This window comes from Vicia villosa, linkage group LG1 (assembly GCF_029867415.1).
Source record: "Vicia villosa cultivar HV-30 ecotype Madison, WI linkage group LG1, Vvil1.0, whole genome shotgun sequence".
In the NCBI taxonomy this organism is placed as follows: Eukaryota; Viridiplantae; Streptophyta; class Magnoliopsida; order Fabales; family Fabaceae; genus Vicia; species Vicia villosa.
Genome location: NC_081180.1, coordinates 234937298 through 235009386, shown reverse-complemented (window position 1 = coordinate 235009386; position 72089 = coordinate 234937298). Strand labels below are relative to the sequence as shown.

The window sequence follows — 72089 nt, the reverse complement described above, 5'->3', positions numbered from 1 at the left end:
ATCAGCATCGCAGAATCCTACTAAGTTGTATTCTTTAGATTTTCTGTAAACTAAACCAACATTAGTAGTACCTTTCAGATACCTTAGAATCCTCTTAACAGCAGTTAAATGAGATTCTCTAGGATCTGATTGGAATCTAGCACACAAACAAACACTGAACAGAATGTCAGGTCTAGAAGCAGTCAGATATAGAAGAGATCCAATCATACCTCTGTATAGCTTCTGATCTACCTTCTTACTTACCTCATCCTTACCTAGAATGCATGTTGGATGCATAGGAGTTTTGGCTTCTTTGCAGTCCAGAAGATTAAACTTCTTCAGAAGTTCCTTCACATACTTGGTTTGGTGAACATACGTTCCTTCTGATGTTTGATTTATTTGTATTCCAAGGAAATACTTGAGTTCTCCCATCATGCTCATTTCAAACTCAGCCTGCATAGACTTAGCAAACTCCTTTCCAAGTGTAGCATTAGATGTTCCAAAAATAATATCATCTACATATATTTGACAAATTAAAATATCCTTTTCAAAGGTTTTACAAAAGAGAGTAGTGTCCACTTTTCCTCTAGTGAAACCATTATCTAGAAGGAAAGAACTTAAGCGTTCATACCAAGCTCTGGGAGCCTGTTTCAATCCATACAATGATTTCTTAAGTTTAAAAACATGATTAGGAGACATAGAGTCTTCAAAACCAGGAGGTTGATGGACATAAACTTCTTCATCTATATAACCATTTAAGAAGGCACTCTTAACATCCATCTGATAGAGAGTGATGTTATGTTGAGTGGCAAAAGAAATTAATAGACGAATAGACTCTAACCTGGCCACTGGTGCAAAGGTTTCTGTGTAGTCAATCCCTTCTTGCTGACTATAACCCTGAGCCACCAGTCTGGCTTTGTTCCTTACCACTTCGCCTTTCTCACTGAGCTTGTTTCTGAAGACCCATTTTGTACCAATTATATTGAATCCATCTGGTCTAGGAACAAGATCCCAAACATCATTCCTTGTGAACTGATTTAGTTCTTCTTGCATAGCAATTATCCAGTCTGGATCTTCTAGAGCATGATCAACAGAAGTTGGCTCGATCAAAGATACAAGACCTAATTGACAGTCTGCATTGTTCCTAAGGAATGCTCTTGTTCTGATTGGATCATCCTTCTTTCCAAGAATGACATCTTCTGAATGACCAGAGATGAGTCTGGATGATCTTCTGACAGATGGTTCTTCAGAAATACTTAGATCCTCCAAAGAAGCTGATACTTGATCTTCAGATTCTTTGCTTCTGAGAAGCTCTGCTTCTGATGCGTTGCTTCTTGGCTCAACAACTTCTGATATGTCAATATCACAACCTGCAAAATTATCAACTTGCTTTGGTTTTTCAGAACCAAGCTTATCATCAAACCTGATATTGATTGATTCTTCCACAACCAATGTTTCAGTATTGTATACTCTGTAGCCTTTTGAGCGTTCAGAATATCCAAGAAGGAAACACTTTTGAGCTTTGGAATCAAACTTACCAAGATGATCTTTAGTGTTCAGAATAAAGCATACACATCCAAAAGGATGGAAATATGAAATGTTAGGCTTTCTATTCTTCCACAATTCATAGGGAGTCTTATTAAGAATAGGTCTGATAGAGATTCTATTCTGAATATAACATGCAGTGTTTATTGCTTCTGCCCAGAAATGCTTAGCCATATTGGTTTCATTGATCATGGTTCTGGCCATTTCTTGAAGAGTCCTATTCTTTCGTTCTACAACCCCATTTTGCTGTGGAGTTCTAGGACAAGAGAAATCATGGGCAATACCATTTTCTTTGAAGAATTCTTCAAAGGATCTGTTCTCAAATTCACCACCATGATCACTTCTGACCTTTATGATTTTACACTCTTTTTCAGATTGAATCTGAATGCAGAATTCAAAGAACACTGAATGAGTCTCATCCTTGTGTTTCAAGAATTTTACCCATGTCCAGCGGCTATAATCATCTACGATGACTAATCCATATTTCTTTCCTCTGACAGATGCTGTTTTGACTGGGCCAAACAGATCAATGTGCAAGAGTTCTAATGGCCTTGAGGTAGAAACAACATTCTTAGACTTGAATGCAGGTTTGGAGAACTTGCCCTTCTGACATGCTTCACAAAGAGCATCTGATTGGAATTTCAGATTAAGGAGTCCTCTGACGAGATTCAGTTTGTTAATCTGAGAGATCTTTCTCAAACTAGCATGACCTAATCTTCTGTGCCAGACCCACTGCTCTTCAGAAACAGACATAAGACAAGTCACTTTCTGACTCATAAGATCTTGCAGATCTGTCTTATAAATGTTGTTCTTCCTCTTGCCTGTAAATAGGATTGAGCCATCCTTCTGATTTACAGCCTTGCAAGACTTTTGATCAAAGATTATATCATAACCATTGTCACTTAATTGACTGATAGATAAGAGGTTATGAGTTAATCCTTCTACAAGAAGTACATTAGAAATGGAAGGAGAGTTACCAGACTTTATAGTTCCAGAGCCAATTATCTTGCCCTTCTGATCTCCTCCGAACTTGACTTCTCCTCCAGACTTAAGTACCAGGTCTTGGAACATAGACCTTCTTCCTGTCATGTGTCGCGAGCATCCAGAGTCCAGGTACCATGACATGTTGTGCTTTGTCCTTCTTGCAGCCAAGGATATCTGCAATAGGAATAATCTTATCCTTAGGTACCCACATCTTTTTGGGTCCTTTCTTGTTAGATTTTCTCAAGTTCTGATTGAACTTGGGTTTAACATTGTAAGCAATAGGAGGAACAGCATGATAATTCTTAATGTGAGTTTCATGATATTTCCTAGGTTGTGTCACATGCTTCTTAGTGTGTGTTATGTGAAAACTTTGTGCATGTGAGGTGTGCCTAATATCATGAGAGTGGCCATACTTGAACTGATCATACAATGGCTTGTATGTAATTTTCATTTCATCAACAGGTTCAAGTTTGTATGGAGTTTCACCCTCATAACCAATGCCAACTCTTTTGTTTCCAGACACAGCATATATCATAGAAGCTAGCTGACTTCTGCCAATACTTCTAGATAAGAACTTCCTGAAACTTAAATCATATTCTTTCAGAATATGGTTTAGACTGGGAGTGGATTTTTCTGAATCAGAAGGAGATCCAACATTATTGGATAATTTTAAAAGTTTTTCTTTTAATTCAGAATTCTCCAGCTCAAGCTTCTTTGTTTCAAATTCAAATTGCTTTTTCAGCTTTTTGTATTTGAGACTGATCTGAGACTTGAGTTCCAGAAGTTCAGTTAGACCGGAAACTAACTCATCTCTAGTAAGTTCAGAAAATACCTCTTCAGAATCTGATTCTGATGTAGATTCTGATCCGTCATCTTCTGTCGCCATCAGCGCACAGTTGGCCTGCTCATCTTCTGAATCATCTTCTGACTCATCCCAGGTTGCCATAAGACCTTTCTTCTTATGAAACTTTTTCTTGGGACTTTCCTTTTGAAGATTTGGACATTCATTCTTGTAGTGTCCAGGCTCATTGCATTCATAGCACATGACCTTCTTCTTGTCAAATCTTCTTTCATCAGAAGATTCTCCACGTTCAAATTTCCTTGAACTTCTGAAGCCTCTGAACTTCCTTTGCTTGGTCTTCCAGAGTTGATTTAGCCTTCTGGAAATCATGGACAGTTCATCTTCTTCTTCAGATTCTGATTCTTCAGGATCTTCTTCTCTGGCCTGAAAAGCGTTAGTGCATTTCTTGATATTTGATTTTAATACAATAGACTTACCTTTCTTTTGAGGCTCATTTGCGTCCAGCTCAATCTCATGGCTTCTCAAGGCACTGATAAGCTCTTCCAGAGAAACTTCATTCAGATTCTTTGCAATCTTGAATGCAGTCACCATAGGACCCCATCTTCTGGGTAAGCTTCTGATGATCTTCTTCACATGATCAGCCTTGGTGTATCCTTTGTCAAGAACTCTCAATCCAGCAGTAAGAGTTTGAAATCTCGAAAACATCTTTTCAATGTCTTCATCATCCTCCATCTTGAAGGCTTCATACTTCTGGATTAAGGCAAGAGCTTTTGTCTCCTTGACTTGAGCATTTCCTTCATGAGTCATTTTCAAGGACTCATATATGTCATAGGCCGTTTCCCTGTTAGATATCTTCTCATACTCAGCATGAGAGATAGCATTCAGCAAAACAGTTCTACATTTATGATGATTCCTGAAAAGCTTCTTTTGATCATCATTCATTTCTTGCCTTGACAACTTTACGCCTCTGGCATTTACAGGATGTTTGTAACCATCCATCAGAAGATCCCATAGATCACCATCTAGACCCAGAAAGTAACTTTCCAGTTTATCTTTCCAGTATTCAAAGTTTTCACCATCAAATACCGGCGGTCTAGTATAACCATTGTTACCGTTGTATTGCTCAGCAGAGCCAGATGTAGATGCAGGTGTAGGTATAGTCCTTTCACTTTCATCAACCATCTTTTAGATGAAGCGTTTTTCTCTTCCTGAATCTTTTCTAAACACGGTTAAGTGCTTGCACCTTAGAACCGGCGCTCTGATGCCAATTGAAGGATAGAAAAACACTTAGAAAGGGGGGGATTGAATAAGTGTGACTTAAAATCTTGAGCGATAAAAATAAAATGCACAATTATTTTTATCCTGGTTCGCTGTTAACGAAGCTACTCCAGTCCACCCCCGCAGAGATGATTTACCTCAACTGAGGATTTAATCCACTAATCGCACGGATTACAATGGTTTTCCACTTAGCCGCAACTAAGTCTTCCAGAGTCTTCTGATCACAACCTGATCACTCCAGGAACAACTGCTTAGTTCACTCCTAAGACTTTTCTAGAGTCTACTGATCAACACGATCACTCTAGGCTTAGTTCACTCCTAAGACTTTCTGCTCAGCCAACTGCCAAGACTTCCTGCTCAGCCAACTGCCAAGACTTCCTGCTCAGCCAACTGCCAAGACTTCCTAGAGTATACTGATCAACTGATCACTCTAGTTCCTTACAACTTAATGTAATATATTCAAGAGTTTACAAATGCTTCTTAAAAGCGATAATCACAACTGTGATATTTCTCTTACAATTTAAGCTTAATCTCACTAAGATATTACAACAGCAATGTAGTGAGCTTTGATGAAGATGAAGATTCTGAGTTTAGAGTTGAACAGCGTTTCAGCAAGTTAATTTGAATTGTCTTTGTTCAGGATCGTTAACCTTGCTTCTCATCAGAACTTCATATTTATAGGCGTTGAGAAGATGACCGTTGAATGCATTTAATGCTTTGCGTGTTCCGTACAGCTTTGCATTTAATGTTATACGCTTTTGTCAACTACCTCGAGCCTTGTTCACGCTGTGTCTACTGACGTAGCCTTTAGTAGCTTTAACGTTCCTTTTGTCAGTCAGCGTAGTCTGCCACGTGTACTTCCTTCTGATCTGATGTTTGTGAATACGACGTTTGAATATCATCAGAGTCAAACAGCTTGGTGCACAGCATCTTCTGATCTTCTGACCTTGAAGTGCTTCTGAGCGTGATACCATCTTCTGATCTTCAGTGCTTCTGATCTCATGTTCTTCTGATGCTTCCATAGACCCATGTTCTGATTCTGCTTCGACCATCTTCTGATGTCTTGCCAGACCATGTTCTGATGTTGCATGCTGAACCATTTGAGACACAACTTCTGAGCGCTGAATTATGCGTACTCTTTATATATTTCCTGAAAGGGAAATTGCATTGGATTAGAGTACCATATTATCTTAAGCAAAATTCATATTATTGTTATCATCAAAACTAAGATAATTGATAAGAACAAATCTTGTTCTAACAGAAAAGCCCAGTTGCATGGACCTCTGTTTGTACTTCTAGGTGCAATGGGGGTTTAAATATCATTAATCTTGCTGTTTGGAATTATGTTACCATATTAAAATGTCTCTAGAACATTGTTTGCAAGGCTGATAATCTGTAGGTATTGTGGGTTCACACCTATTATATGAAAGGCATCCATGTATTGGAGGTTTCGATTAAGAACTCTTGTACTTGGATTCTTCAGGCTATTATGAAACAGAGGGAGAATTTAGCATTAATTCAGAGTCTCTGGGCTAGTATGTTGGATAAGAAACAGTTTATTATGCAGAAGGTTTATAATACTTTGGTGGCAGGATTACCAAAAGTTCCCTGGAGCAGTTTGATGTATCAAAATCCTGCAAGACCTCGTGCCTTAGTCATATGCTGGCTGTTGTGTCATGGGCGTCTTCCAACAAAGGACAGGCTTTGCAGGTTTGGCTTGATTCAAGATTCAATGTGTAACTTGTGTGTTCAAGAACCTGAGACACTGCATCATATCTTCTTTCATTGCAAGACCACTCGATAGATTTGGTGCCACATTCTGAGATGGGCTGAGATCAATCATGTTCCTCAAGGTTGGGAGTTTGAAAAGAATTGGATTATTGATAATACGAAGAAGAAGGGTTGGAAGGCTAGAATGCTGAAACTTGTGTTAACTGAGGCGGTTTACGGCATCTGGCAACTTCGTAATGCCACCATTTTTGATACTCATGATAGATTTAATACTATTAATAAGATAATTGATAGTATTATATACAGGGGTTGGAAAGACAATCATCTTAGAAAGTACATTGCTAGACTTATGGTTTAGCTCTTTAGTCTAGATTTGTCTTGTTTGGTTTAGCTGGACCTTTTGAGTGTCGCTTGTATTACCTGTTTTTGAATTAATAAAATTCCTTTTAATTCAAAAAGAAAGAGTGTAAAATCAAGATTTCTAAGCATCTTTCTTCATTCTTCTTGAGTTTGATGCCACTAAATCTTAGTTTGTTGTTTGTTGTTGAAGCTTCCATGGCTATGGAGAGCTAAGTTTCATCTCGTGTAAATATTAGAGGTAGTTAGTTTTTAAATATGTATTTTCTTTGATCTTTTATGTATGAACTTGGTTAATGATTAATATATGGTGAATATCTTGTTATTTATGTTTCATTTGTTATTTTGGATCACTATTGAGAGATATGTTTCAAAGCTAGACCTAAAAGATATTCATCTATCAATAAACAAACTCTAGAGATAGATTTGTGAGTTGATAATCACTTGTATCAAGCTTTTAAGATTATCACGTTGATTGTCGGCATGAGAGATCATCTGACAGTTAATATGATAATAATCACGATATTGCTTTAGAGATAAACGGTATCGAGAGGATACATGGTTGTATTAATCATTAATAGGTTCATATATATGATCATTAGAGTACATATGAAGCAAACTAACGAACACTGATCTTGACACAGTTTTCCCAAATCGTTTTCAAACTTTATTTTATTGTCTTTACTTACTTTTCATGCTATTTACATTTTATGTCACCAAACTTCTACCCAAACTTAACTCAAAATACACTAAGTTGTAGAACGGCGGTAATATCGCATCAATTCTTGAGGAGACGATAAAAGAAATACTTATCCTATGCTTTCTAACAGTTCTTCAAAAATCAATTTTTTACGGTGTTCATCAATAATTATATATTAATTCATTTAACTAACTATGTTTTTGTTTTACATCAAAAACAAATTAATACAAAAAGGATTTGGAATATATTTCATCTAACATTTTATCTTCTCCGACAGTGATGACGATGAATCGAATTCAAAATTTGTTATATATATTTACAGAAATATTATGTGTAAATAGTGTAATATTATTATTAAACAATTAATTTATAAATATTATGTAATTTGTAACGAATTTAAAAAATATATCAATCTTACTCCTCTGTGTTATTGATAAATCGATAGTATAATGCACTAGTTTTGAAAATATTAAAAGTGTAGAAACCAGTGTTTGAACCCTTGTAGATACAAAAAATTCTTAGCAGTGACGTGAGAATTTGCTACAATTTTCTTTGGTGTACAATATTTTTTAGTTAGATTAAATGTGTCTTGCAACTTTATTTTTTTATATGAAACTTTATATTTAAATCGGAGTACTCAAACCCAAATATAAAAACAATACAAAGATATCGACCCTATTTATTCTAAAGAATATTTAGACCACTCATAAAAATTACAATGAAGATTCTTTGCTCCTATTTGAATCCACCACCGTAAAAACATCTTGATTTTAAAAACTATTTCTTCCACATTCCCTACTTCATTATTAAAAATAATGTCATTCCAAATTGTCCACATGCACCAGGTTACTGTTAGTATAGATCTAACACTAGTAAATATGTGGGTACCTTTAAGAATTTGGGAAAAAATGGACAGCCTGCATACTGACCTCAACCCTACACACCTAACTAGAAATTTATGTTATTATTAGGATTCGACATAAAATACAAAATATATTTTCAAAAATAAAAATCTTCAAAATTCAATTTATAGATTATGGCATGTTTATTTTAACATTACAAAAATACATTTTCTCTTTTTATTTTTAGAAGTAATTTTTATATATTTTTTTAAATTATTAAATTTTTTAAAAAAATATTTCATTTTTATAAATTTAAAGACTAATTTTGATATCTTATAGTATAAATGTATATTATTGAAGATTAAAATATAGTTAAAATTATACTTTTTAAAAAAAATATTTTTAAAATAATTTTTATGAAAAACTATTAAATTTTTTTTTAAAATTAAGAAATTTTTTAAATTTATTATTAAAAAAACTTCAATAAAAATAATAAAATATTTAAAATAACTATTCAAATCAAATCAAATTTTTATTTGAAGTATTTACTAAGAATATCAGCGTGCATATTAGCTAGAGTGGATTTTGAGAATTCCACCAATTTTCATATGTATTTAAGGTAATTTTTCTATAAAAATATTTAAAAGAAATTACTATTGATAAGTTCATGACTTACTTTCATGTTGAATATTGAGGGTCAATGCTGAAAGAATACGACATATAACAAATTTTCTAAAAACTTGACTTAGTTTGTTTCCTTAATATGAACAGCCAACATGAAATGTGTGCGCACAATTGTGTAGCACATGTTCATTTCTTAATAGTCCAAAATATATAGCTGACACTTACATCAGACAATTTGGTGATACCTGAAACGTAGGCCCCAAAATTACCAAACTTCGAATACATGGTTAGTGTTATTTGAATAATAATGATGATGTCTTTCTATTTGGTGATACCATCTTCCAAATCAAGTATGTTTGTCTTATATATTTTTATATAATATCTACAAAAATAATGGTTTGAAGTATAAAGGGTAATCAATAGCTTATTAACCTCAATTCAACACACATACCAATATGAAAATACTAGACCAGAAATCCAATATTGCAATAAACCAAAGTCAATAATTTTCTTGTGCGGTATATGGAAAAAAAAATAGAGAAGATAAATAGAGAAGATAATAGACTAATGCTCGTTAAGACTCTTGTAAAAAAATGGTAGTTATCGACAAATGTTTTTTTGGAGTGGTGACCGATGATGGGTGATGGTAGTTAGAGTGGTAGTCAATGGAGATTATTTGTGGTAGTCATAATGAAGGTTTACAGTAATCAATGTTGTGGTTAGAGTGGTAGTCAATGGTGGTATTGTCAATAGGAATTAGTTTACTTATAGATTAAGTGTTTGTTCCTAAAATAAGGGAAACAAATATTGATTTGTTCTCATTAAATGTAATTAATTGTGTAATTACTTGTATAACCTTGTAACCTCTATATATACAAGAAAGAATAATGAGAAAGGCACAAAGCCAATAATTCTTGACATGGTATCAGTAGGTTTCATTCAAACCTGTGAGTTTTAGGTTAATCTTGGCTTTATTAAACGACACCCCACTGGGTCGCTCTTGAAATCATCTCGGCGGTAATCTCTTCAAGGCTTGCGATTGTAATATCGGGTGCTTACAATCATTTCTCGGATTCGTTCTTGTCGTGCTTACAAGTTGCAATTCCGTTGCTCCTCGTTTGCACATCGTGTTCACTTTGGCCGTATTCTCGTCTCGGTGTCGGCAACAAATTTTATTTGGCTTGGTCGTGTTTTCATCAGTGTCAGCAAGGGTTTTGAAATTGGCAAAGAAAGGAGAAGAAACAGTGTCGGCACGGGTTTGGAAATTGGTTACGAAGAAAAGAAAACAAACAGCCTAATTTCCAATCAATTTGGCAACGTAGCTACTGTTGATGGCTTGAAAAAAAAATAGTCATTACGTGAACCAACCTGCACGTTCCACTTTGTTTAAAGTCCTATTTCCACTTTGTTTCAAGTCCTTTCATATCCTTTTTTATGAGTAATATTACTTCTATGGCTTCAGAAAAAGAAAGAGATAATTTTTGTGTTCGGTTTACCGGCAAAAATTATCCAACTTGGGAATTTCAATTCAGAATGTATGTTAAAGGGAAGGGATTATGGAATCACTTGGACGATATCTCTATGGCACCGTTAGAAACAACCGATTTAGATGCATGGGAAACGAAAGATGCTCAAATTATCACTTGGATTCTTAGTACTATTGATCCTACGATGATTAATAATTTGCGATCTTTTTCTACTGCTCAGGAAATGTGGAACTATTTAAAGCGTATTTACAATCAGGACAATGCAGCCAAACGTTTTCAGTTGGAGCTAGAGATAGCCAATTATAAACAAGGTAATTTGTCAGTTCAAGAATACTATTCTGGTTTTTTGAATTTGTGGACAGAACACTCTGCGATTATACATGTTGATGTTCCCAAGAGTTCTCTTGCGGATGTCCAGGAGGTCTACAATACTAGTAGGCGAGATCAATTTCTTATGAAACTTCGTCCAAAATTTTAAGTTGTCAGAGGTGCTTTGCTCAATAGGAATCCTGTTCCTTCCTTGGATACTTGTGTTGGTGAACTCCTTAGGGAGGAACAACGTCTCCTTACTCAAGACACCATGTCTCATGATGCTGTCACATCTGAGCTTGTGACGGTTGCATATGCTTCCCAGAGTAGAGGAAAAGGTCGCGATATGCGACAAGTCCAATGCTTTTCTTGCAAACAATTTGGACATTTGGCTCGCAACTGCAGTAAGAAGTTTTGCAACTATTGCAAACAACAGGGTCATATCATCTCTGACTGTCCCACACGTCCTCCCCGACGAGTACAACGTCCCGCTCAAGCATTCCATGCCACTACCAACTCTACAGACGGTCCTCTCAATACTGGTGCCTCTACTGGTGGTGTTCCACAACCTGAAATGATTCAACAAATGGTACTTTCTGCTCTTTCAGCCTTGGGAATTCAGGGTAAGTCTTCTAATGCTTCTCAACCATGGTTTCTTGATTCTGGTGCATCCAATCACATGACAGGTTATTCTGAATACTTGCAAAATTTACATTCCTATGATGGTAATTAGCAAATTTAAATTGCTGATGGTAATAAACTCTCTATCACTGATGCTGGTGACATAAACTCTAACTTTCGTGACGTGCTTGTATCACCTGGACTTCTAATAATACCCTGCTTCTATTTCATGTTCTGTTTGCAAATTGGCTAAAAGTAAAACACTTCCTTTTCCGTTAGGTACTCATCGTGCTACTACTTGTTTTGAGATGATTCATAGTGATGTGTGGGGAATGTCTCCTGCAGCATCTCATGCTCACTATAAATATTTTGTCACATTTATTGATGATTACAGCCGCTTTACTTGGATATACTTTCTTAGATCTAAGTCTGAAGTGTTTTCTATGTTTCATAAGTTTTTGACATATGTTGAAAATCAATTTCAAGCAAGTGTTAAAAATTTTCGCTCTGACTCGGGAGCTGAGTATATGTCTCATGAATTTCAGGAATACCTTCAACAAAAAGGGATATTGTCTCAACGGTCTTGTCCCAATACGCCTCAACAAAACGGGATGGCAGAGCGAAAGAATCGTCATTTGCTTGATGTAACACGCACCTTACTTCTTCAAGCTTCTGTGCCATCCCGATTTTGGGTAGAGGCTCTTTCCACAGCCGTATTCTTGATCAATCATCTTCCTTCTACGGTTACTGATTTTGATTCTCCTTTTTTCCGCCTTTTTAAAATTCAGCCTAATTATAATGATTTACATACTTTTGGGTGTGTTTGTTTTGTCCACTTACCTCCATTTGAAAGGCATAAGCTTGGACCGCAGTCTGTTCAATGTGCATTTATGGGGTATAGTCATTCTCATAAGGGATTTGTGTGTTATGATGTCACTAACCATCGTTTTCGCATTTCTAGGAATGTGACATTTTTTGATAATCAGTTTATGTGTCCATGTGTTTCTCCTGCCATTCATGATATTGTTACTCTTCCTAAGTTTTCTATTATGCCTCAATCTATTGAACGTTATAAACCAGGTCATGTATATGTCAGAAAACACAAACAACAGGTTCCCACACCCCTTCCTGACGCTGAACCGCCACCTGATCCTGTGCCGGTTGAACCACGGCGTTCTGGTCGAATATCTCGTGCACCAGATAGATATTCACCAGACAGGTATGATTCCTCACATACTTCTTTGACTGCCACACTCTCTAGCATATCTTTTCCTACTTGTTACTCACAGGCTGTTAAAGATGTGCGATGGATAAAAGCAATGAATGAAGAGCTTCAAGCTCTTCAAGAGAATTTCACATGGGATATTGTCTCTTGTCCTTCAGATGTCAAACCTATAGGTTGCAAATGGGTGTATTCCGTGAAATTGAATTCTGATGGGTCCCTCAACCGTTACAAGGCTCGTTTGGTTGCTTTGGGAAACAAGCAGGAATATGGAATTGATTATGATGAGACATTTGCACCGGTTGCCAAAATGACAACTGTCCGCACGATAATCTCTATAGCAGCTTCTAATGGGTGGTCTCTTCATCAAATGGATGTGAAGAATGCTTTTCTTCATGGTGACCTGACAGAAGATATTTATATGACTCCACCTCAAGGCTTATTCTCTTCATCTAAAGGCGTGTGCAAGCTCAAACGCTCTTCATATGGTTTAAAACAGGCACCTAGAGCGTGGTATGAGAAATTTCGCTCCACTCTACTTGGCTTCTCCTTTACTCAGAGTCAGTATGATTCCTCTTTATTTATTCATAGTACATCTGCGGGTATTGTTCTGCTTCTCTTATATGTTGATGATATGGTTATTACTGGTTGACGCACGCTCGCGAAAAATGAACAGAGTCGCCACCAATATATTTATCCCATAAGGGAAAGGAATATCAGAAAACCTAACAAAGGAAAGAACAGGGTCTTGCGACCAGAGAATCAAGGTACGGGAGTCGGTTACGCGAGGGGAAGGTATTAGCACCCCTCGCGCCCATCGTACTCGATGGTATCCACCTATGTTTGTTTCTATCTAAAGGGTGTGTATCTATGTCTATGTCTAAATGCGAAATGAATGCAAAATGTAGGGAAAATAAATAATTGTACTCGCACGGGCCCTACCCCGCTGCCTACGTATCCTTTTCAGGAATCAGAGTTACCGTAGCTCGGCTCACGATTTTCTGTTTGTTTTTGTGTTTTTTATTTGGGCGGAGTCAACGTTCGCGCTTTTGCATAAGGGATCGACCTAGGATGCGTACAAGCGGAAATGACATTGCCCTTAGGTGCCAACGAGGCAAAAGAAAAAGAAATGATTGGTTTGTGTCTTTTAGGGTAGATGAGTGGTGAACAGTTCCCAATACCGGGCCACTCACCACTTTCTCTACTTTGCTTTAATCTGAACCATTGTTAGATGTTTTAAGTGTTTTTGGTTGGTGTTTTTTAAGGGGAATTAATCTGCGATTCAAATCACATAAAATGTATAATGATCGAGAAGCAGATTAGGGAATGAATCCCACTCACTTCCATCCCATTATATAATGTTTGAGAAACAGATTAGGGAATGGATCCCACTCATTCCTCTCCCATTAATTAATGTTTGAGAAACAGATTAGGGAATGAATCTCACTCATTTCTCTCCCATTAGGTAGTGACCGAGAAACAGATTAGGGAATAAATCCCACTCGTTTCTATGCCACTAAGTGATTGAGAAACAGATTAGGGAATGAATCCCACTCATTTCTCTATCACTTTCTCAATGTGATTCGTATCTTCCTTTTATTAAGGGTTTTAAAAGTTGGAAAGAAAAAAGAATGCGATGGGGAACTAATCCTAAATTCTAATCTAAGTTGTCTAATTCCTATTTATGTACAAAAGGGATCTAAAATCTAAAGTTAACATGGGATAGATTCTAAAAGAAGCATACAAGTGGTATTAACAACATAGGCCAAAAATATGGCCAAAAGCTAAGCAACAAAGTCACACAACAATTATACAAAACGAACATGGAAATAGTACAAAACATAAAGAAAATGGTTCAAGTATTAGTACAAGAATTAAACTAAAAAATACTACTATTTTTATGAGTTTTTTATGAAGGAAATTAAATGTCAAAATTAACCTAAAAAATTTCTACCATTTGTTAAAGGTTTCATTGATTTTAGAACCTAAAAAAAATGGGAAGACTATGTGAAAAAGAACTTAAATCTAATGTGAATTGGCTTGAGTCAGGGGGTGTGAATGGAAATTAGGTGTATGCTCAGTAGTTCGTTTAGAGCCCAGGAGATTGAGGCCCAGGGTGGCATTTTGTTGATCCAGATTTTATATCATTTCCTAATTAATCATCATGTTAATCCTATTTTATTTATGATTCAGATTAAGCTCTCAATTAGTCCTAATTAACAGTATTTACTCAAACTAATAACACAGTTAACGCAAAACAGAATCAAAAGGGGATTAGGGTTCGTACACTTGTGGCTATTGGACTTTTGAACGCACAACCTCTCTTCCTCTCGTTCACGGCCGAAACGGCGCCGGAGATACTCTCCCTCTCCGATTCGATCAAATCACCGCCGCGAGCCAAAACGGGACACCGATCCCTCTCATCTCACACCTCGCTTCGATTCTTACTCTCAGTTTCTATTATCGTTGTTTACGTTTCATCACTGAGGCGATGATGATCAAGAAAAACTAATGACGAGGATTTGAAGGCGTTGTATGATTTGTTGTTGTTGTGGCGGTGGTGCTTTGATGCGAAGATGACGGTTAAACGAAGTTGCAGATAGTTGATGATTGAAGATGATGAACGTGATGATTGTTCTGTGATGTGAAGATTCGTGATGGTGAGGATTGAAGCGAAGAGTGATACGAAAAAGATGCCGCTCTTCTCGACTCTTCACGTGGATGAAGATTGTTTATGATGCAGAAACGAAGTTGTACGCGGAGATTGCTGAAGAAGAGGTCGATTGAAGGCCAGATGAACCGTTACTTTCGTTTTTCTCTCCTCTGTTTTGCAGATTGGTGAATCGATTTTGGTGTAGAGGTTATCTTCCGATTCTGTTACAACTTTCTTTCTCCGATTCTGTTATCGCTTCTTTTCTTTTCCATTCATGTTCTGAGAATTTGTGGTGCTGGATTAAAGGCGGTTTGAAGGAGTTGTGAAGAAATGCGTGTGGGAAGAGAAGAGGTAAAGATGGTGAATGTGAAGGTTGAAAGATGGTGAAGAAAGATGATGGTGGTTGGGAAGAAATTGTGGAGCATGATGTGGGTTGAAGTATGAAGGTGGAGGAAAATGGCGTGTGTGAAGAATGATGGAGAAAGTGGTGGCGAGTGGGAAGTGAAGTGATTGAAAAAAACTGAAGCACTGCAGAAGACGATGGTTATATAGAGGTGAGTCCCCTGATTTTTTGTTACACTCTGTTTTTGATTCAGTTGCCACTCTGCTTCTTCTCTTTTCTGTTATAATCTGTTAGTGATGGTTAGTTGGAACTGTTATGAGATCTTTGAAAGTTAGTTACAGGTGGTTATGATTCTGTTAGGTTGTTAGAGTTGGTAGTTCATGATTGAAAGTTAGTTATAGGAATTGGTTAGAAGTTTCAGGGAGTTTGTTAGGATTGTTCTGTTTTTGCTATGAAACTGTTGGGGTTAGTTGAAGGGCTGACTGATTTTCTTTTGTAGGAGTTGAACAGGTTTGGTTAATTGGAAATTAAATTCAGCTTGCTGCAGCAGCAGAATTTGTTTGGACCTTTCTCGAACCGGGTCTGATGGCAGGGATCTATGGGCTTGATGCAGGACTGTCATTAGGATTTCATGATGGTAATTTAATTTGTAATATGGCTGAATGTGTATTTGTTTTGTGATTTTTGTTTTGGTTTAATGAGTGCAAGGCTGAACCGTGGTTTTTTTTGTATTGCACACTGCAAGAGGTTGGATGTGATCGGTGGGACAAAACGAGCTGAATGACGTATTGCCGATACAACAAGGGCAGCTTCTGTGGAACACAGCTTGGATATTCGCGTGTGAATTGGCGGCAAGGCTTTGTTATCTGAGATGTGTTGATTGCTGTATGTATCTTTTGAGTCTGAACTGAATCGACTTGTTGCAGGTTCTAACTTTTCGTCTTGTTAAAGGTTCTCTTTTAAAATGCTAAATGAACTGTGAAATGTTTGTCTTGAACTCTGTCTGGCAGACATTGCAGCTGCAGCGTTAAACAAGGCACAATGCTCGATCGGAAGCTGACCAGTGTTATTAGTTTTCATCTTCTTGACTCTCATGTCGTCTAAAGCATTTCCACGAAGGGGAGGCTTAAGAATGTCCCTATTTCTTTTTGTTGCATTAGAAGTTACCCAGTTATGGAATAGAGAACATTGTCATTAACAACTTGAGTTTCAGCCCCATATTTCTGCTGCTGAGCAGGTTTTATTCTGGAGGTTTCTTTGTAGTGAATGTATATATGTATGAGAGCAATACTTGGACATGGATATATTTTGGATCATGACTTGTAATTGAATAATTGTTTTTTTTTGTTGAAATTTCGTAATGAATACTCCTTGAAATTGTAATAAAATTTGGATTTCTCCTTTTCTTGCAAATGGTGGTGAAGTGATATAGCATTGGTGCTTGATTTGAATTTGAATGGTGACTTTCTCTTTTTTCAAATAATGAGCACTTGTATTTTCCCTCTAATTTTTTTCTTGGATTTGACCCTTGGAAATGTAATGTGACCTTTGAATAATGAAATGTTGACTTTTCTTGTGTATTCCTTGCGGTTTCTTTTCCCATCTTGTATTACTAAGTTGTACAACATCAGTGGAATGAAATCTCAAGGTAGTTCGATATGGTTTATGGTTAAAAGTCAACCTTCCACGGTTGTCTTTGACCAAAAGTCAAAGACTTAGTCATTGACTTTCAAACTTGGAAAAAAGCCCAATATAAACTCCAAATGGACAAATCCACTCTTTTGATGAAGTTTCAAGCAAATAACTTGTACCTCGAGTAACCGGATGAACCAAGTCTCAAATTGGTGAATAAATCAGATGAACCCTTAATGATCAAAGATCCTTGATCCCATGCCAATTTATTGATTAATGATACATGATGAGTTAGATGACCTAATGGAGGGTATGTACATGAATGCAAAGCCTAAGCCAGTTAGAAATAAAGGGGTAGGACAAATTTGGGGTATGACAGCTGCCCCTATTTAATCGTCTTAAACTTGAAGGTGAGATTGGCGTTGGCCTTTCGAAGATTCAAGGTAGAAGATGATTAAATATCAAAGTACCAGAAATTTGTCCTAGAGAGAAGATGGTGTAAGTGTTATCTTTATTTTTCATTTTTGTATCTGCTGGGGAAAGAGAAGTTGTTTTGTTTTTCTAGTGGAAAAGTTTATGGTGAGTAATTGGACGAATGGAGATAGCTTGTAACATAGCAGTGGTGCCAATACAAGGTTCTCAAAGGGAATGATTGTTGTATGAAACTATGATTGGAAAGATAAGATCTCGCGCGACCTATGACTCAACATCGGGAGAAGATCTCGTACGATCTTCAGGACTGGAAGGAAAAAAAATCTCGTGCGACCTATGACTCAACATCGACTCGACAACAGGAGAGGATCCCGTACGATCTATGACTCGACGTTGGGGTGAGAATAACGAACTCACGACTCACAAGAACTGAAGAAGGATAAACATCAACACTGAGGTTGGAAGACATCAACGCTGAGGTTGGAGCATATCAACACTGAGGTTGGGGATTGGGAATTGGTTTGATAGACACCAACGCTGAGGTTGGAGGATGTCAACACTGAGGTTGGAGAAGGAAAGGATTAACATCAACACTGAGGCTGGGAAAGGAAAGGCACCGACACTGAGATCGGGGAGGAGAGGCATCGACACTGAGGTCGGGGAAGAAAAGGATTAACGTCGACACTGAGGTTATAAAGAGAAACGACAAACATCAACACTGAAGTTGGAAGACATCAACACTGAGGTTGGGATGACAATTGGCATCGACACAGAGGTCGGTGAAGGAATGATAGGCATCAACACTGAGGTTGGACAAGAAAAGGATAGACATCAACACTGAGGCTGGAAAAGAAAGGTATCGACACTGAGGTCAAGGGAAGAAAGAATTAATATCAACACTGAGGTTGGGGATTGGGAATTAGTTTTGAAATGGTTTGCCAGGACGGAAGGCCAAGGATACACAACACGGGGGTTGGATCTAAAAGTTTTCCCATACGAGGGAAGAGATCACGGAGACTAGTGATGACTAGACTCGATCAAAAGACATCGGTAAACATTGGAGATTCACGGAGATGCTGGTGCTGGCGGAGCATAAGAATTACATTAATCCCTCAGGCCAAAGGCGGGGTGTAACTCTTCAAGAGCGGCAATCGTTCGAATTGCCACACACCAAGTATGGTTATTCAAATGATTGAAAAATGAGATGGGTTGAATGCCCACCCTCATTCACACTCTAATCTTCACGCAACACACGGGAAATAACCTCGGAGACAACGATTCCGACGAAGAAAGACATTGTATCCGATCCACATTGGGGAGAGAACATGAGACTTCTTTTGGGGATTGAGGATACCAGGTATTGGCACCATGGTTTGAGGAGATTTGTGATGTAGTAGCAGATATCAATCGGAGTTTGTAAGGATAACATTTTCTGTGGGGATGTATCATCGTCTTGATTGAGTGCTGATTTGTATTATCTGGCTTATGCTTTGTATGCATGTTTGAATTTTTCTATGGCGTAATGATCCGCTTTGACGGATATGCTACGCTTTTGAGGATGCAATGTTATATGCAATGGAAACTATATGTAGAGTGCCAAATAAAGGCGTTAGCATGATTATTGGGGTCCGTTGCTTGTGGTCTTGAGCTATCAATATGAATCGGTATTGGAAACTCTACAGTACCAAAGATTATTGGCAACCGCATTGAGGATTGGAATGTGGATTTGTTGGGGAGGAAGTGACTTCATTTGACTTTCCGTACACCTTGAACTGCTTGGGGATGGTGGGTTTGAGGAGATTCCCTCGATTCACCATGTTGGGGATGAGAGATTCAGATAAGGAGACCAGGTTGGGAGAGTGGAACAACTTCCATGAGAAATAAACTCATGTGTTTGAGGAGAGACCAAAGTTCCAGGAGAAATAAACTTCTATGATTGGGGAGAGACAATAAAGCTCAGAAGATTGTGCCCTAAGCTTCATGAACTACGAGGGAATTTGCCCCAAGGGATCTTTGGAGAGATTTGTCGAATCTCGACGTAACTTCCCCAGATTGGTTGAACTCGAGAGAGATTCCTCGACTTGATTGCCCCAGATTGACCAACGGTGAATGGATGCGTCAGTTGACAGAGTCTTCACAAAACTTGCCCCTCGGAGTGATCAGCCTTTTGAAGTGAATGGCCCATGGAATCGATCAACTTTTTCTGCAGTTATTCATTGTTTGATCTTCCTTGATGTCAAATCTTTATTCACAAGTAAAAGATGATTGTTTTGAAGATGACAATCCTAATGCAATGCTTATGCTAGCTTCGAGATCAAAGTTATTAAAACAAAGTTGTGACATTCAATGTTTGAATTATTTGTCATATCGATATCAACATAAATGGTAAGCAAACATCTAGGAGTCAGTTTTACACAACTTGGTGTGGTGTGCTTTCGAAATAAACCCAGCTTCAATTAGGTCTTTCAAGGGTTGTAACGTGGCCTGGTTCACGGTTTTAGAAAGAAAGGATTTAAGGCTCAAAGTCTAACCTAACCCACCCATTCTTCGTGATGTTCTCCAGTCCTAAGTTCAACTTAACCTGATACGAGCGTTCATCCTTCAAAAAGAGTTTGAAATGATTGAGGGATTAATGGAGTCTTCTTGGACATGGCAGTCACGTTACCTTTCGATTTGGTGTCTGATCACACGACTTTGTTCTTTTAATCCTTGTTTTTTGCTTTTGCTTTTCTTTTTGTTTCCCTAACTTTTGCCTGGACAAATTCTTTTGAATTTTATTTTGGAGTCCAGCGGGATGCCCTAATTTTTGCCTAAGTCACTTGTTTTCAAGTTGTTGACTTAGCGGGCTTTCTTTCTTCCTTTTTTTAATTTTTTTTTTTGAACGAGTCGTGTGATCCTGAATCTTTGATTTGCGGGAGGTGATTGTGACTGCCTCATTCTTTGGTTGATGAGGGGTTACCATTGTGGCATTGACTTTCCTCAACCTTTTGAAAGATAACCATTGTTGTATCCTTGGACGGACACTCCTGATGAATTTTGATTGCTCGATCAGGATAATTGAACGCTACCCTACCCCTGGGTTAAATGTGAGGTTTTTTTTTTGTATAAAAAAGAAACTCCTACTTCATGGCTCAAAGGGGTTAACGAGGGTTGCACTCCCTTATATCTCCAGTGTTTGGGGATTTGAAACAATGCATGTACATCCTCAGCGGGGTTTTATTCAAAAGCACACAATTAGAGATTTTGCGTTTTTATTTATTTTTCCATCATTCTCCTTTTGATGTTTTTTGCTTAATTAAGAGTTTGATATCGATAGACAGAAATATATGAGTGAACACGAATGGATTGATTTGAAACTAGCATATGCAGTGCATTTTTTATTATGGTTAAAAACAAACAAGTTTTACATGGAAGAAACAATTAACAAAACAAGGAAAATTACAAATGAAAATGCAGAAATGAATTGATGATTGCCATAGTTGAGGAGGCTTGACTCCGTCTGGACTTGTTGATCTTGAATACTTTTTGCAGCTCCTTACAAACACTTCAGATTACTTCAAAAGAAAACTCCGACGAAGTCACCCAAGAGTTGTAAACTTTTGCCTTACTTTAGGGATTCGAGCAATGCGAGTGATGCAATGCTCAAGATAAGAGTATGTCTTGCTTATCCCTCGTGCGGGAGCCCCAAGCATAGATGTCGGAGAAGTATTCACCATCAAACATGGAGGAACCTTGTATGGCCATCAAACTGAGGAGACTTATTCATGACGAAGAAGACCCAATACACGAATCTTAACCAACTGAAATTCCAACAAACAGGGAAGCAAATGGGCACAAGGCAATAGAATCACATCAATTTGTTTCTCATATTCTTTTTGTCTCTGTTAACAAGCGAAGGCCATTGAGAAGGAAATTCTGAGAAAATGTAACTGAGATATGAAGCAGAACTTTGAGAATGAGAAGCATTGTGTAGAACACTTTTGATTACCCTATGGAAAGAGATTCCGACGAAGTCATCCAGGAATTTGTAATGCTTTTAGGGATTCGAGCAATGCGAATGATGCAATGCTCAAGATAAGAGTATGTCTTGCTTATCCCTCGATCGGGAGCCCCATGAACCCTTCAATTTATGTGAAGACCATTTGGAGTGAATGATATTGCTTTGGAGTCAATGAGATCTTGGACTTTACGTTTCAAAATATTACAATCCTCAGTTGAATGTCCGGATGCCCCAGAATGGTACTCACACTTTGCATTTAAGTCATATCCTTAAGGAATCGGTGTTGGAGGGGGCTTAGCCTCCCTTAGTTGGACCAAGGAATCATTGAGTAAATGAGAGAGCAGTTGACTGTAGGTCATAGGAATCGGGTCAATCTTTCTTGGTGGTCTTCTCGGCCTTCGTGGACCCTGTTGTTGGTAATTTTGGTGATAGTTAAGAACATGAACCTGAGGATAAGCAGGGAGTTCCTCTTCTCCATTCGCTGAAATTGCATTTGTTTCACTTTTCTCTTCTTCAGTGAATTCGGAAACAATAGCAATGTCTTGGATTTTACCCATCCTTAAGGCGTTTTCAATTCGTTCTCCTACGACAACCAAACTTGAGAATTCGGAGGAAGCACACCCAATCATCATGTTCAGATAAGGATCTTTCAGAGTATTCATGAACATGTCTACAAGCTCTCGTTCCAAGAGTGGAGGTTGGACTCTGGAAGCTAATTCTCTCCACCTTTGTGCATACTCTTTGAAAGACTCATTAACTTTCTGAGTTAAACTTTGGAATTGTAGTCTAGTAGGAGCCATATCGCTGTTGTACTTGTAATGCTTGAGAAAAGCCTCTGCTAATTCATCCCATGTGCGGACATGGGTTCGTTCAAGTCGTGTATACCACTCAAGGGATGTCCCACTTAGGCTATCCTGAAAGAAGTGCATGAGAAGCTTATCATTTTCTGCATATGGTGCCATCTTGTTGCAAAATGCCTTGATGTGACTCATCGGACAAGTGGTACCCTTGTATTTCTCAAAACTGGGGACTTTGAACTTAGCGGGAATCTTGATATCGGGCACTAGGCACAAATCAATAGCATTTAAATCGGAGGAGCTTCGACCCTCTAAAGCATTCAACCTTTCTTCTAGGAGATGGAATTTTCTCTCATTTTCCTCGATCGGGAACTTGAAAGCTTCAAGTTCAGAATCGTTCTCATGACGTGAATCCTCCTTGTTATGAATTTCCACAGGCACAGGTTTTGACCCCCCATTAGCAACAGTGGTCGGAGTACCATTAGCCAACTTAGCAACACTTTGTCTGAGCTCTTCTTGTCCCTGAATAACAACATGGAGAGTCTCCAAGAGTTGGGTCATCCTCTCCCCCATAGTATCTATGTCCTTACGAAGTTCAACCTGATTTTGTTTAAGACGGTCCATAATTCTCTTCTGTTTAATCCTTGTGTGATACAGATGTAGGGAAGTCAAATTTGTTGATGAAGCAGAAATCTGGATTGAAAAGGACCCCAATAAGCTTCTGATAGAACTATGAAATGCATGATAATATGAATGCAATGTTTCATTTATGAGAGATCCTAAAGTCTTTTCACAATCTTTCATTTTCTTTCTTTTTTATCTCTTTTTGGAATCAAGGCTTCTTTTTTGGTATAGAGTATCTTTTCTTTTCTTTTTTCCTTTTCTATTTCCTTTTTCTTTTTCTCCTTCTTTTTTGGAAATAGACTTTAGGATCTTTCATAAATGGAGTGGATAAAACAATGATGTTATGCAATGCAGAGACATGGGATCAAGGTCCATATAATCTTAGTAACCACTGTACAATCCTCTGAATAACTTATACAGGTCAAATGTCACAGGATCAAAGGTCCGACACCTTTTTGAATACCAGGAAAACCAATAGTCACCAACAGAACAGAATAGTCACCAACGGTACCTGTCATGTATATCCCACCCCACTCACAGGTGAATCTAGGTCAAGGTAGGTCAATGGCTTCCAGCGTTATCAGTTCTCCTGAAACACCATCATTGTCGCAAATACATGCCAACAACGGTATCTCATTTGAACCTCGACTGGTCGTGGGTCTCATGATCGCAATCAACAGAACCTGACATTCTGTTGGCGTCATGACTATCCACTCTATCCTAGGTATCCTATGTGTCAACTCTGGCCTGGGTATTGGGCCTTTTACCTCATAGAACATCCCACCCAACCTGCAAACAGAGAAAATATATGGTCCCGAAGGGGATCCCAATCCAGTCCAGATGCATGCGGAAAATAAACATGATATGCAAGCGGGAAAGTAAACAGGATATGCGAAACATAAAATAAATACATAAAATAAATAAATGCACGTATAGACAAAACATAGCACACCCAATAAATAAACAAACAAACGGATAGGCTAGGATCGACTCACTAAGGACGGACCAGCAACAGGTCTAGCAACCTCCCCAGCAGAGTCGCCAGCTGACGCACGCTCGCGAAAAATGAACAGAGTCGCCACCAATATATTTATCCCATAAGGGAAAGGAATATCAGAAAACCTAACAAAGGAAAGAACAGGGTCTTGCGACCAGAGAATCAAGGTACGGGAGTCGGTTACGCGAGGGGAAGGTATTAGCACCCCTCGCGCCCATCGTACTCGATGGTATCCACCTATGTTTGTTTCCATCTAAAGGGTGTGTATCTATGTCTATGTCTAAATGCGAAATGAATGCAAAATGTAGGGAAAATAAATAATTGTACTCGCACGGGCCCTACCCCGCTGCCTACGTATCCTTTTCAGGAATCAGAGTTACCGTAGCTCGGCTCACGATTTTCTGTTTGTTTTTGTGTTTTTTATTTGGGCGGAGTCAACGTTCGCGCTTTTGCATAAGGGATCGACCTAGGATGCGTACAAGCGGAAATGACATTGCCCTTAGGTGCCAACGAGGCAAAAGAAAAAGAAATGATTGGTTTGTGTCTTTTAGGGTAGATGAGTGGTGAACAGTTCCCAATACCGGGCCACTCACCACTTTCTCTACTTTGCTTTAATCTGAACCATTGTTAGATGTTTTAAGTGTTTTTGGTTGGTGTTTTTTAAGGGGAATTAATCTGCGATTCAAATCACATAAAATGTATAATGATCGAGAAGCAGATTAGGGAATGAATCCCACTCACTTCCATCCCATTATATAATGTTTGAGAAACAGATTAGGGAATGGATCCCACTCATTCCTCTCCCATTAATTAATGTTTGAGAAACAGATTAGGGAATGAATCCCACTCATTTCTCTCCCATTAGGTAGTGACCGAGAAACAGATTAGGGAATAAATCCCACTCGTTTCTATGCCACTAAGTGATTGAGAAACAGATTAGGGAATGAATCCCACTCATTTCTCTATCACTTTCTCAATGTGATTCGCATCTTCCTTTTATTAAGGGTTTTAAAAGTTGGAAAGAAAAAAGAATGCGATGGGGAACTAATCCTAAATTCTAATCTAAGTTGTCTAATTCCTATTTATGTACAAAAGGGATCTAAAATCTAAAGTTAACATGGGATAGATTCTAAAAGAAGCATACAAGTGGTATTAACAACATAGGCCAAAAATATGGCCAAAAGCTAAGCAACAAAGTCACACAACAATTATACAAAACGAACATGGAAATAGTACAAAACATAAAGAAAATGGTTCAAGTATTAGTACAAGAATTAAACTAAAAAATACTACTATTTTTATGAGTTTTTTATGAAGGAAATTAAATGTCAAAATTAACCTAAAAAATTTCTACCATTTGTTAAAGGTTTCATTGATTTTAGAACCTAAAAAAAATGGGAAAACTATGTGAAAAAGAACTTAAATCTAATGTGAATTGGCTTGAGTCAGGGGGTGTGAATGGAAATTAGGTGTATGCTCAGTAGTTCGTTTAGAGCCCAGGAGATTGAGGCCCAGGGTGGCATTTTGTTGATCCAGATTTTATATCATTTCCTAATTAATCATCATGTTAATCCTATTTTATTTATGATTCAGATTAAGCTCTCAATTAGTCCTAATTAACAGTATTTACTCAAACTAATAACACAGTTAACGCAAAACAGAATCAAAAGGGGATTAGGGTTCGTACACTTGTGGCTATTGGACTTTTGAACGCACAACCTCTCTTCCTCTCGTTCACGGCCGAAACGGCGCCGGAGATACTCTCCCTCTCCGATTCAATCAAATCACCGCCGCGAGCCAAAACGGGACACCGATCCCTCTCATCTCACACCTCGCTTCGATTCTTACTCTCAGTTTCTATTATCGTTGTTTACGTTTCATCACTGAGGCGATGATGATCAAGAAAAACTAATGACGAGGATTTGAAGGCGTTGTATGATTTGTTGTTGTTGTGGCGGTGGTGCTTTGATGCGAAGATGACGGTTAAACGAAGTTGCAGATAGTTGATGATTGAAGATGATGAACGTGATGATTGTTCTGTGATGTGAAGATTCGTGATGGTGAGGATTGAAGCGAAGAGTGATACGAAAAAGATGCCGCTCTTCTCGACTCTTCACGTGGATGAAGATTGTTTATGATGCAGAAACGAAGTTGTACGCGGAGATTGCTGAAGAAGAGGTCGATTGAAGGCCAGATGAACCGTTACTTTCGTTTTTCTCTCCTCTGTTTTGCAGATTGGTGAATCGTTTTTGGTGTAGAGGTTATCTTCCGATTCTGTTACAACTTTCTTTCTCCGATTCTGTTATCGCTTCTTTTCTTTTCCATTCATGTTCTGAGAATTTGTGGTGCTGGAGTAAAGGCGGTTTGAAGGAGTTGTGAAGAAATGCGTGTGGGAAGAGAAGAGGTAAAGATGGTGAATGTGAAGGTTGAAAGATGGTGAAGAAAGATGATGGTGGTTGGGAAGAAATTGTGGAGCAAGATGTGGGTTGAAGTATGAAGGTGGAGGAAAATGGCGTGTGTGAAGAATGATGGAGAAAGTGGTGGCGAGTGAGAAGTGAAGTGATTGAAAAAAACTGAAGCACTGCAGAAGACGATGGTTATATAGAGGTGAGTCCCCTGATTTTTTGTTACACTCTGTTTTTGATTCAGTTGCCACTCTGCTTCTTCTCTTTTCTGTTATAATCTGTTAGTGATGGTTAGTTGGAACTGTTATGAGATCTTTGAAAGTTAGTTACAGGTGGTTATGATTCTGTTAGGTTGTTAGAGTTGGTAGTTCATGATTGAAAGTTAGTTATAGGAATTGGTTAGAAGTTTCAGGGAGTTTGTTAGGATTGTTCTGTTTTTGCTATGAAACTGTTGGGGTTAGTTGAAGGGCTGACTGATTTTCTTTTGTAGGAGTTGAACAGGTTTGGTTAATTGGAAATTAAATTCAGCTTGCTGCAGCAGCAGAATTTGTTTGGACCTTTCTCGAACCGGGTCTGATGGCAGGGATCTATGGGCTTGATGCAGGACTGTCATTAGGATTTCATGATGGTAATTTAATTTGTAATATGGCTGAATGTGTATTTGTTTTGTGATTTTTGTTTTGGTTTAATGAGTGCAAGGCTGAACCGTAGTTTTTTTTGTATTGCACACTGCAAGAGGTTGGATGTGATCGGTGGGACAAAACGAGCTGAATGACGTATTGCCGATACAACAAGGGCAGCTTCTGTGGAACACAGCTTGGATATTCGCGTGTGAATTGGCGGCAAGGCTTTGTTATCTGAGATGTGTTGATTGTTGTATGTATCTTTTGAGTCTGAACTGAATCGACTTGTTGCAGGTTCTAACTTTTCGTCTTGTTAAAGGTTCTCTTTTAAAATGCTAAATGAACTGTGAAATGTTTGTCTTGAACTCTGTCTGGCAGACATTGCAGCTGCAGCGTTAAACAAGGCACAATGCTCGATCGGAAGCTGACCAGTGTTATTAGTTTTCATCTTCTTGACTCTCATGTCGTCTAAAGCATTTCCACGAAGGGGAGGCTTAAGAATGTCCCTATTTCTTTTTGTTGCATTAGAAGTTACCCAGTTATGGAATAGAGAACATTGTCATTAACAACTTGAGTTTCAGCCCCATATTTCTGCTGCTGAGCAGGTTTTATTCTGGAGGTTTCTTTGTAGTGAATGTATATATGTATGAGAGCAATACTTGGACATGGATATATTTTGGATCATGACTTGTAATTGAATAATTGTTTTTTTTTGTTGAAATTTCGTAATGAATACTCCTTGAAATTGTAATAAAATTTGGATTTCTCCTTTTCTTGCAAATGGTGGTGAAGTGATATAGCATTGGTGCTTGATTTGAATTTGAATGGTGACTTTCTCTTTTTTCAAATAATGAGCACTTGTATTTTCCCTCTAATTTTTTTCTTGGATTTGACCCTTGGAAATGTAATGTGACCTTTGAATAATGAAATGTTGACTTTTCTTGTGTATTCCTTGCGGTTTCTTTTCCCATCTTGTATTACTAAGTTGTACAACATCAGTGGAATGAAATCTCAAGGTAGTTCGATATGGTTTATGGTTAAAAGTCAACCTTCCACGGTTGTCTTTGACCAAAAGTCAAAGTCTTAGTCATTGACTTTCAAACTTGGAAAAAAGCCCAATATAAACTCCAAATGGACAAATCCACTCTTTTGATGAAGTTTCAAGCAAATAACTTGTACCTCGAGTAACCGGATGAACCAAGTCTCAAATTGGTGAATAAATCAGATGAACCCTTAATGATCCAAGATCCTTGATCCCATGCCAATTTATTGATTAATGATACATGATGAGTTAGATGACCTAATGGAGGGTATGTACATGAATGCAAAGCCTAAGCCAGTTAGAAATAAAGGGGTAGGACAAATTTGGGGTATGACACTGGTTCTGATCATGCTTCCATCCAGCGACTTAAGCAACAATTACAGACTTCATTTCACATGAAAGATCTGGGTAATCTACATTACTTTCTTGGTCTTGAGGTTCATTCTACATCCAAGGGCCTCTTTCTCCATCAACACAAGTATGCTACAGATTTGATTTCTATGGCTGGTCTTGAATCGGCTATTCCGGTAGATACTCCTCTTGAGGTTAATGTTAAATATCATCGTGATGATGGTGATCTTTTGCCTGATCCCTTATTGTATCGACAACTTGTGGGTAGCCTCAACTACTTGACTATTACTCGCCCTGACATATCTTTTGTTGTTCAACAAGTAAGTCAATTCATGCATTATCCTCGCCATCTTCACTTAGCTGCAGTTTGTCGTATAATTCGCTACTTGAAGGGAAGCTCTCATCGTGGTTTATTCTTTCCTGCTGGAACTACTCCTAAATTGAGTGCTTATAGTGATGCCGATTGGGCGGGGTGTCCAGATACTCGGTGATCGGTCACTGGTTGGTGCATGTTTCTTGGCTCTTCATTGATTTCATGGAAAAGTAAGAAACAAGCGAGAGTCTCTAAATCTTCTACTGAATCTGAGTATCGTGCCATGTCTGCTGCTTGTTCCGAAATCATTTGGCTTCGCGGACTTTTGGCTGAACTTGGATTTCCTCAAACAGCGCCAACTTCACTTTCTGCTGACAATACAAGTGCCATGCAAATCGTTGTAAATCCTGTTTTTCATGAACACACCAAACATATCGAAGTTGATAGTCACTCAATCCGTGACGCATATGATGATAGAATAATCTCACTTCCTCATGTCAGTACTCAGTTGCAAGTTGCAGATATTCTTACCAAGGTTGTTCCGCGTCCACGTCATCAGTTTCTTGTTAGCAAATTGATGCTCATTGACCAGCAGCATCAATTTGAGGGGGGGTGTCAATAGGAATTAGTTTACTTATAGATTAAGTGTTTGTTCCAAAAATAAGGGAAACAAATATTGATTTGTTCTCATTAAATGTAATTAATTGTGTAATTACTTGTATAACCTTGTAACCTCTATATATACAAGAAAGAATAATGAGAAAGGCACAAAGCCAATAATTCTTGACAGGTATTCTAATAAGTAGTCTAAGATATGATAAATGGTCGTCAACGATGATAAGAGCGGCGGTTAACAGTAGTCTAAGTGGTATCATAGTGATGATCAGTATTTATTATATGGTGACTAGTAATGTCATAATGGTGGTTTGATTAATGATTAGAGATGGTTGGAGTTTTGGTCCACTATGATTAGAAGGTGGTTGTTTTGGTTTGGGCCCGCGAGCAGGTCCTGCCAGGGCCCAATCCAGCATTAAGGCCCAACGAAGTTGTCATTTGCTCATAGCCGTTGGAAATTTATTTCCCATGTTCCCACGTAGAGCACATGGTCAACTGCCCACCGGAAGATTCGGTCTTCCTCCTCCAAACTCTACGGGTAGTCCACCCAGAATGGGAGTCACGTGCTGACTCTGCCCTACCACGTAGGATCTGACAATCTCCCATTTTGGGCCTCCAATAATCCAAGCCAAGACGACAGATCTTGACCCGACGCTAGGGGCTATAAATATCCTCTCTCTCAAGAGGGTCAGGCAATTCATTCATACTCATTTCATTCACTTGCTTTCACTCAGAACCTTACTTTGGCATCGGAGTGTATTGCACGTACCCCCTTCTCTTCTTTGGACTGGCCAGAAGGAAATTCACAGGCCAAGACGACCGTATGATCCACGTAAGATCAGTGGTGCCGTATGTGGAAAACTAAAGTGCTTCCCCGTCTTCTCCAGAATTAGACCAAAGCAATCCAACTTCAACCTATGCATCACAATGGCCAGTCAACATGCTGACATTAGGACAACTGGTCCCGAGAAGGTTGATCCCAAAGATGGGCAGCCCGCCACCCCTTCGTCCGAGGACGTGGGATACAACGATTGCCAACAACAGAACCTCCTCGACAACACTTATTTTGAGAGTGAATTTTTTTGACCACATATTATTTTGAGATTGAGTAAATAATAAAAAGAACATTTTGGTCAACATAAAATATAGAATTTGCCAAATATAACTAGGGGAGTGGCGGAACAAAATCTATATAAGATTTGTATAAGGCTCAGTAAGTTTAGGCGGAGGCAATTTTTTTCCCACCCTTATGGTGCGACTCACACCTCTGAAAATGCAAAATTGCCCTTAAAATTTTTTCGAAGATGCATCTCCGAACGCACTATACCATGTTTTTGCCAAAAATTAGTTCGGAGATGCATCTCCGATAGTTTCCTGGATGAACTCGGAGATACATATGCAAAAACACCCATGACCCCATTTACTACACCTTTTTAATTAAAAATAGCGCTTTTGTCGGAGACTATCTGTCAATTTTAACCAATATTAGAGTCATAGGAATTGTATCATCGCGTTATGGCCCTTGCGTTTCTGGCCTTTATGCGATCTAGCGTAAAAAACTCAGTTGTTTGAAAAATTGATTCTAAATTGAAATTTTATCGTTCCATTTCATCATAAAAAATCAGGGATCAGTGTCTCGTTTTTAGTCATATGGGACGCCACCCTGAAAATCCTAAATTCCTTATTTTTCTATTTTATTTGATTTATTTTTTATTTTAATATTTTCGAAAAAAATTTGAAAAATTTTATAGACACTTAATTTGATTTTATTTGAACTTTAGTTGTATATTCAAATTTTTATAATTTTATTTTAATCATTTTTCTATTTTGTAATTGTTTTTTCAATAGAGACATTGTTGGTATATACATATTTATTGCATTGTTAATGCATGAATACTAGGTCTACCTATCCGGATACACCCAATAATAATTTTAAAAGAAATGCAATAGAGCACTTTACGGATATGTATTTTCGAAAACATAATTTTTCGTAAAAAAATAGGGTTTATCTAAAGATATATCTTCGAAATTAATTATAATAGGGTGACTCACTCATTTGGGTTCAATTTTATAAAAAAATAGATGTGTTCAAAGATCCATCTTCAAAAATTGAAGGCATTTTTTAATTTTCATCAATGGTTGATAAGAAAATATAAGGGTTAGAAAAGAAATTGTGTTAGGCAAAGTATTGTGATTTTTATCCATAGGGCCAATGACAAGCTAGCCCATATGTTATCCCAATTAGCCCACCAAAAAAATAACTCAGGGTGGATTGAGGAAACAGTTAGTATATTTTAGTCAAATCAAAATTAGATACAGTATGTGTTTAATCTAATTCCATTTAATTTGATTTTTTTTTAAATGTGTCTGATTAATTTATATGACATATTTTCAGTCTCATTTAAATGATCTTAAGTTGTAGAATGATTTTTCTCGATATACTTAAGTTAATATATTTTGATAGTATTAAAAATGAAAAAAAAAAGAAAAAAAAATGAAGAAATGTAAAGAGAAATGTTATAATTTGTAAATATTAGGATGCTTCAATTTTCGGGATAAAATTAAAGATGATATTTTCTGTGTTTAAATTTTTTATTAATGATAATGACATAGTCTGTTTTTTTTCCTTGCATTAAATCGAAATTTTCACAGTAGAATTACTATATAGACCCTAATAAGTTGGATGCTTCGTAATACTCCCTCCGTTCCTTTTTAAGTGTCGTTTTAGAAGAATTTTTTTGTTCCTATTTAAGTGTCGTTTTATAATTTAATGTTATAATTTGTCATTTATACCCTTATTTTCTCAATAACTCCACCTCAAATTTTTCAATTAGTTATTGGAAAAAGAGAGTGTATGATTGAATTTATTTGGAAAGAGAAAAATAAATAAGGGTATAATAGAAAATGTAACTCTAATAATCCACTATCTTGGTTGAAGAGCTTTTTGCTAAAACGACACTTAAAAAGGAACGGAGGGAGTATTAAAATAGGACAAATCGATATTTAGTTTGAAAAGATAAATACGAGGAGAATATTATTTCACCTTGACTTTATACTTTCTTTGCTTGACAAAGAGGATGAATGAAGGAAAAAATGACGATGAACATACTATGTCAGTACCTCTGAAAATTACTAAAAAATTAGCAAGAACAACGGAAGTCTTTGATAAAATTAGTTGGTTTCTATCTTTGCCACAAAAGATCAGACATGATACCAAAGAAAGTAGGTCATTTCTATTAATTAGTACCGACTGAAAACAGTTATGAATAAATTTTACCTACTATCATAATCCAAGACTAAATAAAGAACTACAATTATCATCATCCATCGTAATAAACATATCCCAAAAATCCTAAGTATCTCACAATCTCTAAGGACATGTATTGTAATATCAAGGGCTTGTATTCAACACGTGTATAGGTCAAAACTTGTTAGAACACATTATTGATCGTTATTTCAATTCTACATCAAAATAGTTAATCGCCACAAAAGATAATTGTTTATATCACTGATCATGCGTCATTCATAATCGACTTGCGTGAAATTTCCTTTTCCGTTGTGTTTTATATTGCGATTTCCCTTCATTAACCTTTAGATTATAATTCTTAATCTAGATTTTCTCTCTTTGATGAGAAGGATTGTCTCGTTGAAAACACTAAAAATATTTATTTTTCCGTGTTTTCTTTAGAGTGATTAATATATTTAATTTGTTATTTTTATTTCCAATAATCATGGAGGATCCAACTATTTTCTATCATTTAATATTGTTTCCAGAAGTATTGCTAGAATTTGCAACAACAAAAAAAAAATAATCACTTCCCGTATTTATTTTTTTTTTGGTTTATAACCACCGGTTTAGTCTGGTTCGGGGGTCAGTTACCAAGTTCAGGGTCAATCACCACTGAACCAACTAACGATTGGTTCACTCCTCCCCGTATTTAGAATAATCATTTAGCTCCTTACATTATTTCTATAAGTTAATTACAATTAATTAAAAAATAAATATTGAATTTTCTTTCTTCTTCGTAATCACAATCATCCAAAAATATAATTACTCTCTTCTTCTTATTAGTTGTTTCTAAAAATATAAATTTTGATTCGCCTTCATGCAAGAATTTTTCTTCTTTAAGAGGCTTCATATCCTGCTTTTAACCATTATCAGTTTGATTAGGTTAAACTCAACACAAACCCGTTCATATTTTATAGTCATATTGAAATGCTAAGTTATCGATATGAATCCAAGCAATCGTACTATCAAGACTTCAACTTTTTTGAATAAAAAATTGCAACCTAGATGCACAGTGCTAGATAATGATCAATATCATCCATGGCCCACTTTATGTAACTCTATCTATCATTAACCATATTAAACTTGACCACGTAAAATCCATGCCCCATGTCCACAAAATCCATATCTCCCATAAATTTTCATACAATCTTATGATGGTCTTGCATGGTAAAGAAACTGATAGATCATTTTTCTAATAATTTGACAATCACAGCAAAGGCAAAACATTTCTTAATTCGTTCACCACTTGATCCTCAATTAAGCAATGTGGTTCACCATACTCTATAAAAAAATTTGTGATCAATCACATCGAAAAAGTTTCTTCTAAGTAAAAGCATGCTTGATTTGATGAATTTATTGATGAACAATACTTTGTGATTGCCCAAGCCACCGCCTCCACCATCATTAGATAGTCTTGGTTGCTGATATCCAACCAGTTTTTCCTTTTACTCAACAAACAAAATATTCGAGAAAAGTTTAAAAAATCAATGTTAAGATGATGCTGCTGTGAGGAATTGTATAAATATTTTGTAAATACAACTGATTCTACTAAATAATAGACAACCTTCACAAAATGAATTACTTAAATCATGTATATATACCAGAAGATTACCAAGCTTGTTAAAGAGGATGGAAGTGAGGTTAATTAAGGATCAACAAGGTCTGGTGGAGGTAGCGAAAGTGTATGTTGACGGTCTTTTTAAGGCTCCGGCGGGTAGTTATGAACCGGTGTTGAGTCACGTTCGTAATGTAGTAACAGAGGTGGATAATTATAGGCTGATGTCGGGGTTTATGAAGGAGGAATTTCACGCAGCATTAATGGAAATGAATTCGGATAAATCACCGGGTCCGGATGGCTTCAATCCAGGATTTTATCAAAAGTTTGGGGACATTTGCGGCGACGATATTTTCTTAGCAGCCAAGGATTGGTTAGAACGGGTCTACTTCCTGGTTTACCTTAGTGATACAAATATCTGCTTGATGCCGAAATGTAATCAGCCGAGTAATATCAAAGATTTGTGTCTCATCTCCTTATGTAATGTGGTGTACAAAGTTGTATCAAAAGTGCTAGCTAACATGATGAAATTTGTGTTGGACAAGTGTGTTTCGGAAGAGCAATCAGCCATCATAGAGGGTAGATCAATCCTTAATAATACTATGATAGCGAGCGAGATTATCCATGCTCTGAAAAGAAGAACGAAAGGAAAGAACACTCGGTTGGCATTAAAGATTGATATTAGAAAAGCATATGATCAAGTGGACTAGGGCTTTCTTAAGGAGATGCGTACGAAGTTGGGTTTTTTTGGAAAGGTGGATGCATTGGATGATGATGTGTGTCACTTCGGTGCACTATAATGTACTAGTTAATTTGGACAGTGTTGGTCCTATAGAACCGGAAAGAGGATTGAGGCAAGGGGACCCAATGTCGCCTTATCTATTTATTCTTATCTCAAAAGGCCTATCGGCCCTTATTTAGAGTTCGGAGGGAAGGGGTGACATACACGGGATTTGGATATGTAGAGGGGCACCTAGTGTGTCCCATCTACTTTTTGCTGACGACTGTTTTTTATTTTGCAAGGCCAGTGTATCGGAGGTGAAAACCCTTATGGATCTTCTAAATATTTACGCGGAAGCGTCGGGCCAAGAAATTAATATGACGAAATCAAAAGTTTTCTTTAGCAATAATTTGAGTAACCTGGTGAAAGAAGACCTTGCAGGTATTATGGGAGTCCGTCATGTTCTGGGCACTGGCAATTATTTTGAGCTGCCCTCGATGATCGGAACAAGTAAAAAAGCTACCTTTTCTTGTATTAAAAACCATATTTGAAAAAATATAAATTCTTGGAAGTGGTGATCTTTATCCAAAGCGGGAAAAGAAGTGATGATCAAATCAGTCTTACAGGAAATTTCGACTTATGTAATGAGTATGTATATTATTCCCGATGGAGTGATTGAAGATATTGAGAAAATGTTGAATGTTTTTTGTGGAGAGGGGGGGACGTAATAATAACTAGGGAATAAGGTGGATGGCGTGGGAGAAGCTTACCTGTACTAAGACGGAGGGTGGATTGGGGTTTCATGACTAAAGAGCTTTTAACATGGCGATGGTGGATAAACAGGGGTGGTTTCTTATGTCTAAACCGCATGCTCTAGTGTCCAAAATATTCAAAGCAAGGTATTTTCCTAAAACATCTTACTTTGATGCTTCTCTTGGATATAATCCAAGCTTTGTTTGGAGGCGATTTTGGAAAGCTAGAGAAGTCCTAACGTTAGGCTGCAAGTGGAGTATTGGTGACGATAGTAGTATCAAAGTGATGAATGCGCCTTGGCTTCGAGATGGAGAAAGGAAGTGCCTGACAAGACCTCAAAAGCAAGGTGTGTATAATATTACCGTTAATAATCTCATGCTAGAAAATGTTAAACAATGGAATATGAGATTGTTACGTGATATGTTTGATTATACAACGATTGAAGAAATTATTCAGGTCTCCTTAGTGGAAGATGTAACGGAAGATAGATTGGTTTGGAAAGAGGAGGAGAATGGTTGCTATGGTGTGAGATCGGGGTACCGTATGTGGAGGAATATGTGGAGAAAAAGTCTTAATACGGATGTGCCGATAATTTGGAGTAACATTTGGGGCATTAAGGCTCCTTCTAGAGTTAAGCATCTTTTATGGGGAATTTTTCACGGTTGTCTTCCAACTAGAGCTCGGCTTCGCCAACAACATGTTCAGTTCCCGGGTGAGTGTCCTTTGTGAAAGTAATTTGGAAGATTCTTGGCATGTTTTCTTTGGTTGTTCTGTTACCAATCAGTGTTGGCGGGCAGCAGGATTAAATAATGTTATTGATCACCGTTTACAATCTTTTCTAGATGTAAAGTCGATTTTTATTGACATTTGCGACAAAGAGGATAGGAACATTTCTGGTAGAGTTGTTGTGATGATGGATGTTTTGTGGAAGAATAGAAATGATTTTATTTGGAACGATGAGAAGGAGGTTGTGTCGAAGCTTGGTGGTTGGTGGGTTTCCACAAGTGGCATGAATGGTTTGAAGCGCAAAAGAAGGCAGGTGTTGAATTCGGGAAGCAACACAAAAATTTATTAGCTTCCAACGACTTCGGGTTGGAATAAGTGCAATGTAGACACGGGTTTTAACACTATTTGTGGCACCTCAAACCGGGGATGGTGTTTTCGAGATAACTCTGGAAACTTTTTGATCATTAAAGCGGAAGCTCTAGCCCTTCAAGAAGCTATTCAACAAGCAATAGCTATAAACCTTGATTAAGTAATTTTTGAGAGCGATTCTCTTCGGGTGGTACAAGTTGATCAGGCCAAAACCACCGGAGTGTCGGAGTTTTCTACTATTATTAAGTTTATTCAATCGTTATTCGGTAATTTTTCAAACTTTGAGGTTGATTTTGTAAAACGTCAAACGAATATGGTTGTCCATTCATTAGCGAAAGCGGCCAATTCTTGAACTAGACGTAGTTGTATCTATAATGCTCCTCCTTATATTGAACTTTTGATTGATAATGAAAACAAATTAGTCTTGCTTTGTTCAAACCAAAAAAATCATGTCTATTTTATAAAATATATTTGATATTTATTTAAAATTTTAGCTTGCCACCTCAATTATCAAATTTGCATAAAGCCGCATAAAATTTTTTTTACATGTGCATGATTTATACTTTTTTAATGAGAAAACTACTTTCAATTACATGTGCATTATGATGTATGATCAGGAATATGCGCATATATTAACAGATCTTCCATAACCTTACATATTTAAATTTAATAAATATTGTTACACCCCAATATGATATAGAAGGCCATTTTGCTTCTTGAATCACTTCAGAAGGAGCTCAGAATTTGCATTTAAATTTCCTAGCATTGATATATTAGGAAAATTAGTGGAAATTTCTTATTGTTTTGCATGAATCAATGCATGCTTAAGGATTCACACAGCAACACCCCCTTGAATCAATGCATGCTTAAGGATTCACACAGGAATGGATTGTGTATATGTGGTGCGTGTGTGGAGTTCAAAATATGTTTGTAAGTTGCTTTGAAAGGCCATAATGTTAATTGTAAGTTGTTGATTGATTAATTCAGCTAAGTCGATTTTATAAGAGTAAAACTACTGAAACATTTCCTTAATCCAAAACTTGGTTGAAATATTCAAATATTTTATAATTAAGTGTTCTTTTCACGGATTAAAATAGTTTCATTTTTGCTCAAAAAGAATGCTTTCCTTCATTCCAAATCAAAATCAAATGACTTAATCGATATATATAGAATTTTTCTTTACCCACCTCCCTATGGGGAAACCCCCAGCGAAATCCCAAAACTGCCCCTGCTTCGGAAATGCATCTCCGAAGTTATTTTTTTTTGTTTTTTTTTTTTAGTTCGGAAATGAACCTCCGAAAACATCAAAAATTTGATGTTTTCGGAGATTCATTTCCGAACTAAAAAAAATTCAAAATCCGTGCATATTTTCGGAAGTTCATTTCCGAAACTGTTGCTGCATATACAAATTTCCCTCCTTCACTTTTTCATCATTTTTCTCCAAAAACTTATCAAAACCCTCTCTAAACCCTACCAATCTCCATCAATTTTTCGCCCTAAAAGCAAGTTTCAAACCGTTGATCACGTTAAAGGGGGCATAGAAAGCTACAATTTCAGGTAAACATCTCTCATTTCATCCCCTATTTCACTACATTGATTCAACAAATTTATGCTGAAAACTGATATGGTTCGGAAGTTCATTTCCGAAATATATTACCTAACAAATTTCGGAAATGAACTTCCGAAATATGCCCTGGCAGTTTAAAAAAAAACAGTTTTGGCCAATTTTGCTAATTTTTGCATTTGCTAGGTATGGTGCATCCGGACAACATTGTGCAAGACGATGGAGTATTAAATCCGGAAATTGTTAACGTTAATAACGATCCGGTTATTGACGCTACTCCTATGATCAATGCGGTCGATGTTAGGCAACATTTTACAAATGATCGGAGCTTCGTTAGTCGAGAACAATTGATTGATTGGGTTCGAAACGAAGCTAGTAAACTTGGATTTGGAATTGTCATTTTAAGGTCGGACAACGGAGATAGTAGGCGGAAAGCTTTCGTTGTTTTGAAATGCGAACGTGGTGGTAGTTATGTGCAATCAAACCGTGTGCTAAAACACGAGGACACGGGATCGAGAAAGTGCGGGTGTCCTTTTAAGTTGCGTGCTAATCGGAGGGTTGATGATTTGTGGCGGTTAACCGTAATTTGTGGAATGCATAATCATGCCTTGGATGTCAAGTTACACGGGCATCCAATGGCGTGTCGTTTGTCCCGCGAAGAGAGGAATGTGATATCGGACCTAACGATAGTCAAAGTGGCGCCTCGCAACATACTTGCCGATTTGAAGCGTAAGAAACCGGATAGCGTTTCAAATATCAAGCAAGTTTACAATGAACGGCACAATCTCAAGGTTTTGAATATGGGCCCTCGGTCGGAAATGCAACAACTTTTGAAACTTCTAGGCGATAACAATTACGTTTCAAGCTTCCGAACCTCCGAGGACAAAGTTACCGTGCGTGATATTTTTTGGACTCATCCCGAAAGTATCAAATTGTTCAACACATTTCCAACCGTTCTAGTCATGGATTCGACGTACAAGACAAACAAGTATAGGCTTCCTCTTCTAGAGATCGTCGGTGTGACCTCGACGGACAAGACTTATTCGGTGGGGTTTGCTTTTTTGGAGTGTGAAAAAGAAGAAAACTTTACGTGGGCCTTGGGAATTTGCAAGTCTTTGTTAGTTGATCAAGAGGTTATGCCAAACGTCGTTGTCACCGATCGGGACAATGCTTTGATGAATGCGGTCGATACCGTCTTCCCGACATCTACCGCTTTACTTTGCCGGTATCACATAACTTGCAACGTGAGAAGCAAGTTGAAACCCGCGGTTGGGACAAAAGATAGGTTGGATGAAAATGGTAAATTTGTCAAAGCCGGTGTTGTGGTTGATAGGATAATGGCGGCATGGAGGGGAATTTTGGATGCATACTCTGAAGAGGATTATACCGAGAAATTGGTACACTTTAGGTCTTTGTGTGGTTCCATTAGGACATTTTGTCATTACGTCGAATCTACCATTCTTGACAAAGTTAGAGAAAAAGTCGTGTGCGCTTGGACAAATCGGGTTAGACATCTTGGTTGCACCACGACTAACCGAGTTGAATCCGCACATGCGGTCTTCAAGAGGTGGTTGGGTGATAGTAAGGGAGATTTGTGTCGCAGGTGGGACACCGTGAATCAAATGCTTGAAAATCAACACAATGAAATTCAAACATCGTTCGGTCGGAGCAAGACGGTCATGGAACACCGGTATAAGGGCCAAATTCTATTCTCCCAATTGATTTACAACATATCTCGAACGGGTTTGAATTTTTTGTTTCATGAAGCTAAGCGGTCGGAGACCACGGGGGCGGATAGTTCTTTATGTGGGTGCACCATTAGAACTACATACGGCCTTCCGTGTGCTTGTATAATTTCAAAAAAGAAGGAGTTGAATTCACTAATACGCATGGATGAGGTAGCCGACCATTGGAAGAAACTACGTTTTGATGATTTTGACCCGCCGAAGGAAAATGACTCCAAAATCACCATCTCCGACGAGTTGGAAGTGATAATGGAGAAGTTTGCTAAGGCGGACGACACAACAAAATTGCACATAAAAGAACAATTGCGAAAGATCGCGTTTCCGGAGACCACCGATTTGAAACCGCCATCTCAACCGGTTAAGACGAAAGGTGCACCGAAAAAGTCAAAAATTACACAAGATGACAATTCAACAAAACGATCTCCTTCCTACTTTGAACATGTTGATTCATCGTTGCCGGAAATTCAAGAGACACCGAAGTCCACGTGTAGTGGTAACAAAGGAGCCCGTATTTCGAAGCCACCTCGCACACCGCCGATCAAAAAATCACCGATTGTCTACATTGATGAGATGCCACTTTTCATGCACAAATATATCGATAACATCGTTGATGTTGGAGGCGACGGTAATTGTGGATATCGGGCCGTTGCGGGTTTGCTCGGTAAAGGGGAAAATAATCACACTTTAGTCCGACGGGAGCTCATTGCGGAGTTGACTTCGTATCGGGATATCTACGGCCGACTATATGAAAATCAAGAAAAGTTTGCAAAAATTCATGATGCACTTGTTCCATCACTTACCGGTATCGCTCCGGTTTCGAAGTGGATGTCATTCCCCGAGATGGGTCATCTAATAGCAAGTGCATATGATATGGTGTGCGTTGATTTGACGAGGTTCGGATTATGTGAGACTTTCTTTCCACTTCATAGTCGACCGCCGTTGGACGCGTCGGGCCGCGTCATATGCATCGGGTATCTACGATCGCGGCACTTCGTTCAAGTGTTTTTGAAACCGGGTTGTCCTATACCGGCTACTTCTTGTCAATGGACGGCACATCGTTCAAATGAGGCGGAGACTTGGCCGGATCCGTTCGTTGCGAGGATGGCGGAGTTTGAAGAAATGATGAGCAAGGAGCGCGAGCAAAATAGAGAGCGTTCGAAGAACGTGCCTATTTTAGACTTAGGATCCACCGATTGGTTCGGTGAATTTTAGTTCGTTGCGGATCGTTTTTTGTTTGTAACGATCATTTTTTGTATGTATTGTTGTTTATCATGTAAAATCGGACCGATTCAATACATATATAATATAAGTATGTTTTATGTCATCAATGTCTAATTTATGTCTATTTTGAATTCCTTTGGTATTGTTTACACAAAACACTAAGCAATCAACAAAATGCAAAATTTAAGTCTGTTTTCTGCATAATTCGGAAATGAACTTCCGAAATATACATGTCTGGAGCCTATTTTCGAAAGTTCATTTCCGAAATGTCCCCTGAGGCAGGATAAGGTTTGTTGGGCCATCAATGCTCCAATAAGTCTATAAATACCACACACTCTTCTTCATCCTCTTCACACCACAAAACACAAATGACACAAACCTACCCTCACCTAGCATTCGTCTACTTTGAAACCGGCTACCCGATGCCGTTCCAATTTCGCTTCTCGCGCGACACGCCGTTTGCGGAATTGATACCGTCGCTCAACACGCTTTTGCGCTATCCCGAGAATCGAAAGGTTGTCAAGCTCGAGTACCGCTCTCCATCGCTTAACGACGAGGGAGACATTAAGTTCACACCTTTTGAGATCAAGAACGACGAAGACTTAGCGGTTATGTTGACAACGTTCGACCGATTTTCTTCGAAAGGCCCGATCGAGTTGGACGCCAAACTTCAAAGATCGGCGGACGACATTATCAAAATGTTGACTCATCCCCACCTACCCGTGTTCAACAATATGTAACTTTGATTTTCAGTAATATTATCGTTGTAATCTTCACCCGATTAAATAAAGCGAATCGTTGTTATTTTTCATTTTGCTTCTGTCCAGACATAACTTCGGAAGTGCATTTCCGAATTCCATCATGGGGGGTGCGCTCGGAGATGAACTTCCGAAACACCACATTTTCTGAAAATTTAACTTTATTTCGGAGATGCATCTCCGAAATCAATTTTTTATATTAAAAAAAACACTTTTTCGGAAGTTCATTTCCGAAAACACCTTTTTTGCAAAAAAAAGTACCGTTTCGGAAATGAACTTCCGAAACAAGGGGTAGTGTGGTAAATTCACTAGGGGTGGGCAAGAAGGTTAGGAGGTGGCTAAAGAAATTCTATATATATATATATATATATATATATATATATATATATATATATATATATATATATATATATATATATATATATATATATATATATATATATATATATATATATATATATATATATATATATATATATATATATATATAAAACATGTATTTATTTTTTATTTTTACTATATAAATGACAAATGGTAAATATTAAAATAAAATTAAAATAAATTATATTAATTAAATCAATAAAAAATAATTATTATTATTTTAAAAATATTAAAATACAATTATTATTGTTGAGAATTGAAAGAGATCAAAATCTCCGGTAAGTTAATTTAACCTCTTTTCAAAAGTTGGAAGGTTAAAAGCTATAGAATATTTGTTTAACCCAACAGTGACTCAACTTCTAATTCAACTTTTTCTTAGCTCTTCTTCTTTAAACTCTCATAACTTATCTAATTTTATCTAATTTTAGGGGTGTTCATACTTCAAGAACTGAACTGCATTGAACCACAATAATGATTTAGTTCAGTTTGTATAAGAAACTATTTCAATAAAAACTCAATTAATTGTTAAACTAATTTCAATTCAGTTTATAACCGGTTCATAACTAATTTACTTTTATAAATTGGTTTTATTATATCAAATAGTTTTAAAACCGATTATATTTTATGAACCGGTTTTACAACAGGTTTATTTTAAAATGATATTTTTAAAAGTAGATTATATATATATATATATATATATATATATATATATATATATATATATATATATATATATATATATATATATATATATATATATATATATATATATATTGTTATGAAATTAACCAAAACAATATAGATGAAGGAGAGATGAATGAGAGAAAAGAAGAGAAAAAGTAATATTGTATTATCATCTTTTAAGTAGTTCGCTTTACATTGCAAAGTGGTCTCTATTTATAGGATATTAGGAAGGTGAAAAATCGTAACCTTACTATACCACTTAATAGGGAATATGAAAATGAAAGATAAGAATATATATGGATATCCACAATAATATTTATTCATAACACTCTCCTTTGGATGTCCATTGAGGATATGCCTCCTTAAAACCTTACTAGAGAAAACCCAGTGGGAAAAAATCTAGTGAAGGAAAAAGAGTACAATATCCTTTGATTGTGAACTGCCTCGTTAAAAACCTTACCAGAAAAACCCAGTGGGACAAAACCATGGTGAAGCAAAAAAGAGTGCAAAAATATTTATTTCTCCCCCTCATATATACATTTATATGTGAGACGATATTATTTGTAGTAGTTACTTAAAATGTCTTCTTCGAAGTGACTTCATGTAGTGCTAATAGTTATGCGAGACTTTATGAAGTTGTTTCCATGATTTGTTTCATAGATCTCCATGAAATGGTTGTACCATCACATGTAAACAAATAACCTCTTTCTGATCTACCATTGTGAGAATCTGACAAGTAACCAGCATCTTTAAGATAACGAAGTATATTTTTGACTGCTTTCCAATTTCTTCGTGTAGGTGAATAATTCTATCTTACTTATAGATTGACGGCAAATGATATATCATGATGTGTATAATTAGCAAGGTGCATTAGTACTCCAATTGCACTGAGATATGGTACTTCAGGACCAAGCAATTTTCATCATTTTCTCGAGGCCTAAAAAGATCTTTCACCACATCTAATGATCTAACATTTTCATCTAAAGATCTTTGTCCATATAGAATCATTTCAACACTTTTCTATATAGCCTTCTTGATGTACAAATATTCTTTTGTCCACATGCTCAATTTGCAAACCTAGACGTATTTTATCTTTTCCAAGTCCTTCATCTCAAACTCTTTATTTAAGCAATTTATAGCTTTTGGAAGCTCTTCAGGAGTTTCAATAATACTTATGTCATCCACATAGACAACTATTATTGCAAATACTTTTCCATATCATTTTATGAAAATACAAGGACAAATTGAGTTATTTGTATATCCATCCTTTAGTAAATACTCACTGTGGTGATTATACCACATGCATCCAGATTGTTTCAACCCATAGAGAAACTTGTTCAATTTGATGGAGTAGTTTTCTCGAGATCCAAAATTACGTGCCTCTGATATATTGAACCCTTCAGGGAGTTTCATGTAAATGTCACTATTAAGTGAACCATATAAATAAGATGTCATTACATCCATCATGTTCAAATTAAGCCCTTCATGTGTTACAAGGCTAATTAATTATCAAAAATCAATTGAATCCACTACAGGTGAATATGTTTTATCAAAATCAATCTTAGGTCTTTGCTAAAATCATTGAGCAATAAATCAAACTTTATATCATTCTTATTTTTCTTTTTCACAAAAACTCATTTATATCCAATTAGTTTCACACCATGAGGTGTTCGGACTACAGGTCCAAAAGTGAGTCACTTGTAAAGGGAGTTTAATTTTTATTCAATTGAATATATTCATTTTGGCCAATTCTCACTTAGTCTCTAATCTTTAATAGACTTTGACTCAAGATCCTCGTTATCATTGATCACTTTTAGCGTTATATTGTATACAAAGACATTGTCAATATTGACTTTATTTAGTTATCTCAATTTCGGTTCCATTCCATTTCATCCATGACATAATTTATCGAGATCTCTTTATTTCATATTTCAAGTACTTGATTTGTTCTTCTGGAACTGAAAATTAAATTAGATCAAAGTGCTCTTAGCATTTTCATATCCTCACTTGGGTCATCTTTAGTTTCTTTTCTTAGTATAGGACTTTTAACATTGGAACCGACTTTCATACCACGCTTCAGGCGCAACTACAACTCATTTGAAATATTATATTATCCAATAGGAGAATCCACTTTGAGTGGAGTATTACCAGCTGATAATTTATTTCATAAACTTTGCAAATGAATAATATTTTGAACTTTTGGTTCATATTAATTTGTACGAGGATCAAGACAACAATTTATTTTAACTTGTTCATTTGAACTTCTTGTTCATGATTTCAGTTGTTCATTTCCCTCCCCCTAATATTGGGAAAATTAATTTATCAAGTGATAATCAGCCTACTGGGCTGCGATCAAGTATTTGATTATTTTCTCAAATTATATCCTCAAAATTGAGAGTCATATTAATTATATTTTTCCAATATTCTTTCATGACTCATCTTAATGTATTATATTGGAGCAATTGGAATATACACAACACATCCAAATGTTCACTACACTACGCCAAATTTAATTTTTAACAGCACCCCTACTAAAGCGCTTCTAGTAAAAAGCGCTCTTATAGGTTGCACTAAAAACAAAATAAAAAAACACGCTAAAAAAGCGCTCTTAAAGGGGGGGGGGGTATGAGAGCGCTTCTGAAAAGCGCTGTGGTAGGGGGGTGTATGAGAGCGCTTTTGAAAAGCGCTTTGGTAAGGGGGGGGTATGAGAGCGCTTTTGAAAAGCGCTTTGGTAAGGGGGGGGGGGGTATGAGAGCGCTTTTCAAAGCGCTGCTATAGGGGGGTTTAATGAGAGCGCTTTTTGCTAAAAAGCGCTGGTATAGACCAGGCTATGAGAGCGCTTTTCAGAAGCGCTTTAGTAGCCTTTATTAGTAAAAATTAAAAACAAAAACACGCTTTCACTTTCTCACTTTCTCTCTTTCGTTTTCTTTTTATTACTGTTTCTCACTTTCTCTGCAACCGAAAAACCCTCCGTCGTCGCCAGCCACAGCCACCACCGTTCGTCCCTCCGTCGCCAGCCACCACCGTTCGTCCCTCCGTCGCCAGCCACCACGTTCGTCCCTCCGTCGCCAGCCACCACCGTCGTTCTCTCCTCCGTCTGACTGTGCAAGGTAATATGATTTATGGGTTTAGTTTTAAGGGTTTCAACTAAGGGTTGCACTGCAATTTGAGAATGAAGCATATTACATGTTTGATTAAATGTCTTTAGAGTGTTTAATTTTCATTGAATATTTTCTTACTTTTATGATATTTTCTTACTTGAGATGGTGATTTGGTGAGACAATTTTTATAATCTTGTTTTATTGTCTCTTTGTATCTGCAGAATCTGAATCTCTAAAAGAAAATTGCTTAACCTTGTTCCCAATATATCACCACTCTTCTTTCTCCTTAGTTCAGGTTTGTGCTCTTAACTATACTTAAGTATACTTAAGTTAGGTTGTTATGCTTCAGGTTTTGTTGACTTATTGGAACAATGTTTCGTGAGGTTTTATATAAAAGTATAAGTTTTGAAGTTCTACTGTTATTTTGATTACATGAAAACTTTGGCATACTATTTCGTGAAGTATATTTATATATTTACTTATTTATGGGATTGAGAATGAAAATGCTATCTTTATTCTAAAACATGATCGTTGTGCACTATGAGCATGTTTGAATGTAATACAAACATTTCAACTCTTCCTCTTGCTATTTTGTAAATTGAAAAAGGTGTCTTAGTTTGGTTTTGGATTTAATGTATGAGTTCATATTGATGTCTCTACTTTATTGCAACTTGGTTTATGGAATTCTACAAGTTTTGAAATGGATTGAACTATATTAAAACATGCTCATATATTAAATTGACTTTAAGAGATAAGAAGGAAATATCTATATTTATTTCTGAAATGAAATGAGATGGGAAACATTCACATTATTCTCTTTCAAATTTTACATTATTTCATCTTGAACTTGTTTGAAGTGAATTTTGAGAGCCAATTTATACGTATATCATGGCTGTCCGGGATGTTGGTTTAGGGATTTAGAACTTGTTTTGAACCCAATTTCTCATGGTACAATGTGACTTCTTGCATCTTGTTTCATTTTTGGTTTGAAAATTGTGTTTGTTTGTGAGTTTACTTGAATTTGAATGAATTTGACATAATGATACAATGCTGATTTTTTTAAGCTATGGATTATGACCTAATTTTTATATTCTTCAATTAAGTTTTTTATTTTATATTTTTTAGGAATATCTTTGCTAGATAGGGGTTACTTGTGAAGAGTGAAAGTTTGATCTCATTCAAGAAGTTGCTTTCTACTATACAGGTAATTAATTGCTTTCCATTGACACAATTTCTAGTGTTGTCAATGTTATAGATTTGTGACTTATTCTTTTTGTATTGATAGGGGTTACTTGTGAAGAGTGAAAGTTTGATCTCATTCAAGAATCTTACATTGTGTGGGTCTACAAGTTGCTTACTACTATACAGGTAATATATTGTTCTCTCTCGCCAAAGTAATATGTTGAGTTTTATTGCTTCTGATTCATTCCGTAATATGTTGCGTTTTATTGCTTCTGATTCATTGCGTTTTATTGACAGAAACGCATTATACCGTTCTGTTCCTAAATAATTAGTTGTTTTTGTTTAGCTTAATTAATTAAGACATGAGTGTAATACTCATTATTCCGACATGTGGAATATTCTCTGATTTTGAAGTGATGAACTTACTAACTTTGTAACTTTTAGATTATATTAAGTAATACTCATTATTCCGACATGATATCAATTTCGTTAATCGTTAAGTGATGTACTTACTAACTTTGTGAATTGAATTCGCCATAGGGGTTACTTGTGAAGAGTGAAAGTTTGACCGTTTTTGTTTAGCTTAATTAAGTCATGGATAAGACATGGATGAGATCAAAACGATTGTCGAAAGAGTACGAGAAAGGGGTATGGAAATTCGTTGAGTTTGCGGTTGCGCACTCCGAAGACCCGCTTCGAATGCCGTGTCCTTGCTTGGGTTGCTGTTATGGGGATAAGGTTGACGGGAAAAAGTTGGGATCCCATTTACTACGGTTTGGAATTGATAGAAGTTATACATGTTGGACAATGCATGGTGAGAAAAGTAACGGGAATGCTGGGTCGAGTTGTAATAGGAAGTATGCTTCAAACGACGATTGCACAGACACATACGATTGCGATCGAGTCGAAGAGATTGCAGAAGCGCTTGAAGAAGATCTTGCGGATTGTCCCAAAATGTTTGAGAGGTTGGTAAGCGATGCAGAGAAACCGTTGTATGATGGTTGTTCAAAATTCACAAGATTGTCTGCGGTGTTAAAGTTGTACAACTTAAAGGCGGACAATGGATGGTCGGATAAAAGTTTCACAGAGTTATTAGCCCTTATGAAAGATATGCTACCAGAGGATAATGTTCTTCCCAATCGAACGTATGAAGCCAAAAAGATGTTGTCCTCTATTGGCATGAGCTATGATAAGATACATGCATGTCCAAACGATTGCGTTTTGTTTCGAAACGAGTATGCAGCGTTGAATGAGTGTCCTAAATGTGGTGCCCCTCGATATAAGAAAAAGTTGTCTCCTGCTAAAGTCTTATGGTATTTTCCTATAATTCCGAGATTTAGACGCATGTATCGTAGTGAGACCGATTCAAGACACTTGACTTGGCATGCAGATGAAAGAATTATTGATGGAAAGTTGCGACATCCGGCAGACTCACCACAATGGGTGAAAGTTGATACTGAATATCCTGAATTTGGAAAAGAAGCAAGAAACCTTCGGTTGTCATTGTCTACTGATGGAATGAACCCGCATGGTATTCAAAGTATCTCGCATAGCACATGGCCTGTGATTCTTATGATCTATAACCTACCTCCGTGGCTATGTATGAAGCGTAAGTACATGATGTTATCTATGCTAATTTCTGGGCCTAAACAACCAGGGAATGACATAGATGTATACTTGGCACCCTTAATCGAAGATTTAAAGTTTTTGTGGGAGAACGGTGTGGAGGTTTACGATGGGTATAGGAAGGAAAGTTTCAACTTGAGGGCGATGTTGTTTGGAACAATTAATGATTTTCCAGCATACGGAAATCTATCCGGGTACAGCAATAAAGGTCAAAAGGCGTGTCCCGTTTGTGAAGATGAAACCGATACGACACAATTGGAGCTTTGTCAGAAGAATGTCTTTCTCGGCCATCGTAGATTCTTAAATTCTAATCATCACTACCGTGGGTGGAGAAAAGCATTCAACGGAAAGGCCGAACACGGTACAGCCCCGCCTTTTTTGTCAGGTGATCAAATTTTTGAAAAGGTGAAAGATGTGAGCACTCAGTTTGGCAAGCCTTTTGCACATTCACTTGTCAAGGGTGGGTGGAAGAAGAAGTCAATTTTTTTTGAACTTCCATATTGGAAGTCGTTGTACGTAAGACATTTCCTGGATGTTATGCATATTGAAAAAAATGTATTTGACAGCGTCATAGGTACGTTACTCAATATACAAGGAAAGTCTAAGGATGGCCTTAACATAAGGAAGGACATGGTAAACATGGGAATGAGAACTGAATTGGGACCCGTGACGAAAGGAAGACGAACATATCTGCCACCTGCTGTTTACACTCTATCTAGAAAGGAGAAGAAAACATTGTGTAAGTTTCTCAGTGAAGTTAAAGTTCCAGAAGGCTACTCTTCAGATATTAGAAGACTTGTGTCCATGAAAGACCTCAAGTTAAAGAGTTTGAAGACGCATGATTGTCATGTTATAATGGAACATTTTTTACCAATAGGTATACGTTCTATTCTTCCAGAAAAAGTAAGAAGCGCAATAACTAAGCTGTGTTTCTTCTTCAGGTCAATTTGCAGTAAGGTGGTCGATCCCGCGATCTTACCAACATTGCAAAAAGAGATAGTTGTTACTTTATGTGATCTTGAAATGTATTTTCCTCCCTCGTTTTTTGACATAATGGTTCATCTAGTCGTGCATCTTGTGAAAGAGACACAATTGTGCGGACCAGCTTATATGAGATGGATGTACCCTGCTGAACGTTATATGAAAATATTAAAAGGGTATGTGAAAAACAGAAGTCGACCGGAGGGCTGTATTGCCGAACGATACGTTGTTGAAGAAGCGGTTGAGTTTTGTACTGAATATCTGTCAAATGTTCAATCTATTGGACTCCCTAAATCTCATATTGTCGAAAAAAAAGAAGGAAAAAGGCTAATTGGAAATAAAGTTGTGACAGTATCAATGGTCGAACGGGATCAAGCGCACTTGTATGTTCTGAACAATGAGATTGAGGTTGAGCCGTATGTTGAAATGCACAAGATTGTTCTCCGAGATTTAAATCCAAATAGAAATGAGAACTGGATAGTACGAGAGCACAATCGAAGTTTCATACCGTGGTTTAGGGATCATATTTATTCAAAGTATCGTTCAGATCCTGCTTCAGTAACAGAAAGGTTGAGATGCTTAGCCTATGGTCCAACTGTAATTGTGCTTTCTTATAGCGCATACGCAATTAATGGATACACATTTTATACCAAAGAACAGGATGATAAAAGTACTATGCAAAATAGTGGTGTTACCTTGGTAGCTGAAGCAATGCACATATCAAGTGCGAATGACTTAAATCCGAAATTTGCAAATTTGTCATATTTTGGGGTTATCGAGCGCATTTTGGTGTTTGATTACGCGAAGTTTCAGATTCCTGTATTTGGTTGCAAGTGGGTTGAAAATAATAGTGGCATACGAATGGATAAGTCAGGATTTTTGCAAGTGGATCTCAATAGGATAGGGTACAAAGATGAGCCTTTCATTCTAGCCTCTCAAGCTAAACAAGTGTTCTATGTCAATGATCCTTCAAGTACGAAATGGTCTATAGTGCTTTTATCTAACAAAATAGTTGATGAAAACATTGAAGATCAAGGTGATATTGGTGTTGGCATTGATTCTTGTACAAGAAGCGATCAAAATGAGAATGAATCTTGTACTAGAAATGATCATAATGAGGGTATTTGGATTAATCCAACCGTCCGCGTTGTTAAGAGACGCGTTGAACACAATCCTACCAAGAAAAGAAAGAGACGTTAGTGATAAAGGTAATAATTTTATTCACTTTGTACCGATTGTTTTATTCAATAGTATAGTACTTATTCAATTTGTTTTATTCAATTTGTACCGATTATTTTATTCAATTTGTACCGATTATTTTATTCAATTTGTACCGATTATTTTATTCAATTTCTACCGACTAATTTGTTTTGAACCATGTATCCGTTTGTCGACTTCTTTACATGTAAATATACTATTTTGACGATTCCGGAGCTGCTCATGCACTTATCTTTACATTTCGGGACTGTTTTTTTATCGGTTTTGCTTCTGCCCGTAATCAAAAGTCGGGCTTAGGGTCTGAATTTTGGAAAACCGACTTTATTTTTGAGTCCGTGGGGACGTTTTACCATAGCCATGTAAATTTCGTTCAATTCCGACAACTTTCTTTTTTGACGCTCATTTTGATTTGTACCGATTTCGTTTCCGATACACTTGTTCATGCATGGTTTGACTTGTATAGATTGTAAGCTTATTAATAGTGTACTAATGTGCTTTACTTTGTTTGATACAGGTTCAATGGCTTCAGATAAAGATGCTCCACCTGCAAACTCACAAGAAAACTCACAAGAAAGAGATGCTCCGGATACAAATGCTCCACCTGATACTGAAGCAAAAGAAGTTGCACGAGGCATCACGATTATGAAGGGAATCATACGACATAGAGACCAAGGATTAGTATACCCTTTGGAATGGAATTCTGAAAACCAACCAATTGGTCCTAATTCTGCAAAGTTGACAAGTTACATTGGTACACTTGTTCGTATGCATATTCCAATCTCCATAGCTAAATGGAATATGAAGAGTGACGACTTGGATGATAAAAAAAGGGCGATTTGGGAAGAGCTTCAGGTATATACCATATATGGTTGTTGTTATTATATTGTTTACATTACTTATACTAACACACTATGCGTATGTTTTTTTGCAGAGGACCTTTGACATACCAGATGAGCGTAAACGGTACATGCTTAGTTTGGCCGGAAAAAGATATAGAGGGTGGAAAGCTTTTTTGACAAATAACTATCTTAAGGATAAAGATGGAAACTTTCTTGAAGAGGCGCCGGGAAGACCACTAAAGTATAAGACCTTCATTGATGAAGAAGATTGGGTTAAGTTTGTAAATCAAAGAGATGAAGCTTTTCGGAAAAGGAGTGTCACAAATAGCGCGAGAGCATCAAAACCCGCATATCCATACAAAAAAGGGCGTATGGGATATGCACGCTTGGAGGATAAAATTGTAAGTAAATAGAAATGCGTTTTAATTAATTGTCTAAATGTGTTTTATTTGACGATTTTGCGATTTGTGTCAATGCATAGTTAGAGGAGTCTAAAAGTGAGGAAACCTCACTTCCTGTACATGTGTTGTGGAGAGAAGCTCGGGTGGGCAAGAATCAAGCCGTCGATCCCGAAGTTCAGAGAGTGTATACTGAATGTGTAAGTATAATATTGTGTCTTTATTTAAATCAAATGTTTTTTAATATATAAATGATTTTTTATCTTCACTAATAATTATTGAAATATAAATGAATTACAGGAGACCTTGTCGCAATCGGTGTCCACCGGTGAGGATCATGATGATAGGAGCGTACTTAGTAGAGCCCTACATGCTCCTGAGTATCCCGGTCGGGTGAGGGGTAAGGGTCATGGTGTGACTCCAACCTCTTATTACAAGAATCCTAGGAGAAGAAATCCTTCAAATGAAGAAGTGTTGCAAAAGTTGGCGGAATTGCAAGCACAAGTCTCTGCATTGCAAAGAGATAAAGATTTGTATATGAGAGAAAAGTGCAATACTGCATCGGTGAGAGAAACTAGTGATAAAGCTAGTTTCAACGGTCAAAGAAAATTTCCCGAGGTATTTCTTACAAATTGTTCTATTTCGTTACAAATTGTTCTATTTTGTTAACGATAATGACTTTATATTTACTATTGGTTTAGGGCATTTCTTCTTGCCAACTATTCTTATCGGCACCGTGTTATCGCCTAGTTGGCAAGGGAAAAGTGCACAACACTGTGGGAGATTTACTTCACCATAGACCGCTCCCGGATGGACACCTGAAAGTATCGGTGGATGTTGTAGTAGATCATGATGCGATGCTACCGGTACCTGACATGGTCTCAGAGACGACATTGCTGCGAGATGCAATAGGATCATTTGTTGCATGGCCCTCGGAGCTCATTGTCATTAGTGATGAGGTATATTGAAAACGATTAAGAAATCATTTAGTTTTCGAATGTCAATTCTAAACCGTTTATTAACTATTTTTTACATTTTAATTTTAGATTGCTCCTATAAAACCCGCAAATAAGGGTAAAGGGATTTTACAGGAGGAGGAGTCTGTTGCATCACTAAAAGTGGTACATTTAAAGTGTTAATAATTAATCTGAATCTAAATCTGCATGATTTTATATTTTACCTAACTTATATGATTTTTAGGCATCCGCTCGGGAGTCACAACAAGTGACGCAGCATGTTCGTACCGTACCACCCACTGGTCCTCCGAAGCCAGCGGGAAAAAAAGGCGGTGCTTTTGTGCCTCGGTACCGGTCGACGCTCGCAACAATGGTTGATATGTCCGATTTGAAGGACGGTGCTTTACGTGAAATCGTTATGGATGAGAGTGTCTTCGGTATTGAATTCAAGTCACTTATTGAACTTGATGACTTGGAGGAGATTTTTAAGCATGATCAACTAGGCGTCAATAACATGCACTCATACATCCGGTAATATTCCCTCATCCGATATATTATTTAATTAGTCTCACAATATAATTTATTTACACATTTCAATGAAAATAATCTAATGTTTATTATGTTTTTATTTAAGGTTGTTGTATGACAGAGTGTTGCGCGGGACTCCGTTGTCTAACAGATTCCGTTTCGTGTCTTCCGCCCACTGCAGCGGAATGGCAATTGCTTCGGAACGGGAATCAGTTAGACAGCGATTAGTCGATAGATTCATGTCCACCGGCAACACAGAATGTCTGCATCTTTGGGCGTATAATACCCGACCAGTAGGGTTAGTTTCTCATTCTTTGTTCATCTAATCTCTGTTTCTTTTGTGTATAGCAAAATTTTCATATAACCTATTGTTTTTATTTATAGAGCACACTGGTTGCTGCTTGCTATCAACCCTATAAGGGAAGTCGTGTATTATCTGAATTCGGTAAACGGTGAATGGACCAATTATCAGGCCATGAAGGACATCGTTGATTTGTAAGTGGGATCGTTCTAAATATATATTCGTGTATATTTATATATATATTTACTTATTTGTGGGATTGATCTAAACATATGCTTTTATATATTTGTTAATTAGATCAATACAAGTGTTCCGAAGTCAACGGGACGCACAGGTATCCCGAACTAAATCTAGCAACATTACTTGGATCCAAGTGCAGGTACATTATTTTTCACAATGTTGCTTATAATATATTTATGCTACTTGATAAAATAATGCACAACTATAGAATCTTATTTGTTTTTCTATGTAGTGTCCGCAACAGCGAAACAGTTACGATTGCGGATACTTTGTATTGAGGTATATAAAAGAAATCCTTCAGGCAAATCAATTAGAGATTCCGCTCACGGTATGAATTTATAACTTAAGATAATTTCATATAACTTATTACATTTAACTAAATGTATCATTCATATTTTTTGTTTGTTTTGTAGTACCTTGACGAATTCCGTGCCGCTACATACCCGAAACTTAAGTTGGAAGAAATAAAAGAGGATTTGAGTCATTTTTATATTAAGCACTTTTTCATGTAGGATTTGTGTCGATTTACTTACAATTTTATATAACATTATTGATGTTGTAATATATGATGTATATATATAATTTTGGATATTATTTTGGTATATATATTGTCTTACTGATGGCTGAAATAATATCGTCGAAAATAAATTACAGGTCAAAAATAAATTACAGGTCGAAAATATTACAGGTCGAAAATATTACAGGTCGACTGGGAGGATTAAATTACAGGCTGCACATTAAAAAACCTCACAAACCTACTAAAGCGCTTCTTAGTAAAAGCGCTGCCAAAGATTAATAAAAAAGAATTAAAAAAAAAACGCAACATACGAAAGCGCTTCTGTAAAAGCGCTCTTATAGGGTGGGCTTTAAGAGCGCTTTTTCCTAAAAAAGCGCTCTTAAAGGCCACCCTATAAGAGCGCTTTTCCAAAAGCGCTTTCGTATGTTGTTTTTTTTTTTTTTTAACTCTCACAGGGGGGGCTATAAGAGCGCTTTTCTGGAAAAAGCGCTCTTAAAGGGGGGCCTACGAGAGCGTTTTTTCCAGGAAAACGCTCTTATAGGGGGACCTACGAGAGCGCTTTTTCCAGAAAAGCGCTCTTATAGGGGGGGCCTACCAGAGCGCTTTTAGAAGCGCTTTTGTAGGCTACGCCAGCGCAGCCTTTAACAGCGCTTTTAAGCGCTCTTAAAGCCCAAAAAAAGCGCTCTTGTAGGGCTTCCTTGTTGTAGTGCTAAGATGAGAAATACTAGAATAAATTAGGGAGGACTATTATATAGTGTCTTGTTGGCTTAATGCGAATAAATATATTAATATCATAGTTTGGGTGTTTCAAATATATAATTTAGAATTGATGATCTCATAAGTATCAACCATATAATTAACTTTAGACGTCTAAAGAATGGATCTTCGGGTCCATTTTCTTTTTATGAACATATATTACATGATATTCAATATCAATTTTAATAATATATGTGATACTTATACAGGAATTTCTATATAAAATAAAATCCAGAAAACAAGATCTTAGTCTAATTAGTTGAGAAAATAATTTCACAAACTTCTGGTTGTGAGTAGAGACATATGCATGATATTTTAGTCGATGCAACAATTAATGTCATAAAAACGCAATTTCTCAAATTTTTATTTTCTTTTAGAAACACATAAAAATTGACTGGATTGAAGAAACTTCTGGTTCTTCAATACAAATTATTCGCATCATATTATATCCGAGATGACCCAATCGGTTTTATCAACGACACATTTAAGTGTAATTTGTAAACTATTGGTTTACAATGACGTGTGCTTCAATTGTACTAATATAAGTGTAGTACAAGCCCGAGGGAAAAGCCGATAGCTTTTCTATTATACATTTTATGTTCAAATTCATTTGTGTAATACAAAGATATTCAATACCTTCAATATAATTCATGTGAATTATCTATGACGAAAATATTTGACAAGACATAAAGAGAACACACAAAAAGAAAATATAAAGGATTAAAGTTCATTCGAATCTCGACTCTATCAGAATATGAGATTACTTTTGTGTGCCTTTAAGATGGACTAACAAATGTCATCCATACACTATACTTGTAAAAAGAAAAGAATAGTATAATTAAGATTTATATGAGAAATCTAAACACTATTATAACAACTTTAAAATATGTAGCAACTTTAGACTATTGATATATTCTTTAATAGATTGCAATGTCTTAATTCTCTTGTTAAAATATCAATATTTAGAAATAATATGAATAAAGAAATTGTATCAGCAAGACTGTTTGATATTAGGTACTACAATTGAGTACATAAATTAAACACCGATCATCCTAATTTTGGAGCATCAAGAACTAAATCTAATTTGTGTAATGATTGGCAATATATTCAAAACCAATATGATAGTATCCCATGATTAATAATTTTAATCATACACACGCATATGAACATATTATCATATAATTATCAAAATTATACAAAATCATATCATCAAAATTATATCATCATATAATTATGTTGTTTTACTATCCTTCAGGGATGTTTGATAAGATCTTCAGTAACTATATAAATAATTTGTTATAAATAATGATCGAAAACATATAATCATCCTGCCGGAATGCGTTAAAATTATTTGTGTTATTCTTCTGGAATGACAATCTTTTATGAGCAATATAATCATCCTGCCGGGATGTGTTAAAATTATAAATTTTTAGATCGATACAACAACAAAAATTTATGAAATACTTAAGGGATATTTTAATATTACTTTTGCAATATTTTTGGGATGCATGAAGATCATCCTCAAAATCATACCTCAAAATCATCATTCTGGGATACTTCAATATTTTTGATTCAATCATTTTAGAATTCGATAATATTATTGAAGCAATCATTTTGTTAATTTTTAACATAATTGATACAATCCTTCTAAGATTCAATAATATTATAGATGCGGCCTTTTAAAGGTGATTGAACGTTGAATTCTTCTGGAATTCATCAATTATTATAAACACAATAATCGATTAAACTCAATCTTTGAACAATAATTAGGAGATAGTTTAATATTAATCTTTATTTCTACAAATATCACATCACTAACTATTTACATAAACAAGGGTCAAGAAAAATTGTTCTTTGTGCAATCCTTCAGGGATATGTTATTAGTATAGATGCAATCCTTCTGGGATTCATTATCATGATGAAATTCTTCTAATATTATAGATACAATATTTTAAGGTGTGAGAAATCTTTATTTTAAAACTTTAACTCTTCCGGAATTACACATCACAAATGATCTTCATAGTGATAAAAAAATTTTTTGTGTGTGTGTAGTTCTTCAGGAACTCAATCACAATCACCATTTTTTTTTTATAATTCTTCAGGAATTATATATCAAACTCAATATTATCCTTCTAGGATATTTGATACGTTCTTCAAGAACTATATAACAAACTTAATCTTTAATGGATATTTGTTAAGTTCTTCAGGAACTATATAACAAACACGTTGTTTTTGTAATCCTTTAGAGATTATTGATAATTTAATAAGATATAATATCAAAATTCAACATGGATAATGAGAAAGTAAAATAATAAAATAATTAACTAATATTACCTCTAACAATTAGGGCTTCAATTTTTTTTTCAAGTTTGGTAGAGCTTCGTGCTGACAACGTGTTATGAAATTAACCAAAACAATATAGATGAAGGAGAGATGAATGAGAGAAAAGAAGAGAAAAAGTAATATTGTATTATCATCTTGTAAGTAGTTCGCTTTACATTGCAAAGTGGTCTCTATTTATAGGATATTAGGAAGGTGAAAAATCATAACCTTACTATACCACTTAATAGAGAATATGAAGATGAAAGATAAGAATATATATGGACATCCACAATAATATTTATTCATAATATATATATATATATATATATATATATATATATATATATATATATATATATATATATATATATATATATATATATATATATATATATATATATATATAATTAAAACCAATTGATATTTTTAAAATGATATTTTTAAAAGTAAATTTTACAACAGATTTATATTGCAATTTTAATTTTGTAAGCATAAATGGAATTGATCAGGAATGATGGCTTACGAAAGTTGAGTACTCGCATTTTTCGATGGAGATCTTCATATATATTATAGACCAAATGTAATTTCAATTGAGTTATATATTGAACTGCAATTTTTTATTCAATTGAAAATCCTATTAAATTGTATTTGACTAGAAAATTATATTATTCTCTCCAATAATGACCTTGCTGCTGTAGCTTAAAATGAGGTTAGAGGATAGTGAAATTCAAAAAAGTTTAATGACACAGGTACGTATAACAATTTCATATATACACTAGATTTATAAGTTAATTTAAAAATATTGAAAAAATATTCTATTTATTTATTTTTATGATGTTTGTGGAAATTTTGAAAAATAAATATTTTTTTTTGTTTGGGAAGAAAGATGGCCTAAGTCCAAAAAAGAAAAACGTTAAACAGGAATCCAACAAGGTACAACAATGCCTATCCTATCATCTTCCAACAGACGAGCAACAAAATTGAGCTCAACCGTATAATCAACAAAACTGCAAGATAAAACACATCCTTCATTAGCCAAGGCATCTGCGCACTTGTTTGCTTCCCGATAGGAGTGACTAACTTGAACATCCTCATGGAGATCAATCAATCGGCGAATTTGCCTTAGCAGAGCAACACCGTCTCCACTATTAGACGCACCTTTCATAAAAAAGAAAAATATGATTTTAACTAAAAGCGTGTAGAATGGTTTAAATTAATTTTATATTTTGAAGTGTTTTAAAATCAATCTTTTTTAATTTCATATAAAATTAAAAATTTTATATTAAAAATCAATATTTTTAGAATATATTTTTCCCAAAATTTTTTCTTTTTTGTTTTCAGGGGAAAAATATTTTTTTATTTTTGACTTTTTTTTATTAAAAAAAATGTTTTATTTTCAGAAAATATATTTTCTGACTTTTTTTAAAACTAATTTATATATTTAAACCAGTTTATAAAAAGAAACTGGCTCTGAACCGGTTTTAAACTGAACTTGAATTGTTTAAATTAAGTAGTTCAGTTCATTAACCATTTAAGTGGTTCAATTTTTTTATGGTGTAATGCAATTCAATTCAAGTATACAATTCAGTTAATTATATTTTTGAGCACCACTACCCCATTTGATGTTTTTTCTTCTTACAACTCCATCTTAGTAGGTGTCGAAAATTCCGAAATATTCCGAGACATTAAGTATGCTCCCGCTCCTCCATCCACAGAATTTTGTTTACTCTAGTGTTTTTTACTCTACCCTTGATAAACAAGGATTTTAAATGGCTCTCAATGCCTTTGTCCGACCTCTTGAAGAAACATTCTGCTCTTCGAAACAACTGTTATACATATGCAGTAACAGATTGGCCTGTGCTTGGCCATTTCCGCCTCGTGTACTTCCTCTTTTTCATCGACCTCAATTATTCTGGTCGTACTCAATTGGTAAAACAAATTCTACATTATAATTTATTCCTAAAGATGACTCAGAACCTAAGTCAAAGGTATCCATAAGCATATCATCTTCAGGAAGATGTTCTGGCACCTTCTCTTTTGGCTTCTCACCTTTTAGAGAGAATAACTTCCTCCTCACATGTTTATTCTCTTCCACCTCTTTGAATTGAGGCTCGTTAGTACTTAATTCGGTCATCATTTTCTCGGCCACTTCCTTCTTTTCCTATTTCCTCCTCTGGTATATTTTCCATTGGGAACGAGACATTAGATTCTTTCCTTTGTAATAACTCAACCCGTAGACATGTTGCCGGGAAACCTGAAACTTCTTTCGGTACTCCAAAGAAGAACCTTTGCCAATTTTGAAGTTCTTCCACTTCTTTTGTTCTTGATCTCCTCTCTCAATAGGCCTCCCCCACTTATCTTTTGGTGCATCTGCTGTAGCCTTGAAGGAAGCCTATTTCTTTGGGCGGAGGCTTTGCCTTCTTGTTGCTTCCTCATAGGAAGTCCCCTATTGCCAATGATTTAAGGGGTCTTAGTGTCCCTTCAATTGCACCTTTGAGTAATAATCTCAACCCTCTCGATGTTCTCCACAACTTTCCTATCATAGACACTACTGCACCTTGGGCATAACATGACCTCTGACTTTTTCTTCTGGCACCTATACAGTAATTTCACAAAAATCTCATCCTTTTTAGGATAAGAAATTTTCAATTGATCTTCCTCGCGATGATTTGCCTTTTCGACTTCCTTACTCAAAGAGACCATGTTCACCTCTATGTTGGGATAATTAGTGATCCTGATTTTTTCTAGTCGAACCCTAAGGCCCTTAGTGGCTTCAACCATGTCGACTTTAGTGGGCTCATTATAATGAGCATCATCTATCTGTAAAGGATTGGAATCAATCTTCATCTGTGATTTATCCTTTTCGCCAAACTTTAGCCTTCCATCTTTGATAGCATTTTGTACCAAATTCCTAAAAAGAAAACACTGTGAGGTCTTATGGCCTAGAAAATTATGGTATTTACAAAACCCTTTTTTCTTTCGTTGCTCTAAATGGGGTATCTTAGCACCAGGTAAAACTATCATTTGACCATCTTTGACTAGTAAGTCAAAGATCTCATCACATGTGTACGCCCAAGGTGTATGTTCTCTTAGGGAACTTATCACTTTTCTCTGATTCGACGGGAATTTTCCCATTTGAAGGTACAAACATTTTGTAAGAGTAGGAAGGCCCTTGTCTCAACCCGGCAAAATCAATTTCGCCCCCTCAAAACCTATGGGATCACTAAATGTCTTTTGGTAGTCATTGTCCATTACGATATAGGCTACCCTTTCTCTCCTATTGTTTTTATTTGATCTGGCCTTTTTAGCTCTCAGTCGTTTGACCTATCGAACTCTATTCGCTAGTTGGGCCATGTCTCTCGGGTATTGGGTGTCTAATTTCTTCCTGATGGAATAGTCTAAAACACTCGCCGCCATTTCGACTAACTCGTGCTCAGGCACTTGTGTAAAATATCTCGCCTACAATAAAACAAAATCTATTGAGATAGTTTTCTATTAGCTCATTAAACTTACGCTTAATGCTAGCCAATTCCTTAAGAACAATTTTCGATTGCTCCATGTAGAATTGTTCATGGAACAATCTCTCCAAGCGAGTCCAATCATAGATGGAATTTGTTGGGAGTGTGGTAAACCATGTGAAAGCATTCTTAGTCAGACTACTATGGAAATCTTTTATCCTTAAATTTTCATTGGTTGTAATATCCCCACCCTCGTTTAGATACTTGGCTATATGTTCGACAATTAATTCACTGGTGTCAGCGGAGAATTTTGTGAACTTTGGGACTTAACATCGACCATGACTTCCAAATTATTCTCTCCTGTGACGCCATCATTCTTAACCCGATGAATGACTTCGTCAGCATATTGGTTGCAGTTAACCATAACCACTCTTAGGACTTCTCTCTCCCTAGGTATTTGGGGCTCAACCTATGGGGTTCATCGTGTTGGCACTGCTCTACTTTGACCCTATTTGGTACGAATTGTTGGGCCTAGTTAATAATTGGATCCTCTTCTAGGATGCGTCCTTGATTTTTCTACCATCCATTCTCAACGGGGTTGTTAAATTGGCACCTTAGGAGCGCCAAAGAAATCATCAATGTGAGTTATTTGCGCTGCCAATTGCTGATTAGTCTGGGTGGCATTTTGTATTAAAGGGTTGAAATTGTACTCATGTGTTTGGTAAGCGTATTAACCATTTCATGGTAATTTTCATCCATTTGTTGTCTCAAAACTGCCACAAAATGGTTTATAAATGCGGGCAGTTGGGCAGAAAATCCTCCCTCTAGGGGTTGGGTATTTCAATCCAAAGTGTTTACGGTCGATCCCGACCCATGTAATGGTGAAAACATTGACTTAATATGTTCAGCAAATATCGATATATTATTGTGAAAATTCGCCATCATAGAAGTTGGCATGCCATATGGTTGTTCACGACCATTTAATGGCGTTGTGAATTTAGGCACATAAGGTGGCCTAACATTGCTAATCCCCACTGGTCTTGGGGTCGACGGTTGACCCTGTGTTCGAACTAGGGATAAAATTAGTCCGCTTTGCGCATTCGACGGGATTGTCATCATACTCGTTGTGAAGGGTATTGTTTCATAAAAGGAATAAATCAGTGTAAAGGTCTATGTATAAAAGTAAAAGGCGAGAAAAGATAAAGTTAGACAAGAAGGGTAAAGGATTTTTGATAGGAAAGGTAAATAAAATTGTAAATAACTTTGAATTTAAATAAGTGATTTATTATTGAAAAAAATGGTGTTTCAAACGTATATTCTCAAAGAGTCTCGTTTCTCAATACGCTAGATACTTTGAGTTTATTTTGAGTATAGTAAAATATTGAATACACTGAAAATCTATTCACTAAGACTCCTATATAATACTAATTTGACTACAATAGTCTTCTACTCCGAAGATGACACGTTTCCTTCTACATGTGTTTCGCCTCTTGCAAGTCTCCACGCGTCCTTTTCAAGGGACAATTAAGTTAAAAAATCCCGCCATTGGTCTATTTCGAAATTCGCTTCGTCAAAATCCAAGGATAAATGACTCAAAATATTTCTAAGTCCCAGATAAAACAATCAGCCTATCAGTGTAACAAGCTTCGCCAAATAACTTTGTCGAAGACACTTTCATTTCCTTTGAAAGTCACTCTTTCTTCATATAAATCAATCAAATTGATCTTCTTTTTTGGAAAGCGTCCAATTTGTAACCAACACACGCCTAAATCATTTTCAAACTAATTCTTGATTAATATCAAGTTATTTTATAATCCTTGTAAGTCAATTGCTTCCGAGCGTCGCCATCAACCTCAAAGCTTATTCTTGGGCTTCCTTACAATGAGAATTGATTTGCACACACACACACACACACACAACTTCCTCTTGGGATTTCATACAATGATTTTCAAGTCTTTAATAATTGTTTGTGTGTGGATGTTTACTTTGTGCTTATTTTGTTAAGATTATTCAAACATATGGATTCATCCCCATTTGACAAATTGTAAGACATTGAGGTAATTTTACCGCTTTCTTTATTTTTTCTTATATGCTTATTTGCTTTGTGTGTATGAATAAATGATGAACCCCCGTAAACTCTTGGTCCATATACCAAGCCCTAACCACTTTATTGTAAGTCGATCGTCTTGTGCATCACCATCAACTAAACCTAAGAATTCTCAATCCACATATTGAGCCAAACCCCAAGTTTTGTAAGTTGCTCGTCTTGTGCATCGCCATCAATCTTGCTTTTCAAACATCAAACTCTTTCATAATAAACTTTGACTTTGTCATGTGATCTCACAAATAATTTTCTCAAATAAATGCTAACACACTTAAAGCATATTCAAACCATTTCAAAAATCCTAAAATGAACAAAACTCATCAAACTTCCTTTTGTGCCCTTGCACTCTTTTTCTTTTAAAACCTTTTCAAAAAGAGAAAACATTGATCTGTTTTTGTAGTGGTGCAAAACTCTAAGAGCCCCCTAAGATGTAGGTTGAAGTGTTGATTATTTTCCACTTGAATGTGAGACATGCTTGTTGAGTCAATCCAAGTAAAGATCTCCATATTAAGATGATGCAAATACCCACTCCCTCATACTTGTGGATTTCATGTGGTGTTTCCCGCTCGAATGCGACGAAATGTCTTTCCCATTAAAAACAAACAAAATAAACTTTCGTGTTTCTTTTTAAGTAGAACTACCGATGCTCTGACTTCGCTATTGCACATAAGGGGTATGTAGGCACAAAATGCAACGTCTGGCGGAGCAAAAAAAATAAAAACTTCTCTTCTAATCTCTTCAATCTTCTTTTTGCAAACAAACCCTTTAGCCTAAACACATATTTTCAAAAGGATCTTGTGGAGTATCACAGATGTGAGAGGTGCCAATACCTTCCCCTTGTATAACTAACCCTCATAACCAAATCTTTTGTTTTTTGTTTGGTTTTATTGATATTTTCTCTTTCTTCTTTTGGAATTCATAAAGTCCGGTGACAACTCTTGCTTTTGCGAGTTAAGTTAAACAATAGTTTAATCTCCTAATTTTTTTGTTACGACATCCTGAACATGTCTTTATAAGTGAGAAAAATCTTCACTCTACAAACTTATTTGATAGGATTGAATGTGGCTTAACCAAATTTCTTAACCACACATGTGTTAAATGAAATAGACGTGTAACAATAGTGTATATATATATATATATATATATATATATATATATATATATATATATATATATATATATATATATATATATATATATATATATATATATATATATATATATATATATATATATATATATATATATATATATATATATATATATATATATATATATATATATAGGGTAATGCTAACGAGTGCCCCCGGGGCACTGGTTAAGAGATTAAAAAGGTAAGTTAAGCTTTATTTAATAAAGTAAAAAGATATGTTTTAACCCAAAATATATGTATTCAATACATTGAAAACATAAATAATTAGTTGTTTTAAAGAATATTGTGTGTTCAAAATGCAATGAATTTATGATATTTTCTTTATTTGGAATGCTTAACGAGTGCCCCGGGGGCACTCGTTAGCATGACCCATATATATATATATATATATATATATATATATATATATATATATATATATATATATATATATATATATATATATATATATATATATATATATATATATATATTCTCCTCGCACAAAAATGTAAGACACAATATATTCAATGGTGTTGAGATGTATAAATAACATGATAAAAAATTAAATAAACTACAATTTATTAAAAAAAAACCCAGAATTATGGGATCAGATACAAAAGATGAGCCTAAATTGATTCAATCCAAGCTTCTATCATACAAGAGACTATAATATATTACAAAAGATTCGATTTGATTAAAAGAATACAAAAGAATTGAAGGCTGAATCAATTAATTATTCTAATTCAAGCCAACTAATTGAGTGATGTACATAAATGGAAACATATGCTTATCTCATTTGGATCTTATCATATGCAAACAATAAACAAATTTAACTTATAACTAATTATATATATCTAAATTTACAATGGTAAACATTGAATAAGTATTCACCATTTTTTTAATCATTTTTTCCCCTCTACCTCCAACAAATTCATAATAACTGCATTTGTAGCATCGTTTAATAGTTCCGACCAATCCCTGAAAAAATAATATATTTAGTCACATAAAAAACCACATTAATTAACCCAAAAAAATTAAAATAAAAAATTAAATGATTATGCACTGATTGAGAATATAAAATAGTTTTCGCAGTTATTTAATAAAAATATATTATTTAGCTACGTCATATCAGTAATTTAAAAATTTCAGTCTGATTTAATAAAATAAATACTCGTGATCCGTTGATATGAGTCGGTACAATACCGGTTTTCTCAAAATAAAATAAATTGTTAGAGAAAATTAATATATACACATTATTATATATAATAAAAATATAAATGTACCTACCCATTGAATGGATCAAAGGTTAAGCCAACCGTGTTTTTTGCTTCTGCTAATGCAAATCTGAACCTTCTAAGCTCTTTCTGAGAACAAGTTCCGTCGTCTTTGACCATAAGTTGCGACGGCTTAACATCGAAAAATATCGGAATAACTCGTTTTTTTGTCTCCATGAGAAGAGCGAGCTCATGGAGACAGAACTTCGAGTCGCAGTATCGAGGAGAGAAGACAGCAACACCAACCTTACAACCGATGATACCGTTGTCGATATGACGATAGAGATTGTCTCCCGGTTTCATGTTCTTGCTATCAAGAAAAGATTTGATTCCCATGCTTGTTAGATCTTTGAACAATAACCCAGCTATGTTCTTCTTCGTGTCGATGCCGCGGTGGTTTATGAAAACTTGACATGTTGGTTGGATGAGTTTGTGGATGTAACGTTGCATGGCTTCTTGATTAAGCTACCTTTGAAAATTGAAAGTTTGTTTGTGTTTTGCTAAAAATGTTGCTTTAAAATTTGTTTTATATTGAGGTTTTGAGTAAATTTTGGTGGAAAATGTGTTTTTATTAGTTTAATTTTGAAGTTATGATTTCATAATAGAAGATTGTGTGAGGAACATCCAAGAAAATACTGGGAATTTGGAGGGAGAATACCGAAAGAACAAAAAGAGAATAAGTGTTTGAATTTTAGGACTGTGTTGGTTTCATGTGTTAGAGTACCATAATTGTACTCCTTCTTACACGTACGGCAGTGGTTATTTTTGGATGTGTCTATAATGTTTTTAATATTTCTGTTTGTTTAAATGGGTTATTGGTAATTCAAATATGCCGAAATGGTTGTTTTGATTCAATTTTAGGGGGGAAATTTGTAGGTTGCTTCCTTTGAGGAAAATCAGGATAAATTGATTTTGGAGGCTAAAAAAAGTAATACAAACATGGTGTTGCAAGAAATGAATGGATACTTAAATATCCTAATTGAAAGAGACATTCGATTTTAGAGGTTCAAAAAATTAATATTATTAGAGTTTGATGTAACTCACCTTTATAAAATCGATTTTAAAATTGGCTTGTTGGGTGAGGGGTTAGTGCGTGAATATTAATGATGGGTGTCATATGATCCGATAAATAGGCTTTAATACTATATTAGAGTTTGACTTAACTCATCTTTACATAATTGACTTTAAAATCGGTTTATAAGCTGAGGGATGTCCCTTTATATAAATTATTTTCAAGCTTTATCTCTAATCAATGTGGGACTTAGGATATTCCTAACAAATACAAACATGGTGTTGTTTAAACATTGTGTTGGCAAAACAAGCACAACTACTCCAACATGTTTGTTTTGTCAACATTAGTTTTTCGGATCAACCCATGGATTTAAACTCTCACTGTCTACTATGTTCATCCCATTCCACCCTTTGTTTTTACAGGCACAAATATTTGTAAGAACAAGAATGGTTCTACATCTGGCCTTAGGTTTTGATAATAACTTTACATGTTATCTTAAGGAACAATTATACACTATAAGTTTTCGTTCTAGTGTGTGAATTTTTTCTTGTAGGTTATGACTCTGGTAAAAAGGCATGTGATGTCATCAGGTTCTAAACTCAACACTCTAGAAGAATACTAGTGTTGTGTTACAATGAAAGTTATGATTCTGGAATGCTACTTATGCAACGGTTCCAAGGAAAGTCAGTACAAGAGCTTATGATCCTGACTTTATAAAGGGAAGCTTTGGATGCCTTTGAAAGCTTTACTTATGTGTCTTATATTCTGAAGATGATGAAGACGAGGTTCTGCTGAATGAGTTCTAAAGATCTGAAGACATCGCTTCTGAAGACCAAATGCTGAAAACTCTAAAGACAAAAGTTATGTGAACAAGCGCCGGAGACTCAAAAACTTAGGTTTGAAGATTCAAGTTCTTATCATCTACAACATGCTCTAATCAACATACAATCAGAAGCCTCGGAAGACTTAGAAGATCAAGTACGACTTGCATGTGATGGTGAGCATAAAATTACTAATATAAACTATGACCTCTACTCTTATAGGGTGGCGTAAGGAAATTCCAACCTGTACTTATTATCTACCATTCTCAACATAACCGTTAGGGACTTTACATCTATACTTTTCATTCCATATTCTACCCTCCAACGGATCTATCCTTCTCTATAAAGGAAGCAATTGGAAGAATTTGAAACCAAAGAATTAGTTCTACAAAACTACACTAAATTGGTACACAAACTCTGTTAGAGAAATCTTTATATAGTTTTGTATTTTAAGCAAGGATCTTTTGTTCGTATCTTGCTTGTCAACACTTTTGTGTTGTTGTACTTAAACATTGTTTAATTTGCTTATTAGAAGCATCTTGTAATACAAACTTGTAATCAACTTGGTTGATTGTTTTCTTGGGGGACTAGGTGCTAGTCAAAAGTCCTGAGAAGATTGTTGATGCCCTCAAGTGGTTTCACGATAAGGATCAGTTGATCTTGTTGGGATTGTCAGAAAGGTTGATCGGAAGCTTATTGTGGTTGTTTCCTTGATAAGGATAGGTGCTAGTCGGAGTCTCAATAAGGCATTGGTTGCGGTCAGTATGGTTGTTTGTAATAAGTTTAGTTATAAAGGATTAAGTCCTTGTTGAGAAGTCAAAATCCCCTTGGCGGGTGGACTGGAGTAACTTCATTAACAGTGAACCGGGATAAAAATAATTGTGTTCATCTATTTTTATTCACTTGTTAACTTTGCTTTTTAGTATCGAAATAAGATTATATTAGGTGCAGCCCAATTCAAATCCCCCTTTCTTGTGTTTCTCGAACCTTCAATTGGCATCAGAGCTCTCATTCTAGTTTTATACACTTAACCGTATCAAATAAAGATCCAGAAGAGTTTCAGTAACACTATGGCTGAGCCTACAGCGCCACCAGTTATAAATGGAAGAGATCACTACAACGCTATACCTCCAATCTTTGATGGAGAAAAATTTGATTAATGGAAAGATAGAATATAAAGTTTCTTTCTGGGCTATGGTATTGATTTATGGGATATGGTAGTTGATGACTACGTACATCCCGTTGATGTCAAAGGAAACAAAATCGAAAGAAGAAGAATGAACGACTAACAAAAGAAGGAGTATAAGAATCATCACAAAGCTAGAACTGTTCTGTCGAATCCGATCTCTTATATGGAGTATGAAAAGATAACAAATAGAGACTCTGTCAAGTCTATATTTGAATCCTTAAGAATGACTCATGAAGGTAATACGCAAGTTAAAGAAACCGAGGCCCTTACCTTGATTCAAAAATATGAAGCCTTCAGAATGTAGGATGACGAAATAGTTGAGACAATGTTCTCAAGGTTTCAAACCTTAATTGCAGGACTAAGAGTTTTGAACAAAGGATATTCAACCTCAAATCATGTGAAGAAAATTATCATAATCTTTCCATCTAAATGGAAGCCTATGGCAAACGTGCTCAAGCTTGTAAAGGATATGAACAACACTTCTTTAAAAGAACTAGTGAGTTCTTTAAGAAGTCATGAGATTGAGCTAGAGCAAGATGAACCTCAAATGAAGGTAAAATCTATTGCGCTCAAATGTGTCAGAAGCTATGAGATGTCCAAAACTCTTCAACCTGAAGTGATCGAGGATTATGAAAAATCAAGGCCACAAGTTCAGAGGAAATAGAAGAACTAATGGTCGCTTCAAATCTACTTCTGGTCAAAGGAAGTCTAGAGGCAAAGATGTCATTTGTTATGAATGCAAAGGGCCAGGACACCTCAAGTACGATTGTCCTAAATTACAGAAGGACAAGTCGAAGAAGAAAGCTCTCAAAAGCAAGAAGAAAGGGCTGATGGCAACTTGGGAAGATTCTGACTCCTTAGAAGATGAGTCTCAAGAAGGGGCCAACGTAGCTCTTGTGACATTCGCAGGGACTTCAGAAGTAGAAATCTCTTCAGAAGACAAAGTAGCCTCAAAATCAGGCGAAGAAGAAGTAATCATCAAAGAGGTATTTTCTGATTTTTCTCATTTAGAATTATCCACGTCCTTGACTGAAATTCAAGAAACACATGAGTTACTCAAGATTGAATTCAAGGAACTCAAAAAATCCCATGAATTTATATCTTCTGAAAACAACAAGCTCAAAGAAGATCTCTTTGTTTTAAATGAACACATTTTCTTTCTTAGAGATGAGAATTTTGTCCAAAAAGGCATAAGTGCTTCTTCAGAAGCTTCTGAGAGTATTGATGATGTCATTAAGAAATATGACAAAGCTTTTCGGAAATTCCTAGCCAAAAGCATAGGGATAAGCACAATTGTTTCTATGATCTATGGGGTAAGCAGAAATGGGACAAATGGTATTGGTTCCAACTCCTATGATGAATCTAATTCTGATAAGGAAGACAAACTAAATACTCTTCAGTCCTATTTTGTCTCTGCTGAGTCGATGCCAAAAGATAAAGGAAAAGAAAAAGAGAAATCTGATTATAATCCTAAGGAAAAACCTCTGGCTAAACCTTCTTGTTTTAAAACCTATAAATATGATTATTCTGTCGTTAAACGCAAGTTTGTTAAAAACTAAAGGAAGTCTAACGAGAGAGGACCCAAGAAACTATGGGTACCCAAGAAACAAATAATATATGTTGTAGAGATTCTGAGTAGAATAATTGAGACACCTATCAAGACTCATGGATTCTAGCTATGTTCTACACACACAGAGAGAAGAAGGCATATGTTCCAAAGCCTAAAAGGCATACATTCTTGTCTTCATATGCAAAACACAAGTCGTATATATAAAGGTATGTATTTATTTAACCTCTGAATTGATAATGTTAGTCTAGTAAGGCTCTTCGTTATCATAAGTATCTCTGGTTGATATATTTTCCTGAAAAGAAATTCTTTACACTATTGAAACTATAGAGCATATTTCATTAATTGTGTTGTCAGGAAAATGAATGGTTAGTGAGTCAATGCAAGACAACTGTCTTTTCTGAACCACGCCTCGCATTTAATGCAACGTCTTAGAAGTTGAGATTATTTTGGGATTAGGTTTTAACATCATTACATTTTTCTTCCTATCATATTTTTTACTATTCAAAATCCTTTTTCATTATTAATCTCCTTAATCCACTATCTTCGCACACGTCTTATCATCATCCCACTTCATCACCCTTAAAACACCTAATCTCTCACTCAACCCCAAAGTTTGTATTGTGTAAGTAACTCGTTCTCTTCATCAAATGGCCATTCATCAACAACTTCCTCAAGCAAATACTCCCTCCGGTCCCATTTATAAGAAAAAATTCTCTTTTTAGATACATTGAATAAATAATGTATCTAGACAGTATGTTGTTCAGATACATTATTTATTCAATGTATCTAAAAAGAGAATTTTTTCTTATAAATGGGACCAGAGGGAGTAATAATTTCCCTGAAATTCAATGTGTCATCCCTATATCTAAATTATTTGTTCTTACTGAATCAATTATGAATTTTGAAAACCTAAGGGAAAATGGTTTTGATCTCTCTGAAGATTTAGTGTTCCAAGGATGGGAAACCTTCTTTGACATTCTAAAAGGTCCTACTCTACCAGATTTAGTAAAGAAATTTTGGGTAATGGGGAAAGAATCAAGAAAATGTATTACTGCAAATGTGGTTGAAATGGATGTATACATTATTGAGAAATCAATTTCTTAGTTACTCAATCATTATGGAACAAGGTTAAAATGTTGCAACCTAAGAACACCAGTATGAGAAAACGAAAAACCGTCAACTTAAGAATCTTCAAGACTGGTAAGAGCTTCAAAATGATTAAAGATCTTTATCCTCACCTCAGCGTATGGGCTTATATCATTCAAGAATTCGCCTTTCAAAAGCCCTCTACCAGCTCTTTTCATAAAATGAACGGTGATGAGAAAGAAATGCTATTCGATATAGATTGCAGGAAAAAGATTAATCTCCCTCTTATACTTTTTAAGCATTTAAGGAACTCGCTCAAAAGCTCTAGATTTGATGTGGAAGAACGTACCAGATGGATTCCTCTGGGTAGACTCTTTTTTGTTATTCTCGCTAACTACATG

General features: G+C 36.0%; 2 protein-coding genes across 2 annotated transcripts; one reads left to right on the top strand and one right to left on the bottom strand.

Moving 5' to 3' along the window:
* The first annotated feature begins 35695 nt into the window (after positions 1-35695).
* LOC131596772 (uncharacterized) lies at positions 35696-36701 on the top strand. Its single transcript, XM_058869516.1, has 2 exons — positions 35696-36338; positions 36469-36701. Exons 1-2 carry the CDS (start codon positions 35696-35698, stop codon positions 36699-36701), a joined length of 876 nt encoding a protein of 291 aa, XP_058725499.1.
* Positions 36702-61363: 24662 nt separating this feature from the next.
* On the bottom strand, positions 61364-67315 carry LOC131596763 (probable 2' cyclic ADP-D-ribose synthase BdTIR). Its single transcript, XM_058869508.1, has 4 exons — positions 67298-67315; positions 66024-66475; positions 65657-65714; positions 61364-61498 (listed from the first exon to the last, which is right to left on the bottom strand). The coding sequence occupies exons 1-4, from the start codon at positions 67313-67315 to the stop codon at positions 61364-61366; spliced, it is 663 nt and encodes a 220-aa protein (XP_058725491.1).
* Between the last annotated feature and the right edge of the window lie 4774 nt (positions 67316-72089).

Bases quoted from the DNA above. Each gene is read 5' to 3' on its own strand.
- LOC131596772 (XM_058869516.1), top strand. From the start codon at position 35,696: ATGGCGATGGTGGATAAACAGGGGTGGTTTCTTATGTCTAAACCGCAT. The intron at 36,339-36,468 runs GTGAGTGTCCTT...AATCTTTTCTAG, and splicing joins ACAACATGTTCAGTTCCCGG to ATGTAAAGTCGATTTTTATT.
- LOC131596763 (XM_058869508.1), bottom strand. The intron at 65,715-66,023 runs GTAGGTACATTT...TTATTTTTTCAG, and splicing joins ACCTTTGATCCATTCAATGG to GGATTGGTCGGAACTATTAA. The intron at 61,499-65,656 runs GTAGAGGGGAAA...GTTTTATTGTAG, and splicing joins TTATTATGAATTTGTTGGAG to GCGAGATATTTTACACAAGT.